General features: G+C 39.7%; 1 protein-coding gene and 2 long non-coding RNA genes across 3 annotated transcripts; all 3 read right to left on the bottom strand.

The window, feature by feature from the left end:
• Positions 1-62: 62 nt before the first annotated feature.
• LOC132210618 (uncharacterized) lies at positions 63-2886 on the bottom strand. The gene is made up of 3 exons (XR_009446754.1): positions 2776-2886; positions 1477-1520; positions 63-464 (listed from the first exon to the last, which is right to left on the bottom strand). It is a non-coding gene; the product is annotated as an uncharacterized LOC132210618 (long non-coding RNA).
• A 1665-nt stretch (positions 2887-4551) lies between these two features.
• On the bottom strand, positions 4552-6637 carry LOC132210673 (H-2 class II histocompatibility antigen, A-D beta chain-like). Its single transcript, XM_059651836.1, has 3 exons — positions 6535-6637; positions 6048-6368; positions 4552-4919 (listed from the first exon to the last, which is right to left on the bottom strand). The coding sequence occupies exons 1-3, from the start codon at positions 6587-6589 to the stop codon at positions 4552-4554; spliced, it is 744 nt and encodes a 247-aa protein (XP_059507819.1). The 5' UTR covers positions 6590-6637.
• Positions 6638-45972: 39335 nt separating this feature from the next.
• LOC132210617 (uncharacterized) lies at positions 45973-57045 on the bottom strand. Its single transcript, XR_009446753.1, has 4 exons — positions 56854-57045; positions 56495-56584; positions 51828-51942; positions 45973-46074 (listed from the first exon to the last, which is right to left on the bottom strand). It is a non-coding gene; the product is annotated as an uncharacterized LOC132210617 (long non-coding RNA).
• Between the last annotated feature and the right edge of the window lie 15044 nt (positions 57046-72089).

Raw genomic sequence — 72089 nt, 5'->3', positions numbered from 1 at the left:
AGATGCTGCTGGGCCTGCTGTGTTCATCCAGCTTCATGCTTTGTTATCTTGGATTCTCCTGCAATTCTCATTTACTCTGCTTCAAGCAAAGTGTCTTTCAAACATACTTTCAAAGCAGGTTGTTGGTGTTCTTAAAAACCAATAATAGGGATTAATTGGCCATTAAAAGGATAGGTACTCGCTATGTCTATCTGCTTTATTGCGGTAATGCTTTATTCGCACAGAGGTGAGACTGTGCAGGCCTGAAGCTCTAAGTGCCAACGATTGTGATCAGTCCAAGTCCAAGAATAATCTTTTGCCTTGAAATATTTAAGCCTTGTTATTTCTTGCTTGTGCATGGATATCTTCTGTTACTTTGTTTTGTTTTTCAGTCTGCAGCTCAAGCAATCTCTGTGCCTTCTTCGCAGAAACAGAGAACTTTAGAGGACTGTATGTCATCTTACTGCCGATAGCAACATGGAGAGCTGTAAAGATATTATTTGGAAATGTTATTAATTGGCCTTTTTTATAAACTTTCTGCAAAGCACTCATCAGAAGGACACAAAAATAGGCTTCAAAATGACATTTGGCTAATGTCCATAGAAGCAAATGCCTTCATTGTCAGGCTGAATCACAATTTTAGAGATAATGGGAACTGCAGATGCTGGAGAATCCAAGATAATAAAATGTGAGGCTGGATGAACACAGCAGGCCAAGTAGCTTTTGTGCTCCTGAGATGCTGCTTGGCCTGCTGTGTTCATCCAGCCTCACATTTTATTAGCTTTTGTGCTCCTGAGATGCTGCTTGGCCTGCTGTGTTCATCCAGCCTCACATTTTATTATCTTGAATCACAATTTTATCCTGATTTTGTGTTCTCCCACTCCGCCCTACCTCAATAGGCATGTTTTTCTCTATTTCAAACGTATGTCTAGGAGTTCTCCTGTTTTTGCCTAAGTCTATTGCAGGAAACCTCCGCCATGGCTTCCTGTGAGGACAAGAACAACACTTCAATAAGTGTCCTTTTCATTGTCTCGAAGATTTTCTACATCAAGGACTAAGCATATTTAACCAAGACTCGACATCCCTTGCAGAATCCATATTATAGATATATCTGCATGAAGACAATGTTAATCTCAGTGTTCAATGCAACAATTCAAACTTCCTCATATTCATGCTGAAACATAATGTTAAGTGTTAGATGCAATGGGTTTAGACAGTAAATTTGTTCTCAACCCTAAAACGTGACTCAACCTTGCAACATTCTCAAAGATATGATTACGGTTTTTTTTTAAAGAAGATCCACTTGCCAACCTTCATCAGTAATACAAGTTGTACAAATTGCGCTTCAAACCTGGCTCTGAAACACACACATACCAGATGAATAGTCTTTCAATAAATAGATATAAAATGTTCTGTCATTATTAATGTATATTTCTTCCATTATTGCCATTGATCCAAACATTTCAAACTCCAAGCATGATGATGATATGAACTTACCACATTGACATGGCAGTCTGATTGCCTTGTGCATTCTTCTTTACCTGCAAACCAATGAAATATAATTGCATTGAGTGATGAAAATATTGACTCAGTTTCCATGCAGAAAATGAGCGCATTTTTCTGAATCAAAGTATTAGAGAAAGGATGTGAATGTTCCGTTGAGGCAGAATACATTTGATTATGTTGCTCGCAGAGATCAGACGGTTGCAACATCAGAATCTGCTATTAATCCTCCATTCTTTCAAGGAGCAATCATTACTTGACAGAAGCATCGAATTACCTACTTCATATTTATTGTGATAAATTTCATTTCTCATGTTGAAAACTGAAATGTGCCTTTGGAAATTAACACACGTGAGCATTGTTTACATTTGAAAACATTTTGGTGAGCTGTGAACGGTTCTGAGCAGCATACCACAGGAAAGGTGCATTGACCTTGGAAGGAGTATGATGTACAATTACCAGAATGATAATTGTGGACTTTAGGGATTTAATTACATGGAGGGATTATACAAACTAAGACTATTTTCTCTCTAATTTAGAAGGTTGAGAGATGATCTAATTGAAGGCTTTACGACATTAACAGCAAAAGAGAGTGTCAGTAATATAGTATCAGTGATAATGGGAACTGCAGATGCTGGAGAATCCAAATAACAAAGTGTGAAGCTGGATGAGCACAGCAGGCCAAGCAGCATCTCAGGAGCACAAAAGCTGATGTCTCGGGCCTAGACCCTTCATCAGAGAGGGGGATGGGGTGAGGGTTCTGAAATAAATAGGGAGAGAGGAGGAGGCGGACCGAAGACCCTCTTCACACTTTGTCAGTAACATATACTACTTCTGCTGGTTGTGGATTCTAGAACTGGTGGTCATACTCTAAAACTTGCAACAAGATCATTCAAGAAAGATGTGAGGAAGCTCTTCTATGCACATGTTTGCAAGACTTTTCAACAAATAGAAGTTAATTTTAATTTTAAATCTGGGATCGATTTATTTTTGTTAAGCAAAGTGTTTAGGGACAAGGATATAGAGTTAAGCCATTCATCAACCATGATCTCTTTGAATGGCAGAACAGGCCCAAAGGGGCTGAATGGTTCACTCATGTTTCCAAGAACCTTCTTGTGTTTTTAAGTGGCTTTGGAGCAATCCACGTTTGCGGGGGAAAAAAGAACAAAATGATTGCATTTTTCAGTCTTAAACCAATTCGAATTATCCCTAATAAGTATCCTGCTTGTTTTCCAGAAATGGCAAATGAACCCAGGCCCTGTGCGAAAAGCAAGCTTTGATAGTAGACCTTACTTCTGATATCCTCAAGTACTTTGTAGTCCCAAACACGAACAGAATTACAACAAGCGCCGAGAAAATCACATAACGAACTGAAGGCCAGATGACCAGTGAATTGTTGATACTGTCTGCAGGATAAAGAAGACATTATTTGCATGTGATCATTAAATTAAAAATATTGTCACTTTAGTTCTTTGCTTAAAATGTGATGATACTTTCAACTGCACAGCGCTATTCAAGGACAATGAAAAAGCTGAACTGCCAAAGATTATTTCTGTTAAATATCGAAGTGAATTCTTGATCCAACATGGCAAATTCTGAATCAATCTCTGGAATAGATTGTCAATTTATGGAACACAAAGGACTGTTTCGGAAAGGTAGGAATATGAGATAAGTCAATTCCCCATGAATCAAAATACTGTTGTTCTCGAGCTTTCTTACTTACTAATTATGCTTTCTTAAATTTAGAGGAATGATATCACAAGCATTTTCTCAACTGTCCACTTCAATTTCTGGATTGGGGTAATCCAGAAAGTGACTGGTTTGGGGATGCAGTGGGGGAGGGAGATTTTGAAGCCTGTGAAGTCCACATTGATACCATTGGGCTGCAGGGTTCCCAAGTGAAATATAGGACGCTGTTCCTGCAACCTTCAGGTAGCATCGTTGCGGCACTGCAGGAGGCCCAGGATGGACATGTCACCTGCGGAACGGGAGTGGAAGTTGAAAAGATTCGCAACTGGGAGGTGCAGTTGTTTAGTGCGAACTGAGAATAGGTGTTCTGCAAAGTGGTCCCCAAGCCTCCGCGTGGTTTCCCCGATGTAGATGAGGCAACAACAGGAACAGTGGATCAGTATACCACATTAGCAGATGTGCAGGTGAACATCTGCTTGATGTGGATAGTCTTCTTGGGACCTGAGATGAGGGTGAAGGGGGAGGTGTAGGGGCAGGTGTAGCACTTCCTGTGGTTGCAGGGAAAAGTGTCGGTGTGGTAGCGCTGGAGGGGAGTGTGGAGCGGACGAGGGATTCATGGAGAGAGTGGTCCCTCCAAAAAGCAGATGAGGGTGGGAAAAACGTCTTTAAGGGTGGGGTCGGATTGCAGATGGCGGAAGTGTCGGAAGATGATGCATTGGATCAGGAGGTTGGTGAGGTGGTACATGAGGATGAGGGGGATTCTGTTTTGGTTGTTTTTGCAGGGAGGATGTGTGAGGGATGAGTTGTGGGAAATGCGGGAGACACCGTCGAGGGCATTCTCAACCATTGAGCAGGGAAGTTGCGATCCTTGAAAAACGAGGACATCAGAGATGTACGGGAGTGGAATGCCTCATCCTCGGAGCAGATGTGGCAGAGACAAAGGAATTGGGAGGAGGGAATGGCATTTTTGCAGGAAGGTGGGTGGGAGGAGGTGTATTCCAGGTAGCTGTGGGAGTCTGTGGGTGAAGTGGATGAACTGCTCGAGCTCCTCATGGGAGCACAAGGAGATGGCAATGCAGTCATCAATGTAACAGAGGAAAAAGTGATGTTTAGGACCAGTGTAGGTACAGAAGAGGGATTGTGCCACGTAACCTACAAAGAGGTAGGCATAGCTTGGGCAAAGAAGGTGAACGTGGACAAAATGATAGGAAGAAACAAATGGATAGATCAGCTCAATTCTGAACATAATTACTATTTCAAAAGTCAAAGAAATAGAATACCAAATAAGTTTTGATGCTCTTACAACAGAGATGTCAACTTAGTATAATACATTTAAATACATCTCCATGAAACCACTGCGGATTAGGCCCACACGTTGCACTATTCTACGATGCATTTCGTAACAAAACTGACAGCAACTAACTCGCCTTTTTGGAATCCGCCAAATGTGGAAATACTGTGGGTTACAACAGCAGGCGTCTTGAGGGAGATGTGAGATATTTCACAGGTATACTTGAGATTACTTGAGGGAGGATGAGGATCAACCAAAGAACTGGATACTTCATACAGTCCCTCACTGTTCTGCACCTTGCTCGTATTTATACCGACTGTAGTTTTCGTGCCGTTTTTATACCAGGCGAGGGTGAAATCCTCCGGATAAAATGCAGCTGTTTCACACAGAAGGGTCAAAGACACAAGTGAATTTTCTTCGTGAAACTTGGGCGTAATTTTCAGTGGGACTGGAGCAACTGCAAGCAGAGATTGAACAAAGCCAAGTTACTGGAACAAATCAGAAATTGTTAAATTTGAGGCTGATTTACAGACGCTATGCTTTCCTAGAAATACAATGCTCAGAAGTGCAGTTTCTTCTCAACTTAATTTTATGCACAAGCATTCAGTTAATGAAACAAATAGCTCTCCAGGCAGCGGCTTTTATCCATTTTTACTTGAATTATCAAATCCAATACTTGGCCTTCCTCGGCAGAACAAAACTACAAAATGCTTCGCAATGCTTATGTCGCATATTTGAATAAATTAATTAAATTGAGCTTGCGCACAAGAAAGGAACAAAGCAAATTGTGCTCGTCTGCCCTGGTGTTTTTTTTAAGCTCAAGTGCATAACGGCGGTGAAGTTGCAGATTGCCGATTACCCCAAGATCACTGTATCAGTCGGATTTCAAAAACAAGGCATTTCAATTGACAAAACACATTGAATCAGTTGAACTTTAAGTTCTGAGGAAGGGTCACCGGACCCGAAACGTTAACTCTGTTTTGTCCTCCACAGATGCTGCCAGACCTGCTGAGCTTTTCCAGCAAATTTGTTATTGCTACAGATTCTCTGCGTTGTTTTATTTATTCTAGGTCAGTGATTGTACCTACTTGTATCTGTCAAACTGTGTTTCTTTTGCATCGATTCCTTCACTCATGAAATAAGTTCATGCTGATTTTCAAATTATGACGTGAAATTAATGTGAGAATAAATTTCTAGAATCTTCAATCTCAGAAAAAATAATTGTCGGGCAGTCACACGACTTCAATAACATACCAGGGACTAAGAATTGTGGACGAATAGCCTGACAAAGCGGTTTCTTGTTGCCTATGTACATCGGAAGTTTTGTATATCGGCAAAAAGCACATAGTGTATAGGCTGTCTTTAGAATTACAGCGTAAATTGTTAATATTTATAAAAGCTTCAGTTTTCTACCGGTGATATTGATCGTGTAATTTTACTTTTTTTCAACGGAACTGAAATATCAAGGGTAGGTTCCTGTATAAATGATAACTGGACACGATTTAACCGCGAATATTGGTGAAATCAGCGATCAGGAAATATCTTGTTATTTCAAATTATTTCAGACAGTGTCGCTCTCACTTACCACGCACAAATAGCTGGGACGGGGTTCCGCTTCTTTGACCGATTCCTTGGTAATTCACCGTGCAGTGATAATGTCCAGAATCTTGGATATCAACGCGCAGCAAGCTAAGGAACGCTGTTGCTTCATTTTCAAATCCAAATTGTTGTCTACCACTGGCTTCAATCTGAACACGTTCATTCCCAACCTGCTTCCACCAAATTACATTTGGCTTTGAACTTTGCTGACAAATGGAGAATGTACAGTAGAAGGTAATGTCTTCCCGTCTGTTCGCAGCTGCTCTTTTAGGTATTTGAGTAACCCTAAAACAAGTGTGGTCCGCAGCTGTCAGAAACAAAATAAAACATAGTTAACTGTCGTATTCGGCATAAAGATAGGAGAGTTAAGTTCTTAACAAGATAGATGAATTAAGATTATTTAATGGAAGGAGGAGCTGCATCGAAAGTCTTTAATGAATTAAAGCAGTTCTGTGAATCAAAAACCAAAGTACCAGCAAGAATAAACTCGAGTAGTGTCAGGCAGAAAAAAATCATCCTCGCTGGCATTATTAATGATGGTTTGTTCTAACCACGCTGTGCAGCTACGCGCTTTAGTAACTGCTAAGACGGGTTTCCAGTTTGCTCACTGTATCAGATACGTGGCAATGACGTTTAACATCCTGTGAGTGCGGTCGGTAATTTGAGTCTCGTATGGTCAATGCTATTTTGCAGTTTCTGTGTGTATGTCACGTCTGAAATCGTGTTTATCAAGTAATGCAAAAGAGCAAAAGACATTTGATTTTCAAATGCAGAGTTAACTAACGCTGCTAATGCCCATATTCTTTCTAAACGCAGGTAGATCTGGCTCCATCACTGTTTTAATGAGGACATCCAGGTCTTGACCACAGATGTTGATCACGTAGCATCGTTTTCACGTTTTCGATAATCGGAGGCTTTGATGCTTGGAGTTTCTGTCAATGGGCTCAGTTGGCCATTATGCATTCCCTTCAGAACTCTCGTGGTTTGAATTCTCAACTTTTTCGTCTTGAACGGCAATAGACGGGGCTTCACCACTCATTTCCATCCATGGAATCAGGCAAATTTTTGGGAAGTAATCTCTCAGTGAGTTGGAATTTTTCCTCAGTGCTAAAATTTTCTGGGTGGAAGATACAGTTCTGTAAAGCAACACAAAAACCAGGACAGACACGTTGGCACGCTGTAACGGCAGGGATGCCGGATTTCCAATGCAACTTTAAACTTTGTGCAAGGTCGAACAAATGTTAAGCAATCCATTGAGTTCATTTTATGAAAGTAGAGTTGTGGAATTATTGGCGTTCTTTCTAGTATTTATGCTCCGATCATCATAAAAACAGAGACTCCCTGATATTTTTAGCTGATTGCTTTTCGCAGATTTTGGCAGCGCACGTCGATTGCCGCGTTTCTTTTTAATGACAATGAATGCACTTCTAAAATAATCAATTGAGTGCAGCTTGAAGTTGGAATTTAAATCGTTCCACAAAACGCCAAGAATTTCAATTCTTTTTATCATTCTTGCAAATTCTGCGCCACAATATCCTTGCCTTGGTACACTGTTATTATCATTATAGTAACGCCGTTGAAATTGGATATCACACTAATCATTTGCTCTCTGAACATTGCCAATTTCACCAAGCAGTGCGCAGATAGTCTCAGGTCCTCCCAATTGCAGAACTCCATTTGAAAGTGTTCCTTTAATTTGACATTGTATGCTTGCGATTCTCTCTGGTATCTGACATTGCTGCGACTACGACCATTTTGCTTTGATTCCATGAATAACGGGCCTGTTATCTGCCCTATTTTGTAACAGTGTTTGAAATGTTTAGAAATTACACAGATACCAAAACACTCGCATTGTCCTCATCAACATTGCCCATTCTTTAGTAAAGTCATAATCATATAAATTAGATATGTTCTGCCTTTTCGAAACCCAGGTTGGTACAGATAGGAGCAGGGTTAAGGCCATTTGGCTCTGCAAGCCTGCTCTTCCATCCAATATGATCGTGGCCGATGATCCAATTCATACCCTGTTCCTGTTTCCTTCCCACACTCTTTGACCTCTTTATCCCTCAGAAAAGGGGATCTAACGCCTTCATGAAAACATTCAACTGCTTTCTGTTACAGAATATTCCACAGGCTCACAATGTCTGGGTGAACAAACTTCTCTCAGAACTATACTTTCTGATATTGTTCCACGGCCTGACAATGAATGCAACCTGATTGTAATGGATAATAGAGGAGAAGCTGCAGAGCATTATCAATAGTTTGAAATGCCGAAGGGCAGGATCCATCGAGAAATGGTGATTATATTACCAGCCACTGTCATAGGGATTTATAACAGACATGCGCCTTCGAATGGAGTCATTTGAGTTTGATGTGACAGACTGAAAACTGAGCAGAAAACACGTTGAATTGAGCGGAGAAATGCAACAAATTCTGATGAAGTAATAGTGAAAAAGAAAAAAAAGACAAAATGCAGCGGTACGTTGCATCTCGAGGGCGCAACCTGCATGTTTTCCTTATGAGAAGTGGTGCGAAGCACTCCGTCCAAATAAAGGGTGACTCTCCCTTTGGAGAATCATTAATTCGAAATATTTGCTAAATTATGCAACCATAAAAACACGTGCACTTAATTTGTGTAGATGCAATGGAGGACATGGGGTAGCGATCTAGTGTTGCACAATAGCTTCCTTAACTGTAAGCCAGGCAGGCCAGCTTCGCGGCTCATCTGCTCTACATGTGTGCATCAATGCCCCTGACAATATTGATTTTAAACTACCTAGATCACAAAATATCCTGCTCAGGAAAAAATCTTCATTGTAATCAAGCAATGTGGAAATTCCTGGCACAATGCAAGCAGGTGCGTTAGACTATTTTACAGAGCATTGTGATTCTTTTGTTTCAATTTTACTAAAACTTCTAATAACTTTGTACACTCTTGTCAGCATTTCTTCCAAAATCAGCTTCTTCCTCATGACCTGGACCATTGGTAGCTTACAATGGGTTGGTTATGATAGCAGCTCATGTTGTTTGCAGTTTGGGGTAAGGAGAGGGGAGAAGGTACTTATCCTTTTAAAGGATTGAAGTCTATATTGAGTTCTGAGGGCTCCAGTGTCCCAAGACAGAAAATGAGATGTTACTCATCCAGCTTGCAATAACTTCGCTGGAGCTCTGCAGCAAGCCCGATTCAAAGATACTCGCAAGCGAACACTCGCGTATTGAAGTGATCGGCAACAGCAAGTTCAAGATCATTTTTGCAGACAAAACGCACATGTTCTTCAAATCAATTCCTCAGTCTGCGCTTCAGGTTATGGGGGATGGGTCTGGGTGGGATGCTTCAACCGGCAGTGTGGACTTGTTGGCCCAAAGGGCCTGTTTCCACACTGTAGGGAATCTAATCTAATCTCAATCATTAAAAAATCTCTGCAATGTAGAGGCGACGACATTGTGATCACCAGAACCCACACCCAAAGGTCTGTAAACTGCCATTTCCACTCCGTTCAACAGGATGCGAGAACCAGTCGCTTACTTACGTGCCAGATAACAAAGTGTGGAGCTGGATGAACACAGCAGGCCAAGCAGCATCTCAGGAGCACAAAAGCTGACGTTTCAGGCCTAGACCCTTCATCTTGTGCACAGAAGGTGTAATGCCTGACCATTTACTTCCTTCCTCCTCAATATCCAAGGTCTCTGACACACCTTCCAAGTGAAGCACCGCTTCTCCGAATCTAGTCTACTGTACTTACAGCGCAAAATGCCCAATAGTGAAGCAAATCAGTGGCATGTAGAAAAGCCCCAGCCATGAAGTCTTTGCCGTGCTATTTTGCATTTTCACTTGAACTGAATCCACTCCAGGTTGTACACTGATACTCGCCTTCGTGAACAAAACTACTTCATCTCCTTTACAATTTTGCCTATTCTTCCAGGAGACTGAAAACCCTTGAATATGGAGTTACCAAACGTGGCCACTCTGCAAAGATGTCCCTGAATTGGCTTCTAACTCATGTTCAGTTATTTCTATTTATATTTTCAACACGTCTATCTTGTTATCTTTGTATTAATTTGCCTGACTGTCACACACATCAGCGATGGTAAAGTGCTTGCCTGTACGACAGAATCTGGCAGCTGTGGTATAGTGGTCAGCACGCTGGCTTCTGAGCTCTGCGATCCGAGTTCAACTCCGGGTGCAGCCAGTTACTGCCCTGGTTAGGGCTGAGCTTCGAGGAATCTCGTTTTGGGGCGGCAAGGTAGCTCAGTGGTGAGCACTGCAGCCTCACAGCACCAGGGACCCGGGTTCGATTCCAGCCTCGGGTAACCGTCTGTGTGGAGTTTGCACATTCTCCTAGTGTCTGCGTGGGCTTCCTACGGGTGCTCCGGTTTCCTCCCACAGTCCAAAGATGTACAGGCTAGGTGGATTCGCCCTGCTAATAGTGTTCAGGAGTGTGTGAGTTATAGGGGGATGAGTCTGGGTGGGATGTTCCAAGGGGCGGTGTGGACTTGTTGGGCCGAAGGGCCTGTTTCCACACTGTAGGTAATCTAAAATTAAACTGCGACTTTAAGATGATGATCTATTTTCTGGTTTCATTCTGTTTGACTTTACCTAGGAAAGTTGTCTTTCTCCTTATCCTGTCTCAGTAATTCCTCGGAATGATATTTGTTTTTATTCATTTCAATTAAACTGGATTTTCTTTCCCCTGGCCTTTCTTCACTGAGGTTTTGCAGTTGTTGTTCTTCATGATATTTCTTAGATTGTTCCAAATGGCCAGATATAAAGCACTTAGCACCACCTGCTGGACATGCTTTGTCTCGTGTTTTATTTGGAGATACATCGCTTCCATACTCATCCAGTCAATGCTGCTGTACATTAATTGTTTTTATGCCATATTGAGATGGTGACAGCATCATGTCGGCTATTGTGTCTAGGTCGTTTCATGTTGATCCCTGACATTTTCGGTCTTTGGATTTCGATATTTTTGCCAGCATGCTTCAGGAACTAAGACGCATGCACTCGATACAAGCTTGCTCATTGCATCACAATTCATATAAACCTCTTCGATGGGGATACAAAATTGCAAATATTCTATCTGCCATCTGTTCTGCAGAGGCAATATCCAAGTGGCATTTGCCACTTCATTTCACCCAATGATATGTCAATTGACATATCAATACCTTCACATTCTTTTCTTCCTATTCCATAAGGAGAATCAATAGAAACTTTAAAATTTCCTTGATGGACTTCATGACTGTAATTTTCTCCAATTTCTATAGCTAAAGTGTATTTTTATTACATCATGTAATGTCAGTATTTGCTTTTTCTCTCATGAAATGCTCATGTCTGTCTATTCCTCCTGCTCAAAACTTAATCAATTATAAATCATAACAGCCGAATTAAGCCATTCAACCCATTGACTCTATCATTCCAATCAATTAGATCATTGTTGGCCTGTTAATCCTCGAGTTCTCCTTTTGCCATGTTCCTTTAGCCCTTGGTCCAGATACCTGCCTGTGTCAGCCTTCAGTTTGCCTCAGTAATGCTCTGTGGCACAGAATTCCAGAGATTCACTGCCCTCTGGATGAAAAAAAGATCTAATGTGTGTCTTAAATGACCATTCCTGTACCCTGAAATTATGCTCCTCTGGTCCTAATTCTCTTGCGAAGTCAAACATCGCATTCGCGTTGTACCGTGAAGTTCCCAAAGAAACGCTTTCTTAATGTTTTCATAAGGTGTCCTCTCGTTAATCGAACTTGCAAAGAACTGCCTCAATATGTTAAAGTAGCAAACTCATATTCAGATTTGAGTGTAAGCCTCCTAAAACGTTCAATGCAATAGCCAATTATTACACTTGCCTTCTTTGAAACTCTTCCCAAATATGTGTGAGAGTTGGTGACCATCAAAAGTCATTTTTATCGCTGCGAAGTGGTTCCTAAAGAGGATTCTCTTGAAATCGAGGTCATTATCATCGTAAAGAGAAATCAGCCAATTGCAGTGGTTCAAGGAAGACAGTCAGTTCGAGCAGCTTCGGTGTGTGTAGATTAATTACTGAATCAGAACAGTAAATGGGATAACTTGTGATTTCTTACTTTTTTTCATTAAACTGTCACTTGAACAAAGTGTGTTAAAGTTAAAAGACTTCTGATTTTTCATCTTTTTTCTCCTCAGAAGAGGTTGATCTTCCTGTAATAGATTTATTAAGGATAGGTTTGTTGTTAACAATACGATACTTGTCAATAACGTTCCCTCTTTATGTCAGTACTTTGTCTTACTCTAAAATTTCTTGTTGAGTAAAGGAAATGTGCTGACTTGTCCTCAGCGCCGAATATTAGAGAGGCTGCAATTTATATAACGAACCAAACCCAAACATGGTTAAATTTAAAATACGCTATGCACAGAGGAATATTGGGATTGGGATAAGAAAACAGACCAATTCTCCACAAGCAGTCAAAATGTTTTGAACAAGGAAATGGATTGTCTAAAATGGAAATCGATATCATATAAGCTGAAGCACTCACATTTTCGGCAATATCAAGAAAACATTTTGAAAATTTAGACAGAAAAGTATGAAATGGCATATTTGTAGGATCTGAACAGTGTGTGTAGATATAGTACCAAAACATGCAGAGGCAAAGCTGTTACTATTCGTCACCAGACATATTGTCAGTATCCTGCTATAAACAAAATTAAACTTAGCATTAAATGTGTTGGTTGGTTAGCAACTAGCAAGCTTGATTAGCATCTGACCATTGTCGATATTGGTTTTACGGATGATTACGTCAATCAAGTTAAAAAATATCCAGCATTCTGTCAAGCTAACATTTCACCCACATATTGATGTGGTCAATATGTCCAGTGGTCCAGTGGTCTTTAACGTAGACCACCACTTCTGTTCATGCATTGTCACGATGATTTGTATCGCTTTGATATTGAAACAATAGATGGCTACAGGAAAATCTATTGTGGCAAAATAAAACACGGTACCTTTGGCAGAGAGCTGTGCCCAATCAAATCATAGCTTCATAGATTCCAGTAAAGAAATTTCGTTTTACTTTGTATCATAATAACTTTGAATTAACAATAGTTTAAAATGGCACATAACTTAAGTCGATTCAATTGATTCTTTAATTAAAGGGCAAAGGAATACCGAAGTGTAATCGCTATTGCAAGCAGAATACGTGAAGAATTAGTTATAAATTCAAAATTAGAAAACTGCGCTGTTTGAGGAATCATTTGGATGATTCTTTGAAAAGTGTCAGATCCCAGAAAAGGTTTGATATTTTATGATTCCACATAAATACATAAGAGTTAGGTAAACGGTTAAAATTAGCAAAAAGGTGGGGGGGGGGGAATCGGAAACAGGAGATTCTTGGATTGTTCCATAGACTGAACCTTCAACCATCTCATATCAGTAATATAAACAAGACTGGCAGTCACAAGACTGCAAAATACAACAGAAATCAAATCACTGACCTGAGAATATCACTTACCAAGGGGAAAAAAGCAGGATTTATTATTATTATTAATTCACACGATGCGAGAATCACTGGCTAGGTCAGCATCTATTACGCATTCCTAATTGTCCAGAGGGCAGTTAAGAGTCAGCCACATTGCTGTGGGGCTGTAGTTACATGTACACTAGACCAGGTAAGGACGGTAGTTTCATTGCCTAAGGGGCATCAGTGAACCAGAAGGATTTTTCAACTCACCATCGACAATGTACTCATAGCCATTAGATTCGTAACTCCAAGTACGTATCGAGTTCAAATTCCACCATCTGACGTGGGGAAATTCGAACCCAGGTCCCCCGAACATGGTTTGGGTCTCTAGATTAACAGTCTGATGATAATTCCACCAGGCCATCAGCTACCCTGATTTTCAGTAGGTAGCATGCTGATTTTTAGCAGGTAGCATAGCTTCTGTGTTTGTTGAATTCAGAACTTTGTACAAACCAGATAATACCATAGTATTGCGAAACCACAATCAGAGAAATATATTGACTCAGTTCATATAAAAATTATAGCAGTAGATTTTGTGAGAAAGTTTTCATTCATAAAAACCTTTAGCGGAACATAAAACAAATACTTGAATGCATTTTCGTTTTACTGTAGATAACGTTCCATGTAATGACATCAATGTAATGTCTTATATCTCTGTTGAATGTTATCACCCACTATTCACAAACCTGAGTTGACATGACACAACACAGAAATAAAGCCAAAATCTCCTGTGGAGAAATGTCGGTATTGCTGCTACTGGGCTAGATGTTTGGCGTCAAGTCCCTCCTGCTAAAGAGGTTGTGTAATATCATTCATTAACATATTGATCAGAAAATATCGACAACAATAGAATGACGTTTGCGCGTATACGTTTTTTACTCATTTATATTGTTTCCACGTGGACAGTGTCAGTAGTCCACTTTCCCTTGTTTATCTACAATTGGGCACATTCTCGAATATTTCTCTTAATTTTTGCACTTTCTTGCAAATCCAATGTTTCATAATAATATACCCAATTTATCATTTTCACAGCTTTAGGCAGTGCTTCGAAGTTGTTATCAGCAGGGTTGCAAAACGCCACAGTTGTGAACAGTGTCAATCCACAAGAATCCATTGCCTTCATATTTGCATAAATGTTAATCGTATGTTGGTGATCTATGCCAATAAATCAACCTTGGCATAAATGTATTTTTCCCCTTCATATTTGTGGCGGGATAACTTCTTGCTTCTGATCAAATCCAATGCAATAAAATGCACGGCCTTAGTACATTATCCCTACACGTGCCAGAATACAAATATACAGCTGTGGGTTTTCACCAATTTGCAACAAGAGTTGACAAGAATTTGAGATGAGGCGCACAAACGATAACCTATACATGTGTACACAAATGCAATCATTGGAGCACTGTGCTGCCTATAGATAATATATAATACTGCCAGCGTTTACGCAAGAGGGCAGTATTACTGACATGAGCAGCAAATTTACAATATTAAGATATGCTTCCTCAAACCTGAGGAAGCATCGTTTTATTAACAATCAGTTAGTACCTCGGCACATCTTTAAGTAACCCGGAAAATTTCCATGAAATATTAAAAAATAATTACTTGCACCATCATTTCTCACCATAGTTTGAAAGAGTTACTGTCAGCTGACCGATATTTCAGCCAGTAGATTGAAATATTCTGGAATGACTATGTTATACTATTTCTATTACAGCAAAATTCGTTGCCGTTTCAGAATCTGCCAGCTCTTGTTTATGTCTTGCATATCCTGGAATAAATAAAATGTAGTAATATTTGAAATAATTACTTAGTTCTCATATTCCCGAATGCAAATACACATGAAACGTGAAAGCAATGTCAAAAATGATTGACAAGTCTGGATTGCAACAAGGGTTTTGCAAAGCTGCATCTTATCGCAACTTGGAGGTTTTTGTTCTGCATTTTACTTGAAATATAAGAGAGCATCGTTTGCGGACCAAGGAAAACCATCTCATTGCTGAACGTCTTCATTGCATAAACTTCGGGGGTTCTTAGCCTGCCTGATATCTCTGTAGCTCCAGAGAAAGGTTCGCCGAGGTTTCTCTTGATTATTGGCTGAAATGGTTTTGCACTGAGCAAACACAGCACAGTAACCGTTTAGACCTAGACCGGATAATAAGTCCCCTGAAGACAGTTTCTCCCTCTGCAGGCAAACATGCCTGGTTTTCCACCTCAGCTGCAGTTACTGCCACGCAGTACAGATTCTTTAATTCCTGAAAGTTCAGAAATTTTCTATCATAGTGTTTAATTTATTTAAGAATAGAGCAAACGCAACTGGCTGAGGTAGTCAAGTTTGTAGATATTCAAACCAAGTAAGTTTCTCCTTAACTTAGTTGTAGATGTTCGAATGAGACACTGCTTATTTTGAGTATCAGCCGTTCTATTCTAAATTCCATCGGCGACCGTAAAAAATCTCTGACTGTAACCCCGTCCTGCCCAATCACCTCATCGCCAATATCTCACAGGTACATCGAGATAAACGAGAAATATTTAACTTTCTTGCAAAACACACGACAACAAAATGAATAAAGTGTCAACAAATATGGAGATAGGTAGAGAATTGGAGTTAGTATGGGAGATCAGTCCCGTTGGCATTGTAAGATGGATAAGTTGAGATATTGCATTGTTTTACAGTTTACGTTTCCCAGACACCCGTCCTTCTTCACTTTCGGGTTTGAACCACAACAGAATGAGTTAGCAACTGATTGTAGAGGAGGGCACACTTAATTTAACATCTTTCAATAGGGACATCTTTATCAAACAAATAACTATCGATATTGCTATGAAAGTTTTTTTAATATTCTGCAATCATACCATTCCCGTAAACTGTATTTCAAAATAATTGACATTCGCTGATGACAGATAATATCGTTATCAATGTTAACTTTCATTTGAATTCTCATTTCCAGTTCAGGTAAGAAGATATCACTGACACTGAAGTTTGCATTTAAATGGTGAGGGTACAGTAGAACTTAACATTGTTATTCATCAGTTGAGACCACGTTTCAGCATTGATCATGAGTGCCAGGAACATTAGTCCAGTGGCCACACTCCCAATAGTCCCAAAGTGAAGTAGTATTCCTACACTAGCTACAAGAGTGAAAGAATGATTGCATTATGGTGAGTGTTGCCTGAAAAATATTGCAACATTGATTAGCTAAATTGGGGTTTTCAGTATGTCTGTTGAAATTGCCATAAAACCGGATGGAAAAACATACTTGAGGTAATATTCAATGTAAGGTCTTCATAAAAGAGACACACGTTCAGAATCTATGAAAGGGATTGCTAGTTAGGCAATCTCATAAAATTACTATTGAAAATTGAATGGCAGTATTGCAGATTCTATGTAACCAGGTGGCTTAATCCATTGTTTTCACTTTTTTAAAACAAATGTGTTATTGTAATTTTCTGAAAATGAGAGGCATCATATTCTCAAGCATTCCTTCTCTGCTTGTGTGATGTTTTGCTTTTTAGATTGGACTCTACACTGGGAGACATCTGTGTGCAGGCATAAGGATATCAACTTATTATAATAGCCTGGGTGCAAAGATGGCAGGCAGTGGTCACAAAAACAAGACAGATAAGTATCAATGATAAGCAGGTGCAGATACATACATTTTGATCGAATTTATGGAGTTTCTTTGCAATTAATTTCTTGTGTAAAACCAATGGAATACAAAAGAAAGAATGTTTGTAGAGAATTTCCAATCGTTGGTGATATAAAGTATTCACAAGAAATCAGGTTAGTTTTAATATTTGTCTCGATGTTTCCAAGAGGATTTCAGAGAACAATCTTCCTGAATAGTAACAGTTACAATGTTTACACTGTGATTCTACATAATTTAATCAAGAGCTGGCTCGCCTCTGCACTGTTAGCTTCATATCTCAGGGGCCATATGTGTGACAGCAGCTGGAGTCTGCTGTGAGTTATGCGTGGACAGTCTGGACAATGAGAAGATGCTCCGGAAGGCAAGAGAGACTAGGACCCGAGGACACAGCCTTAGAGAAAAGTCCTTTAGAAAGGAATTAAGGCACGACTTCTTCATCCAGAGAAAGGAGAATGTATGGAATCATTGCCACAGCAGGCTGTGGAGGCGTGACAAACAGTCATCACATTGGAAGTCAGGGAGACACCCCCACAGTCATCATGACTGCTTAGTAGACATCTGCAGGACACCCTCTGCCAGATGAAGAAGAAGGGCAGCAAATCAGAGAGCAGCTGAGAGTCATCATGGTGGAATTCGGGGACACATCAGCACAGTCATCATGACCACACAGGAGACCTCCACAGGACAAACCGCATGACCCAGCAAAGAAGCACAGTGAATCAGAGGGTAGCTGAGAGTCATCACAGTAGAATTCTGGCAGACATTGCCACAGTCATCATGACTGTACTGCATGTCTGAGAGAACCTGATATCAAGATGTGTTTAAAACTGAAACAGTACATTGGTGCTTCCCACCCTCCCTTCTCCTCGAACCAAAAATGGGGCTGTGTGAGGAAGATGACTAGCAAGGTAAAAGTGTACAAGAGAGCAGCCATTAAGGGAGTGGGCCAGTGTTAAATTTTAAATGCCAAGGAATTGTTTGCTGATAAGTCACATTTGTGCAACCACTTTGAGTGTGACACAGGACAATTGATGGATGACTGTTTTGTTGAGCATGTCAAATGATGCAGACAAGTTCAGAATGCTAAGCAATTAGATGCCACTATTAATTCTTGGCCCAGAGTCTTTGTCAGCAGCCAGATGGAGCAACATGTGACAGAAGCCAAGTGGTTAACAGAACGAAGAATCAGGCCCAAATATGTTAGATTACGTTAAATTAACAAAACAGATTAAAGAAACCAAAAGAGAGACTGAGAGGTGAAAAGGCAGTCCAAAAAGATACTGTTGAAAAACAATGACTAAAGGGCTGGTGGATGATTGATTCTGATGAATTACGGTCCAAACAGTGGATTGAACAATTGAAGAAGTTGGCACGGCTTATTGGTACTTTGCAAATATTATCACCAAGAGAGCACTGCTCTCCTCATAATGAAATGGTTGGTATTTCGTGCATTTTAGTTAAATAAAATAGATAACAAGGAGGCACTGAAAAGGCCATCTGTGTCACATTGATTAGGAATCAAGAGTAGATGAGATGCATGCAATGTTACCAGGGCAAAAACAGTGGAAGCTTTGAAGGCACTGGCTGTTGTGGGATAACTAATGCGACTAATGTAACATGAATTCAGGGATTGAAATAAAGGAAACACTTCAGAAAGCTTCAACAGACATCTCAAAAAGTTGATATTTTCTCAAATGCACGTACATTTCTTGTAAAATCAATTAATGGCCCACAACTACATCTCAGTGCTCTGTTCCTCAAACGCTTCTTTCCGAAAAAGTAAGTTAAACCTGGCTTTTGATTCTTCATTATTTTCTTCATACTTTCAAATAAAAATCCAATCCCTCAGCATCTCCTTGAATCACTGAGTTGTATTTCAAGACTGAGATTAATGAAGTGATACTGAATCGAACCTGATATCTGTTATTATCAGGAGAACTACTCCCCCCGAGATGAGCACTTTTCCTCTCCCAGCTTTATTTTGATGACCCACAACCTAACAGGGTATTAGCCCTAAATTGTTCTAAAATTCCAGCAAGCTTGGTATAGCATGTATCCATGAAAACTCAAGCATTAACATCTGCAGTTTTAACCCATTTAGCCCAATGTACAATTTATTTCCAGTGTCGGACTTAAAACTGTAAACAGACATATCTCGCCCCAACTGGGTGGTCAAAGCCAAGTCTGGTCTGCCTCATATGGCAGCCCAAGAGATTTCATATTGACTTTTATTTCCTGGAATTGAAGATGTGGACACGCTAGTTTGGCTGTACAGCCACACCTCAGGATTACATTTTGAACCTGAGTGGCTGAGTTCACCACATCACCTTCCATTGTAGCTCACCTGAAGTTCAGGAAACAATATGCCAAGGGAGGAAACGGAAATGATTGGTTGAACCTAAATTGGAAACAATTCTCGTCCAATGATGAACATTCACCCTCAGACCCCAGTCCCGAATTGCTGTTATCATGTATCACCGAAACCTTCCTTTAAAGTCTGTTTCCAGGTGCCTGGCAAAGTGTTAACAAAGAAGTTTTTTTTTCAATTGTCATATAGTTCTTGCCAATCAGCTTGGGTAGATTCATTGGTAGTTCAAGGATTCAGATCTCCTTCGGAAACTGCCTCTCAGCAAAGACTTTTGTTTGTTGTCCATTATCGTCAGTCACTGAGGTGAAATCTTAAATACTTCCTAACCAATTTTTAGAAAGGCCATTACAAGCCTGTTGAACAAGGATGACTTAAATCCAGGGAACCACGTTAGTCCTGTTTATTTTTAGTTATTTCAAACTCTACCAACTGCTCTGGTTAGATTTGAACCACACCAACAGAGCCTCAAAAATTTCAGTTTAATGACATAATCACTGCACCTTCCTCTTCCTTGTTACATGTCAAGATCACTAGGGGCAGCTATCTGTTATTGTTGTTATTTTCATTAAAATGCTCAGGGATGTTACAACCAACTTCTAGAGTCTGTGGCGCATCAACCCACTCCTCTCATCTGGCTGATGCATCTATTGTCAAATCACTGCTGTCACCTAGAGATTGAATCACAAACCTGGGTTAGTCACTGGAAAGTCATGGTAAATGATGCTGAACACCTACGATCACTCAAATCATGCAATTGTGTTCTCTTCTGCAGTATGCTACCTGTGTGACTGGTTTAGGATTACATTAAGCACTGGCCAGAACGAGGTAATATAGTTTATCATGGTCCATTGGGTAATCTTACATGGCGTGGTCAAAAAGCACTAGAAATGAGTTAAGTTCTTGAGATGCCTCTCAGAGAAATTTGAGAGTTCCTGTAATGTATACATTCCACAAATAATAAAATGCTTCTTGCTTGTATTTAAAAGTGACTCCTGCAGAGTATCTTGAGATTCCCAACAATTGTCACTATGAGCAAGATCCCTGAGGCAACTGATAGACTAACTGCAGGAGACACCAGCCAGGTTATTTTACCACATGTAGTTAAGGTGTAAATCAGGAATTATGTGACCCAGATTGCAAAAGCCATTAACCTGTGAGTTGGCTGGAACTGAGAATGCAGAATCTGTGCAGTTGGCAGCCAGTAGTTTTCAAAATTGGGCAAAATCTTCCCACAAAATGGGTGAAATTGAAACATATGGAGAGACAGTGGCCAAAGGTTAATGAGCACAAGCCAATGACAAATAACTTTGTTCAGCACCATTGATAGTGTATGATCACTTTAGGAGTCATGAAACAGATCTATAATAGATCAACATTAACAAAACACAAATAAATCAGTTGAAAAAGGGAGAATAAAGCCCAGAAGATCTCCAGTTCAATTGAATGAATATTGAGAAACTCAAAATGACAAAAGGGGACAGAAGTGCGTGATATGAATATTATAAGTATTACTATCTGCTTAAAATCCATCAAACAAATGACAAAATCAAATTGAGATGAGACAAAATGTAATGAGTGCTATAAAGACTACAAGACAGTGACTCATCTTGCTGTTGCCTACTGATAAAAAAAAGACTTGAGCCATAGAAGTTTTAGAAAAATAAACAACAGAGTACAACATATGTTGTGATGATTTGGAGCAAGCATCAAACAATGATGTGGTAGTTCCTATAGCCTCTCTGAAGCAAACACACTAACAGATGTGCTCCTCATGTTACAAGAAGGAATGACATATAAACGGGGTAATTAATGCCAGTCAACGGTGGAATCCACCCCCTTCACACTGGTTGAGGAACACATGGCGATGGGAATGCTCGCCAATTCAACTCTTAAAAATTAAATATGGATTTCTGGAATAAACTTGAGGTAATGGAAGATTAATACATGTATAATCTCCATGACATGTATGTGAGAGTTGGGGTAAAGATTCCCAGACACTTTAGGAAGAGATACGCCCCCAATCGCAGCCAGGCTAAACACAGTTGCTGCAGAACTGGTCAATGTCTCGGAGATTAAAAATAAAACAAAAGACAATTTCAGAGTAAATGCAAAGGAGGCTCATAGAACCAGCAGTCATTGGTTTGTTGTATTTGGCACAATACAAAAGAAAGCTGAAGCCGATATGATTGTCAAGGAGAACAGTCACTACCAAATGAAATTTCATTTGTACTACCAACCAGGAGAGAGGTGATGATTCCTTATAAACATTTTGAAGGTGCGTAAACACAAAAATAACTCTAAGAACTATGGTGGTGGAAATCTGAAAGTAAAACAATGTTTTGAATGAGGAGTTCAGTTTACAGCACCAGTGTGGTCCATAGAACATAGAACAGTACAGCACAGTACCGGCCCTTCAGCCCACAATGTTGTGCCGAAGTTTTATCCTAAACCTAAGGTCTAGCTAACCTCCACCTCTACCATATACTATCATCCATAAGCCTGTCTAATAGCTGCTTAAATGCCCTAATGAGGCCAACTCCACTACCCTCTCCGGCAATGCATTCCACAGCCCTACCACTCTCTGAATAAAGAACCTACTTTTGACATCTCCCCTATATCTACCTCCGCTCACTTTAAAACAATGCCCCTCATAATAGCTACCTCCATCTTAGGAAAAAGCCTCTGGCTGTCCATACTATCTACACCTTTGATCATTTTGTACACCTCTATGAAGCCCCCTCTCATCCTTTGCCATTCTAAAGAGAACAGCCCTAGCTCTCTCAACCTTTCCTATTAAGATCTTCCCTCCATTCCAGGCAACATCCTGGTAAATCTCCTCGACACCTCTTCCACATCTTTCCTGCAATGAGGCGACCAAAACTGGACAGCTTGGCCTGCTGTGTTCATCCAGCTTCACACCATGTTGTCTCAGATTCTCCAGCATTAGCAGTTCCTACTATCACTATACCAGTTCTAAACACATAATCATTTTAGTAAGGGGCATTTTTGAAAGACCCAGTTAAACCACAGTCCTGAACTTATGATTTTGTAAAAAATGAAAGGAAAATGTTGATGCTGAAGTATTCTGAGCTTTTAAGGTAATTTTAGAATTAGAAATGCAACAACAAATTAGTGTAATCAAGTTTGTCCCATTCCCTGAACAAATGTTTGTAGGCACTAAAGAGGCCTATAACATTATTAGAGAAAAGTAATAAATGGTGTAAACATGATCTCCAAGTGACCATTGACATAGAAGGAGGGCAGAGAAATGTTGTAAGAAGAGAGGTGACGACAGAGGAGAAACAAACATGTGAGACTTAATTGCAAAATACAGAGCAACACATGGTTATCTGCCCTAGTTATTTGTGCAATCTAAACAAGTTTCATACAATAGCTTTTTAAAGCTGTATAGTGATTGAATTTCACCCTCATCAGTGGAATTCATATGCATGCTTTCTATTAAGAAAAGATAATTAGTAATGGGAAGTATTCAGTGTAGAAAAAGTAAAGATGTATCTTAAAATGAAACTTTTTTAAAAAGTCACTTACAGCACACAAACAGCAGGAGTTATAAACTTCAGCTGCAAGTCAGAAGGACTGTTTGCTTGACCCCCCCCGTCTCAAATCAGAGAGAAGTTGTTCTCAATTTGTCATCTGTGCCACAAAATTGTAGAAAATTTATACTACCATTGATTTCAAACATTTTGTTACATATGCTAGAAATTAATGGCCTTCCTAGTCTGCCACACTGAAGTTCGTACAAAATTTGGAAAAGTTCTTAATGATAAACAAATATTTAGGTTATTGGTAATGAATGTGGGACTCCATACAATTATCCATCATTCATCATATGTTTACTAGATTGGATGCTCACATTATGAAGATGTGGCTAACAATGACATCAATTTCGTGTGTGATTATTGTAACACAAAACGTATAAAATTGTTCTATTCAGTTTTGGAACCTAGGCCATCATTGACATCTCTTCCAATCTAGGCTGTATTAAGAAGACATCTGGGTACCATGTGAAAGTCAGCTTCAAATTCGTCGCTGGCCTCTTCCACGTATGTAGCAAAAGCGCACAAGATAAAAATTGCTTGTATTATGGAACACAGATCTCAAGAATACTCTTCGCTATTTCTCCCTGCAACAGGCTCGTCTTGTTTAAGTTAGAGCAGCAGTATCCGGGCTGGTGGTGGTGATAGTGGTAATTGCTGACAGAGGTGTATAAGATTATGAGAGGCATTAACAGGGTGCATAGGAAACAGGCATTCCTCTTCGTGAAAGATTCTGTTAGGAGAGGCAATAATTTTAAATGAAAAGGAAAGGGGGATTTAGTGGCATTTGAGGAGAAACTAATTTCAACCAGAGGATGATAGGATTGTGGATTCCACTGTCCAGGAGGGTAGTTGAGTTGGTAAACCTTTTGAGTTGGTAAAACAACATTTAAAAAGTATTTCAATAACTGTTTGAAATCATAACATTTAAGACTATGGACCAAATGCTCTGAAGCGGCAATAGTGTAAATAGATCGATCAGCCAAGGGGCCTCTTTTGTCATATGACTCTATGACTGCATATCCAATATTATGGAATAAGACAAGAAGGAGAAACATCACCTGAAGTGTAGAAACTGCAAGGAATTAGGCCACAAATTGGGCAGATTATTGGTTGATGGGCAGGAAATGAAGCAGAAAGTAAGGGCACAAGAGTCAAAACAAGGGTCTGCAAGAATGAGAAGAAAGCACAGAATTGCTTAAGGTGGGCTCTGGGAAACAGATTGATCCACCACTAACACCAACACCAAACGCAACTATGAAGGAGGACTGTAGGATGATTGCTATGCATTGTAAGTGAATCCTAGCCCAATGTTTTCAGACAAGATCCTTCGCCATCTATAACCGACAAACGCCTCCTCACAAAGAAACAACAGTGGGTTATCACAAGTATCATTGGAAAACTACTTGGACAAAATGGGCACAGCATCACTTTATTGTAGATTGGAGGCCTTATGTTTAAAATTGATTAGTGCATATGCAAGATCATGAAATTAGCCAAGGAGCCCACTGTGAAAATTGATGTTATTTAGCCCTTTGGTCTCAGTTTACAATAACAAGAACATGACGAGGCAGGATGGAGATAGGTGGAACAGGCAACCCACTGGGGAGATATTGGTTTTGTAGTATTATCACTAGGCTATTAACCCATAAAATCAGATAATGAGCCATGGACCCGGATTTGAATTCTGTCATGACTGATGGTGAAATTTGAATTTGATATAAAATAAAAATCTGGGATGGCAAACTTTGTTTCTCATTTTTATTATATGGGCACTGCTGGCTGGTCAGTATTTCTTGCTTGTCCCCAGGTCCCCTTGAAAAGGCAGTGGTGAGCTGCCTTCTTGAAAAGCTGCAGTCCTCCATTTTGTAAGTTGACCCAGGAGTTTGACCCAGAGACTTAGAAGGAACAGTTGGCACATGTCCAATATGACCAGAAGTAATTACTAATAGTCTTTAAATTTCTTGTCACATGGACTGGACTCAGTTTACTATTTTTTAACAAATGATGAGCAAAGGAGCTCTGTCAACATTCTGAGAGAAGAAATTCCTCCTATCTGATCCTAAAATTTGTTCCCCTTTATTCTGAGACTAAGTACTCTGCATGTAGACTCTCGCAGGAGGAGAAACATCTCTGAATCGATCCTGTCGAGCCCTTTAAGAGTCCTCGGTGTTTCAATGAGATGATCTCTTATTCTTCCAAACTGCAGTGAATAGACTCCTAATCTGTATTAGTGGTTCCTCATAAGACATTATCTCTATAACAGGGATATTCCTAGAGGACCTTCACGGAACTAGCCTCAATGAAACTATATTTTTCCTTTTATATATAGACAACACTGCTCATAACACTTCAGATATTGTCTCATCATCACCTTGGACAGTTGCATTCAGATTTCCTAACTCTCATATTCAAACTCGCTTGGAATAAGGGTCAATGTTCCATTAACTTTCCAAATTACCTGCTGCACCTGTGTACTTGCTTTCTGTGATTTTTGCACAGGTAACCTCCAATCCCTGCATCTTGGAGCCTTTTGTTCCACCTTGAGGAATTATCTGTTCTTTTGTTCTCCCTTTTAAAATGAAAAGCTTCACATTTTCTGATTTCACACTTTACTTGCAAGAATTTTCCCACTTATTTACCTGATGATCTTGAGATAATGAGGTGTAGAGCTGAATGAACACAGCAGGCCAAGCAGCACCAGAGGAGCAGAAAAGCTGATGTTTCAGGCCTAGATGATTCCAATATCATCTCCTGTTCTACCCATTTTTCTGTTGTCTGAAAATGTGGTTGCAATGTATTCAATTCATTCTTCTAAGTTATTAACATGTATTGCAAACAGTCTTGGTCCTAGCACTGATCCTTGTAGAGCCCCACTGATTACAAGTTGACATCCTGAAATAGAACACCTCCTCCCCAATCACTGTTGACAACCCTTGAGCCAATTTTCCATCCATACCAATATACTATCTGCAACATCACGGGTCTTAAATTTTGATTAACCCTTTGTTAGGTATGAATTCAAATGTTATCTGGAATGCTAAAACAACCTCCCTCACAGCAATGGGGATATATCACATGGACTGAAAAATCAACAGAGCCACTGAGCTTCTCCAACATTCTTTGTGCTTAATTCAGATTTTCAGCTTAGGTGTTTTACTTTTGTCTCATGGTTGTTGCATGACATTTAGATTTTTTAAAAGGCACGGAAGAACCCTCTTTTGGAACAGTGGTAATGTCCCTATTGCTGGACCAGAAGGCACAACTTTTTGTCCCACCTACTCCCGAGCTGCATACAAACATCTCTGAACATGTTGCTTACAAAAGCAGGCTAATCTTTCTTTTAGGAAAAAAAAGAAGCAGATTCAGAATGCATCTGCAGAATTGTCTGTTCTGGCTTGGCAGTAGTCTCTGCATATCCCAAGCATCGGCTCGTCTTTAATATTCAACAAAATACAATGATCCTTTCCAGTCGGGCTTCCTGAGTTATACTGAACAGGAAAGTTTAACAACATCAGGAGCACTCATGATTTTTTAAACATTGGGAGTTTACCACTGGATATTGAAAACAATGGGCCATCAGCTGTTGCAGACCATTGTCCTTTTTTTAAATGATTAAAAGCTGCTGGATTCAGTTTGAGGAAAACTTGACTGAAGTCAGATGAAAGCATGGCTTCTCCGAGAAAATGACATCAAAACCCAGTGTGATTTTAGATTCTGTATCGAATTAAGTAACTGTGCGAATGGCTAGCAAATACAGTCAGTGTGTCCAAGATTTATTGCAATGCAAATCTTACAAAATAATGCATACACATCATGATACATCAGATCCTTATAGCTGAGTTCTCCACGCATGATATGGACATAAAAACTCATGCAAAGAATGCTTGAATGTGAAATGATATAATACTCATGAACGAACAAAGCTCAAACAAACTGAAAAACCATTGACTGTAACTTTATGCATCTTCTTCTCCGTAGAGGTTTCAATTTCTTTACAAAGTGAGCATATGGTTCAAATCATATCATTAAAATGAATGGTTTAATATGGACCGAATTAGTGTCAACATATTGCAAAATAGAACATTACAGCACAGTACAGGCCCTTCGGCCCTCGATGTTGTGCCGACCTTTCATACCGATCTCAAGCCCATCTAACCTACACTATTCCATGTACGTCCATATGCTTATCCAATGACGCCTTAAATGTACCTAAAGTTAGCGAATCTACTACCATTGCAGGCAAAGCGTTCCATTTCCTTACTAATCTCTGAGTAAAGAAACTACCTCTGACATCTGTCCTACATCTTTCACCCCTCAATTTAAAGCTATGCCCCCTTGTGTTTGCCGTCACCATCCTAGGAAAAAGGCTCTCCCTATCCACCCTATCTAACCCTCTGATTATTTTATATGTTTCAACTAAGTCACCTCTCAACCTTCTTCTCTCTAATGAAAACAGCCTCAAGTCCCTCAGCCTTTCCTCGTAAGACCTTCCCTCCATACCAGGCAACATCTTAGTAAATCTCCTCTGCACCCTTTCCAAAGCTTCCACATCCTTCTTATAATGCGGTGACCAGAACTGTATGCAATACTCCAAGTGTGGCCGCACCAGAGTTTTGTACAGCTTCACCATAGCTCTTGGTTCCGGAATCAATCCCTCTATTAATAAAAGCTAAAACACTGTATGCCTTCTTAACAGCCCTGTCAACCTGGGTGGCAACTTTCAAGGATCTGTGTACATGGACACCGAGATCTCTCTGCTCATCTACACTACTAAGAATCTTACCATTAGCCCTGTACTTTGCCTTCCGGTTACCCCTACCAAAGTGCATCACCTCACACTTGTCTGCATTAAACTCCATTTGCCACCTCTCAGCCCAGCTCTGCAGCTTATCCATGTCTTTCTGCAACCTATAGCATCCTTCGTCACTCTCCACAACTCCACCGACCTTAGCGTCGTCTGCAAATTTGCTAACCCATCCTTCTACGCCCTCATCCAGGTCATTTATAAAAATGACAAACAGCAGTGGACCCAACACTGACCCTTGCGGTACACCACTAGTAACTGCTCTCCAGGATGAACATTTCCCATCAACGACCACCCTCTGTCTTCTTTCAGCAACCCAATTTCCGATCCAAACTGCTATATCACCCACAAATCCATAACTCCGCATTTTGTACAATAGCCTATTGTGGGGAACCTTATCGAACGCCTTGCTGAAATCCATATACACCACATCAACCGGTTCACTCTCATCTGCCTGTTTGGTCACCCTCTCAAAGAACTCAATAAGGTTTGTGAGGCACGACCTTCCCTTCGCAAAACCGTGCTGACTATACCTAATCAATTTATTCTTTTCTAGATGATTATAAATCCTATCCCTTATAACCTTTTCCAACACTTTACAACAACTGAGATAAGGCTCACTGGTCTATAAGTACCAGGGTGGTCTCTACTCCCTTTCTTGAACAGGGGAACCACATTTGCTATCCTCCAGTCATCTGACACTATTCCTGTAGACAATGACGAGTTAAAGATCAATGCCAAAGGCTCAGCAATCTCCTCCCTGGCTTCCCAGAGGATCCGAGGATAAATCCCATCCGGCCCAGGGGACTTATCTATCTTCACACTCTGTAGGATTTCTAATACCTCTTCCTTGTGAACCTCAATCCCACCTAGTCTAGTAGCCTGTATCTCAATATACTCCTCGACAACATTGTCGTTTTCTAGAGTGAATACTGTTGAAAAATATTCATCTAGCGCTTCCCCTATCTCATCTGACTCCACACACAACATACCACTACTATCCTTGATTGGGCCTAATCTTACGTTCGTCATTCTTTTATTCCTTAAATACCTATAGAAAGCCTTAGGGTTTACCCTGATTCTATCGGACAACAACTTCTCATGTCTCCTCCTGGCTCTTCTGAGCTCTCTCTTTGTGTCTTTCCTGGCTACCTCGTAGCCCTCAAGTGCCCTAACTGAGCCTTCACATCTCATCCTAACATAAGCCTTCTTCTTCCTCTTGAAGAGAGATTCCACCTCCTTCGTAAACCACGGCTCCCGCACTCTACAGCTTCTTCCCTGCCTGACAGGTACATACTTATCTAGGACACACAGGAGCTTTTCCTTGAATAAGCTCCACATTTCTAATGTGCCCATCCCCTGCAGTTTCCTTCCCCATCCTATGCTCCCTAAATCTTTAAAATAGTCAAGAGCAAGAAAAGTTATCTCACTCTTTCATGATTCCTGTTGATGTAGAATTTCATTCATCCACATTTAACCATGGCAAGTTCTCTAAATATTTATAAGTGAGTGTTTGGCTAATTTTCAATTTAAAATTAGTTTTGTTAATTTAAACAAAGGGCCCATTGTTCTGAATCAATGCTGAATGTGTCTTAACTGTATCACATTTCTTTTTCCCTTCTCTCCCAATCTATAGACTCTTACATCTTCCAACATTTCTATAACACTTGGATTCACCCAGTTCAGTGCAAGTGCCTTTGTCTTTTGTGAAATGATGATCCCCATTGTGCAGTGCTCTTAACAGATCATCACAAAGCTTCAGAAATCTCTGTCCTTATCTGGAAATGTTGATTTGGCTCTTCATCCACTTGGTTTATCAATAATTCACTCTTGTTCTCTGGACAGTTGAAGATGTTATTCTCATGTGAAGTTCCGAGTCATTGTTCTGAACATTCTGCGAAACTTATATTTAATCCAAAGTATTGCTCCTTCAAGTACTTTCACTGAATGTACAATATTTTCAGTATTACCTCTCCTTTGTCAATTATCTTCCCAATTACATAAATGTTGCTCTCAATCATTAACAATTCTCCATAATGTGGTTGCATCATTTCCAAGCATTTGGAAATCTTACCCAAAAAGAATGTGTAGTTTATAAATACAAGCTGATGAATTAAATAAATTGTCTCTATTCATGGGTCAAATAGCCTACTACTCTTCTCATTTTATATGCTTCTCAGTTACGATTAAGGAAGAGTGATTCTTCAATTGAAATGGTTGATCCCTTTTTGGTATTAAATACTGTTTGTATGAAGCAGGAACTGTTGATTATTCGTACCTAGGCAGTACATTTTCCACGATGTGAAAATTTATCTTTTTAACATTTCTCGAGACCAAGAAATACCACAAATACAACATTATCTTGAAGGTCATGAAGAGAAATCTGATCAGATTAAGATTATGGCATGGAATTGTTTTAGACGTTTTTAATCGAGTTAATTTCTAAAATATTTATAAGTCGACATTCTTTACTTCTGAGGTACGCAACATCCTGCATTAACATTAGTTCTGTAAGCTTCATTATATTAATAAAATACAAATTGTGCATCACTATCTCCTTTTTTTCATACTACTGACTAAACGTTTCCATAAAGCAACTGTACGTGATTTTGCACTGTAAATATTTTAAAGAGGAGAAGAGTGCCTTAGATAGACAGGAATTTAGCTTTTGAATACACAAATGCATTTTTCTGCAATTTTTTTGCAAGAACATTCCATCAAAAATCAATTTTAAGGAATTAAATTCCAAGCATTCTCCTTTCAATTAGGCTTTATGTTAAACCTCCACACCCAAATCTGAGCGGTTTACCAATTCAATTCTAATCTAACCTGCACTAATGCTATAACAGAGTTGTGGGGCATTCTCATCTTATTCATCTCTTTCCTGTAATCATACATATCATGTGCAATGAACAGAGATGCAATCCAGTTACCAATTACTTTGCTTTAAAATGACACTCCATAGAAATAGATCCATGCATCTTTCACACTTAATGTTGAGCAGCTGCAAAGAGCCATTGCCCTTTTTGGTGTGAAATTCTTTCCTTCATTTAGTCCTGTTCCCAGCATTGTCGTGTCACCAAGATTCATCAAGCAAACATTCACTGCTAGATTATTTCAGAAGAGGGAATGTGCAGGAGAAGGTAATGGCTCGGTTTTTGGTGGCAGTCATGATTTCAGGGCCTTGCTTTAAATGAACGGATACATCAATAGTAACTGTGAGTCAATGAATACTAACAGCAGTTATACTTGTCTACACAATCCTCTAAAGGAGAGGAAGTAAAAACAATGGATGTGCATATTCACAAGGACACTGCTATGGACCAGCCGTCAAAATGTATTAAGAATGTAATGTAGACCCTCAGTTCTGAGGAAAGATAACTTGAACCAAAGCACTCACTCTGTTCTCTCTCCACAGATGCTGCCAGAGCTGCTGAGCTATTCCAGCAATTTCTGCTTTTGAGCCCAGAACCTAACATTTTCTTATTTTAACGGTAAATGGGAGATGCTGTGTCCAAATGCAATTGGAATGGTCAATCTAGTTGATATTAAGCAAAACACAATGTATTCAAAACTATAGTTTAAATTCAACAAAAGAAGGAAGAACTTGGAATAACAATTCTACTGGAAAACTTAACAGAAAATAAATAGAGCAACCATTACTAATTCACTGCTCTAATATAGTAAAATCCCATAACCATAGCCATTGGCAAAAAGGCAAATTCAAAAATCAGGCTTTCCTACATGCAACATTTGTAGAATGAAGAGAAACCCCACTTTCTAGCAGGAAGCAAGAGAGGGGAAAAAAGGTTTGACTTCTTCAGCAGCTTCTATCTTTCGCAGTTCATTTCACATACGAACACTCAGTTCTCTATTAAATCCTTCTCCTCTCACGTTAAAATTATGCCCTCTAGTTTTCAACTCCACAACATGACGAAAAACACCATTGCTATTCACTTTGTGTACACCCCGCATGATTTTATGAAGTTCTTTAAGGACATGCATCAATCTCCTATACTCCAGTGGTAAGAGGTGCAAAACATCCAGCCTTTCCTTATAACTCAAACACTCCAGGCCCAGGAACTTACTTGCAAATATTTTCTGTTGCTGCATCAATTTAACAATATGCTTCATTTGGCAGAACAACCAGAGCTGCATACAGTCCTCCAAAAGTAGGCTCAAGCTCCAATACTCAATGGGCTGATCAGCTTTAAGGTTGTCTTCTTCAAACATTTGTGTAATGCTCTAACAGAATTTTTTATTTCAGGTTAAGAAAACTGCTCCAAAACCTTTGCTCTTTCACTCATCATTTTCTATTTTATCCACATGATATGTTTTTGCCTTCTGCATAGGTTAATTACACCCCACTCCCACATTTCCTCTGATTTAGTCATCATTTGAGAAACTTTCACTGTTTTCCCCAACTGTTTTGTTATCCTACATTTTCCAATTCCTGTTCAAATTTATTGATTTTCTCATTAACATGGCAATAGCTTTAATCAGTTCAGTTGATTTGTTCCATAACACTATAAGAGATAATACCTAGGAGCAGATGGAGGTGATTCAGCCAATTGAGTCTGTCTTATTATTCAAACAGTCTGTGACACATCTGATCATCTTCAATTTCATTCTTCCAACTTTTCCCTATCAACCTTGTGACTCTTACTGATTAGAAATCTGCCTATTTCAGCCGTGAACATACTCAGCAATTCAACCTCTACAGCCCTCTATGGTGAACAATTCAATTGATCCAATACTCTCTGACAGGAGAAATTTCTCCTTATCACTTTCTTAAATGAGTGAACCATTTCTCTGAGGTTAAAGTAGGCTATAGTTTTAGACTATCTCATGAGGAGAAGCAACTTTTTCTGCATGTATCCTGTCAAGTCCCTAAGAATTGTACATGCTTTAAGACGTTGCCAGTCATTCTTTTAAACTCCAATGGTTACAGCCCAACCTACACAACCTCTCCATGTAAGACAGGACTTCTGTATATGGATCAACTTGGATAATATTCACTGGGCTGCCTCCACTGCCATCATTTCAATGTGCAGATACGTTTGTTAAAACAAAACTGTTCACTGTCTTCCAGGATTGTAGTAACAGGTGCTTTGTATAGTTTTGGCAAAATTTCTCCGTTTTTATGCTCTATTACATTTGGAATGAGGGCCAACAATTTATTTGCCTTCCCTATCACCTGCTAAACTTGTATGCTATCTTTTTGTGATTTATTTGTAATGAAATTGAAATCCCTCTGTGTTGTTCCTTGATACACTTTTTTCTCCACTGTGTATGTGGTTGTAATGTTCTGTGTGAATAGGGTTTATTTTATTTCATTTGACAGAACACATTTTGTCTTCAGCTCCAAACGGTTCAAAATACCTGTATTAAATCGATGAAACTGTATTTTTCTCAATATATTTGGGGAAACGGGCCCAAACAAAGGAAAATGGCATGCATATTGTTTCTGCTGTGTTGCAAGAAGGAAACTTCAACGGAAATAAATAGAGTAACCATTACAAATTCACTGTTCTAATATAGTAAAACCCCATAAGCATATCCACTGGCAAAAAGGCAAATTCAAAAATCTGCCGAAGGTGAGTAGCACCTGATTATTTCCATTCTTACCCTAAGATAAACATTTCCAAACAAAGTTCCCATTATCTCTGAATACAGATGAACAAGTTGGAAGGCCTCTGAAGTACAATACAAAATACACAATTTGAAATTTCACCTGTTTCCTTTTCTTGGTAAATGACAGCTGTACTGATTGTAAAAAGGTCGTCCAAGTGGACAACATAAAAAATGAGTTCCCTCACTGGGGCCGATAATCATACTGATCAGGGAACCCTGGCTGACAGGTATAAACAGGAGTATCAGAGGTTCTGTTTACTCTGAAGGCTAGCGTTGGGAGAGTCAATCAGTGTCAAAGATTTTCCAAGTGTAAATAAAGGGTGATCTGGTGATGGGATACGAGCCTCTGTGGGTTATTTCTGAGGTGATGATAGTAAAACACTATCCTGAAGAAATTTGAATGCAATGTTTTTGAGTTGGGAGAAGAATTTCAGGCATCAGGCCATCATTTGTGAAGCATGAGTCATTTGACCCTGCTGTTGAAACCTGCAGCAAATATTTAGAAAGAATGGTTTTATTTTCTCAGACATGGAATGTAATGAGTAATTCTTCTGACAGCTTGAGGATCCTCAGATTTTTTCAGTTATCAGGTGCCTAATTTTCCCTGAGACACTAGATCTTAAAACATTTAAGGAGTTTACCAATTTAGGTAAATAATATTAAAAAACAAAGCTTCCTCTAATTCGATGGCTTTTATTCAGCAATTCGAAAATAAGGAGATTCTATTTCAGGATTTTTGACGAGGTTAAGACGGGTTGAAGAGGCATGTGGCTCTTGTTTATTTAGCCATGAGCCACCGAGAGACTGGTTTGTATGTGGGTTTAATGAAGCCACCATTCAAAAGCATCTGGAGACTGAAGCCTAACTGGATGCCAAAGAGAAACTACAACAGGCTTTCTCTTTGAAAAATGCAGAAAGTGTGTTGCAAGGTATTTCAATGGAATTGGAGACTCTAGCCAGTCTGACTGAGCTTGGGGAAGAATATTTAAGTCAAGGCAGTTGGATAACCACAGCCAAGACATATCCTGAATAGAGGAACATTAGGTCAGCCAACAGCAAAACCCCAAATCAAAGCCAAACCTTGGTCAAAATTTTAAAATTTCCTCAGGTTTTGGGTCAGCAAGCCATTGAATTTGCTGTTGCCATACAGACCCGAGACAGAGAAGCAGTCCTACTGGACCTAAATTGAGTAAGGCAACTCATACACCTATATCCAGGAGAGTGCGTAACCTTGAAAGTCAACCTACATCTGGTTTGGGACAGTTAAATTGCTGAGCAACATGCAAACGAAAGCAGTCAAAATAAACATCTGTTGAAATAATCATCCAATTATAATGGGGGTTGATAATTGTGTGCCTGTTTCAGTGATTGCAGAACCCAACATGAACAAAATTTGCTCTGGTCTCCAATATTTACGTTTCCACAAGACCTCGGCTACACTGAAACACTACACTGGGAAATTTTTACAGGTTAAGAGAACAATTTCAATTCTGGTCCCTTATGAGAAGCAGCTGGTTCAGCTGATTGTAGAAAAAAGTTTGGGACCACGCTTGATGGGGCGACATTGGTTGACAGAGGTTCGCTTAGATTGGTTCAACGTATTGCTGCCTGTGTGAAGTCCTAATCAAATACCCGAACGTTTTTCAGGAAATACTAGGGACCGTCAAAGGAGCCAAGGCAGCCTTGCATGTTGACCAGGAAAAACTCCACAAATCTGCAAGGCTGCCTGGAGCCGTTGGTCTTACATGCAAAAGTAGAGACAGAAAGCAGAAGGTTGAAAAGCAAATGAACCATCAAACCACTCCAATGAGCAGAAAGGCAGCATTGGTTGTATCAATTTTGAAACCCAATGCATCAATTTACCTTAATGGGGATCGTAAACAGACAATAAACATATTTGCAGCGTTTAATGCCTATTCCCTCAAACAGAGGATTTATACATATAGATAGTAGGGGACTGCCATTCACAAACCTGGACATAAGCCATGCATACTTGCAGTTGCAATTTGCTGAGGATTTCCAGAAGTGTGCTGCAAATATTACAGATAAGAGTTGGACCAATATACGAGACTGCCATTTCAGGTGCAATCAGCCTGTGCAATATTTCTGTGGATGATGCAGAACATACTGCATAGCCAGTCTAAGTTGACACTTACGTCAATGTCACGTCACAATGGGGAAGACCAATAAGGAGCATTCAGGGAAGGTGGACATATTCCTTAGACATTTTTGCCAGGTGTGTCCATGCATTAGAAAGTGAAACTGTGTGTTCCAGGCACCCTAAGTGGCCTAAACAGGGTTACAGAAATCAGAAGATAATGTGAGAATGATTGAATGTGTCTATCCCCATGACTGTACAAGAAATTATGTATTTCCTTGTGCGAGTGAATTATTACAGAAAGTTCACGCATAACCTAGCTTCCATCCTGGCACCTTCGCATCAATTCCCGAAAAGCATCAGCCTTGGAAATGGTCACATCGCCAAGTCAAATCTTTCAGAAAAGTGAAGAAATAGCTATCATTCGCTGAGGGGTTGGCATACTATAATTCCAAGTGAGATGTACATACGATGCCTCTCTGCATGGCATCCGGGTGTTATTGGCTCAGTGATGGTCCAGTGGAAAGGAACGGCCAATAGCGTATACTTCCAGGACTTTGGCTAATACAGAGTGTAAACATGCCCAGATAGAGAAGGGAGATTTGGCAGTCATATCTGGAGTCAGGAAATTCCATCAATACCATCATGGATGTAAATTTGTAATAATAACCAATCACAAACCCCTTCTAGGTCCAATTAAAGAGGACAAGGCTCACAGCTTCAGGCCACATTCAGTCGTGGGATCTAATAATAAGTGTGTATCATTTCAAATTGGAATACTGACTGGGTGGCAAATTTACAAATGTGGGTGAATTGCGCCGCCTCCTACTGGCAGCTACACCACTAGTGGTACAGCCACTGGAAGCATCTGAAATGATTTCAATTTTCTATACACACTCTCTCGCAGCTGAAAGATTCAGGCTTCAGATGTGGAAAGACCAGATTCTGGAAAAGCTGAAACAACTAGTAGTGATGGGGGAAACCAACGGGCTGTCACAACCACAACTGAAATGTTTTTAGACACGGGCAGAATAGATTTTAGGAGAGGATGGTACATTATTCGGGAAAGCATGGTGATTCTGGAAGCAAAGGTCGCGCCACATGTTGGCTGAACTCGACCAGAGTCATCCACGGCCCCCAAGCTGAAGCTGTTGGAAAGACACTACCTCATCAGATGAGCCAAGAAGCAACATGGAGAAGACACTACAGTTTAAGATGATAAGGAAAAGGAATAAAAATGAATGATTTAGGCATGTCGTCAGTGAAGACTCTGGCAATCAACCTTCTCAATGTTGTGAGCCCCATGCTGAAAACACAAAGATAGCCCGAAGACTTGAGAGAAGTGGCCTGGACAGTGATCCTTGGGTAATAGCCTTTATTTTTATTGACTATTCACACAACGTTACTGGAAAATTAGTGCATGTGCTTTTGGATTTTATCCTTACATGAATTGCAAGCCTGCTGTTAACAGTTTCTTAACCAAACCATGTGAATTGCATAATAAAAACTGAAAGAGCTGTGGATGCTGTAAATCAGGAAACAAAGCAGAAATTGCTGGAAAAGCTCAGCAGGTCTGGCAGCGTCTGAGAAGGAAAAGACAAAGTTAATATTTCCAGTCCGGTGATACTTCCTCCGAACTCTCCTGAGGAAGGGTCACCGGACCTGAAACATTAACTCTTTTTTTTTACCTTTCCAGACGCTGCCAGACCTGCCGAGCTTTTCTAGCAATTTCTGTTTTATTTCACGTGAATCGCATGCCTGCTTAACTAAATTAATAAAGTTAGCAGTTAGTTGATCCAAACTTGGCATTTGTCCTCTCCATGCCAAGACAGTAACTTTTTCGAGGGCAGTGACCCAGCAACATTAATTGGCGTCCCTGTGAGGGCCATCTAGAAGAAGCAGTTTCATTGATTCAACAAATCCAGATCGACTCCTAAATGGAAACATTCACTTGGGCTTCAAAGGGGTATGAAGAAGGAGAAGGAGTTACAACAAACAGTCTAAATTCCACTGTCACTAACAACTGTCTCTGGAAGAGACAGTGGACTTAAAGGACCATTGAGTCAGCAGGAACTCAAGTTGGGCCTGATTGGCAAAGCACAGAGAGAACTTCAATCTGAGGCTAAGTAATTTGACTTGTCTCAGGCAGAAATATTCCATTTGAGGACCATTGAGTCAATGGCAAATCGAATCAGACTTAATCCAGAGTGATGAAGCAAAAGGGACCCCGGAGTCCTGGGGACTTGGGCATTTTCATTAGAGCAGTTCCTCCAAATGCGTGTAATTGGGAAGTAGCCAAAATGCAGGGAGTATGTTTATTGAGCCAGAGATGAAGGGAAAACCACGGGAGAAACCTTTGGAAGATTGTCACAAATAAAAACTTGCAGAATGCTCTGTCAGGCAGTCTGTTGAAGGACCTGGCAGAAAGCCAGTGGGAAAGGCTGGAGATTCGAGCCAAGACAGATGACCTTCAAAGGGAGATAAACGGGTTTTACAGAGAAAGCTGAAAATAATCTCAATGACATGAAGGACTGTGAAACACGGCACAAGAAATTAGACAGGGTGGGGAATAAAGTGAGGAAGTATTTAAACAAGATTCACGAGGGGGAAGAAGCAATGAAAAAGCAAAACAATAATTTGAAGACTGTTACGAATCTAGCATACTAAACAGATAAGGAGAATAAAAGTAACACTGGAGATCATGAAAATGTCAAAATAGAAAATTGACAAAGCCAGCTCACTACTTAGAACAGAATAATGTATGTTTTTTTTTACCTGAAATGTAGAGCAAAGCTTGTGATGGAAAAGTAGTTTGAGAAAGTTCAGCATGTGATTCTGCTCAGTACACGAAAGAAGATAAACAGGAAAGGGAGTGCCTGCCCCTTTTGAAAGAAAAGGGGAGTACCCAGATCAACAAAGAACAACAAAGAACAAAGAAAATTACAGCACAGGAACAGACCCTTCGGCCCTCCAAGCCTGAGCCAATCGAGATCCTCTGTCAAGCCTGTCATCTATTTTCTAAGGGTCTGTGTCCATTTGCTCCCCACCCATCCATGTACCTGTCCAGATATATCTTAAAAGACGCTAACATGCCTGTGTCTACCACTTCCGCTGGCAACGCGTTCCATGCACCCACCACCCTCTGCATAAAGAACTTTCCACGCATATCTCCCTTAAACTTTCCTCCCCTCACTTTGAACTCATGACCCCTAGTGATTGAGTCCCCCACTCTGGGAAAAAGCTTCTTGCTATCCACTCTGTCTATACCCCTCATGATTTTGTGGACCTCAATCAGGTCCCTCCTCAATCTCTGTCTTTCTAATGAAAATAATCATAATCTACTCAATCTCTCTTTATAGCTAGCACCCTCCATACCAGGCAACATCCTGGTGAACCTCCTCTGCACCCTCTCCAAAGCATCCACATCCTTTTGCTAATGTGGCGACCAGAACTGTACACAGTACTCTAAACGTGGCCGAACCAAAGTCTTATACAACTGTAACGTGACCTGCCAACTCTTGTACTCAATACCCCGTCCGTTGAAGGAAAGCATGCCACATGTCCATCCGCTCCGATAGCATCTGTAGTAACAAGACAGAGCAGAGGATGGACAGATCAAGATATTAACTATGCCACTCGCTTTGGACTGTCGGAACTGACCAACATTGCCAAATTTTCTGGCATGTGTTAGCTAGTTAATGATCCCTGGAGCTGTTCACAAAGACAAAGCCCCAGAGACTGATAAATCAATTACTTGATGAAGAGGATAGTAACAGGGAGCCACAACGCTTTTGACTGAAGCAAAAACAGTTGTAGAAGGTTGCAAGGGATGATTGCATTCAAGGACCAGACCCAAAACTACAGTGAGAAATATAGAGATGAAACGAGTTAAAGGTACCATGTTAGTACATTATTAATTTACCATGGGGCAGCCCATAATTTTAACTTGGGGATAGCAAATGATCCAAAGGGCCCATTTGTATCAAAACAAAAAGGAGGGATCACTGGTAAAGAGAACACTGAAAATAAAAACAAAAGTCACCCTTTTATCTTGGAATGTGAAGCTGCACTGTGATTTTCTCTATATTTATAAATCTTGAAGGGGAGAGAGAGAGATCAGAGTTCGTGTTTGACAGAGGTAATAACTCTTTCTTGTCCAGAGTTGAATGTGAGTGCCAGCATTACCACTGCTGCAGCTGTACAAAACTCTGGTGCGGCCGCACTTGGAGTATTGCGTACAGTTCTGGTCACCGCATTTTAAGAAGGATGTGGAAGCTTTGGAAAGGGTGCAGAGGAGATTCACTAAGATGTTGCCTGGTATGGAGGGAAGGTCTTACAAGGAAAGGCTGAGGGACTTGAGGCTGTTTTCATTAGAGAGAAGAAGGTTGAGAGGTGACTTAATTGAAACATATAAAATAATCAGAGGGTTAGCTAGAGTGGATAGGGAGAGCCTTCTTCCTAGGATGGTGACGGCAAGCACGAGGGGGCATAGCTTTAAATTGAGGGGTGAAAGATATAGGACAGATGTCAGAGGTAGTTTCTTTACTCAGAGAGTAGTAAGGGAATGGAACGCTTTGCCTGCAACGGTAGTAGATTCGCCAACTTTGGGTACATTTAAGTCATCATTGGATAAGCATACGGACATACATGGAATAGTGTAGGTTAGATGGGCTTCAGATTGGTATGACAGGTCGGCACAACATCGAGGGCCGAAGGGCCTGTACTGTGCTGTAATGTTCGATGTATGTTCTATGCTCTTTGTGGTATGATTTGTATGCATTTTCATTTATTGGTTGTTAAAAGTTGTCTTGTGTAATTTGTATGTTTTGTCTCCTGGGGGTCAAGATCTGTGAATACTTTGAATTTACTTTGAATTTTGAGAATATATAGTGATTTGAAAGTGTGCTGTGTGCCTGTGCCAGTGTGCAACATGTACCATTAATGGACTGTCTTTTTAAGGATCTACCAGTAGATGTTGAATGCAAACATCTGCGATGATGATTTGATTTAAAATGTTTTTGTCAAAGTTTTATAAAAGTAAAAATTTGTATTTGGCCATTGTTGATTAAAGTTAATTGAAGGAGTAAAGTTAATTGAAAGAGCATAAATTATTTTCTCTTTCCCCAAATTAGTGTACAATATGTCTTGTGTTTGGCTTAAGCAAGGACTCATGGGTAACTATTTCTAAATTATTATGTTTAAAATTTCATTTTCTGGCCAGAGTGAACTTCCACATATGTTCGAGACATGAAGTGTCTCTCTAATTCCGGATGTTAAAAATTTGCTCATCTTAAATGTATTTTGGTATGGAAGTATGCAAGTACCCGAGAAATTAGAATTTGAAAATGCAATTTTCTTTGAAGAAAATTAGATTCTAAAATCTGAGAAAACTGATATTAAGGTGTTTTCAAAAAGGGAAATTTAACAACAGATGTAAGCTTTTCCTTTGTTAATTATAACACACATTTCCAAACAGGATGAAGAAGGCTGTTGATATATTGACGTCAAGGAGTTTTCAACACACCCCTTTCAATCAGCAGTAAGCCCCACCATTAATTAATCCAACCTGCTTGAAGTGGAATGGACGGCTACTGTTTGGGTTTCCAGATTATTGAAGATACTGAAGACTGCCCAATGGCTACTATTGCATGGAGAAGTACCAAAGAGGAGGCTTACAGCCTATGTTCCTCAGCATAAGTGATCTTTATTCAAAGCTGTATTACCATATATGTGGAAGAGGTGAGAGACCACTCTGAATCAGGCCTTCATGTGGGACTCAGTTGCCCTCTTAATATACGGCTCCAATCAAATGCCCATGATACCCTGAGTTTTCCAGCGATATATGTTGAGGGAAATGCGGGAGACACGGTCGAGGGCATTCTCGACCACTGCAGGGGCAAAGTCCACTTGTCTTCTCCTATATCCATCTTCAATCCGCCTCCCCCTCTCTCCCTATTTATTTCAGAAACCTCTTCCCCTCTCCCTTTTCTGATGAAGGGTCGAGGCCCAAAAAGTCAGCCTCCCTGCTCCTCTGATGCTGCTTGGCCTGCTGTGTTCATCCATTTCTTTACCTTGTTATCTCGGATTCTCCGGCATCTGCAGTTCCTATTATCTCCACTTGCAGATATTTTGCTGTAACATTTACTTATTAACTTATTTGTTTGTCTACTTACTTATTCAATTTGCCTGAACTTCAGCATCGTCACAGTGCAATCCAATTCTGTGAAAGTGAAGGCACGTTCCATGTAAAATAACTAACATATGATTTGCAGAATCGAGAGTTTTTTTTATTTAAGTTGCAGAAAATTGTACTCTATTCAGTACTCTATTGTGTTTTGTTTGTTCTTCAATCTAAAAATGAACACATCTGATAATACATATACCGAGTATTACAGTAATTTGCAACTGATCAACGAGGTTGGGAACATTCATTGGGCACCCTATACGGTGTCTAATGTATAAACTGATGATTCAAGTTAGATTGGTAATCTTGATGCAGAAGATCCTAATTATGTTGGGCCTAAGTTAAGCTACGACATGACAAATTTCTCCATTAAAACAATAAGCTAAGTATTATTGCATACCCTTCGAGGTTAGAAACATGCCTTCGTGATTTTTATCAGTCAGTCTTTGGAGTAGAATGGCAGGAAGCAGTAGCTTCATATCTGACCTACAATTGCTCAGTTGCACAACACATTTTGAAAACCATTAGAATTGCACAATCTCTCATGCTACTAATTTCACACAATAACTGAAATATTTCAGGTGGTTTCATTTATTTACAGCGCCAACATATCTAAAAGTAACCAAACGACAAATTTTCCATTCAATGAAAACACTTAAAAGGAAACAAGGCCAAGATTGACAATAACAGCACACATTATTGATGTGTCACATGATATTGATTGCCAACACTGAGTCAAGAGCAATGCTACTCAAGTAAATTTAGTAGTGTGATATCTTATCCCCACATGTCACCTTTCTGTGTGGAGAAGCAAAGAGAGATTCAATTACTCTTGACGTTCCTTATGATATGGGAAGACAATATGTTTTGTGAATGAATTAAGTTCTTAGCCTCATCATTACAAATGGCTTCAGTATGTATGCTGAAGGGAATTGATTCACTAGCATTATAATATACAGTAATATCTAGTTGAGAACCTGCTTTTTTAAAATGAAGTAAGCTGTATTTAAGATTTTGACACCTTGATCTGCAAATTTCCAAATGTTGAGTTTTTTTATGGCTGAACAATTTTCTTCCCCAAGGCTCGGGTACAGGCCTCATGACTTACCCAAACCCATTCCACCAGAGACCTTTATTAGCATGACTATAGCATGAAGCTGAATGATTTTCCCAAGACTGTTTGTTTTGTCTGCATTCAGCCTGAAGCTGAACTGAATCATGCTAAACTCATGCGGTACAGTCAGCTCTCCACTCTTTCACAGTGGTTTCACTGAATAACATCAGAGGAGATGAAATGATTGAAAAGGAGGTAGGATTCCAAGTTGAAAACTGCATTGCTGGGGTCAGTCGTGACGGGGATAGGCAGGAGGCTAGCATTATTATGTTACAAGGCACCAGGCCCTCAGGAGTCATGTTAAGAATGAATTAACAGTAAATGGCCAGAGAACGTGAGTTCTAATGTTTGGAGGCAAGAACCAGGCAGTATTGTCATAAGACACGACTCAAGCAACTGACAAACATCAGTGCATATCTTGTCTGTGCCAGTCAACGAGAAGCTCCTTAGCATTATCACACCTTCCTGCATGTGTTCACTTGCCTTGCAGGTTATAGGTGTTAAAACAGACATCCAAAGACTTTTCAAGTGTGTAAGTTGCTGGTCTCAACCACACTTACTAGCAGTGATATTAAGATTCTTACCGGCCTCGGGGTGAAAACAATCTTTTGTCATCTCCTTTCTAATTATTCTGCTGAAATAAATCCATGTGGTCTGTTTGTTGAACTCTTTGTTAAGGTCAACATGTTGTTCAAAAATTATTTTAATTAGGCTTGAATATTAAGTTAACATAATCACATAATATGATTTTTATCACAGCAATGTAAGTAGTTGCATCATTCAGCTTTTGAATGCAATAGAATGTGTGAATTTGGTGAGGACACAGAAATTCATAGTTGAATGTGTTAAAAATATTGAGCATTAGATCCTGCATACTGAAAATAAAGGGTAGAAGATTCTAGGCAGTGATGTGCATGGATATTATAAGTCTGCGTACAAATTAATCAATTGAACATAAAAAGAAAATGAAATTCTACAAAGTGTAAATGACTGGAGCATGAAATGATGCACAATGCAAAGTAGCTGAATAATCAGCTGAATTCTGCGCACTGGATACGAAAGAGCTCATGATGTTCCAAATGTTGTATGAAAATAAGAATGTACACTTGTATGAAATTGTAGCGGAAGCCCAATCAGTTCCTCAAATGTGTTTCACCTCTCAATAAGTTAATGGCTGGTTTCCTTGCTTTAAATTCCACAATGCTATCTCCTCTCGATTGCATTTGATTTCTTTGTCTGACAAGAATCTACCTAACTCCACTTAAAAATATATGCAATGACACTGGTGACTAATTTCTAAGACAGAGATTACCAGAGTTACACAACCCCATCCCAGGAAAAAACGAATTAGCTTTAATAAAGTGACATTCGCTCTTTTAAACCCTGGAGGAAACAAGCCCAGCCTGTCCGATATATCCCCAAAGGACAATCGGCGTTGAAAGTTGTCAATATGTTAAATCTCCTCAGAACCATCTCCAATGTACTTACATGCTTACACCCTTAAATAAAGAGACAAAAATTACACATTGCATTTGAAATGTGGTCTTATAAATGCCCTAAGTAACCGATGCATAACATGCTTACTTTAATGTTAACTTTTTTTCTCATAGTGAAGGATGCCATTCCATTGGTCTTGAATACTTGCTGTATCTTTGCATTACCATTTTTGATTTGTGAATCAGAGCACCTGGACCCCTCCCCGCTGTAGATTTCTCCATTATTTCTGTATTTATAATACACATTTTTATTATCCCAAAATGAACAACTTCACATTTTCCTGATCAGGGAGTAGAAGTTCTTGGGCAACTATCTGTATGGAGTTTGTATATTCTCCCCTAGTCTGCATGGGTTTCCTCGGTTTTCTCCCACAGTCCAAAGATGTGCAGGGCAGGTGGATTGGCCGTGCTAAACTGCCCGTAGTTTTCAGGGATGTATAGATTAAGTGGGGTGGGTCTGGATCCGATGCTCTGAGGGGTGGTGTGGAATTGTTGACCAGAAGGGACTATTTCTACACAGTAGGAATTCTATGATCTATGTCAGATTTTTGCCCACACATTTAAAGTATGAAAATCTGTTGACAATTCATTTTTGACTTTCCAGTCTGATGGAATCTTCCCAGAATCTTGAGTACTTTAATCAACTTCATCATTAGGTGCCTCTTTTAGGACCACAGGATGAAGTTCAACCTATAAATCCAATAGCTTTCTCAGCACAGCTTCTGTCATGATTATAATTTCACAAATTTCCTCTTTTCCTCTCGGCCTTCTAATTAGCAGCTATTTCTGCAATGGTTGTATATTCTCAATAACGAAATTAGAAGCAAAATATTTGTTGATTTGGACCACCATTTACCCATTTTTTTTAACTCCCAATTCACATTCTCTAAAGGAAAAATGTACATTTCAGTGACTTTCTATTCCTGTATCAGTAATTGAAGGAGCTCTTGCTGTGCATATTCTACATAGCCTTGGTAAATACAAATTCAGACATGGATAATCGGCTGTCAATTCCCTATCAGCCATTTTAAATTATCATACAATTTCCCAATTACCCAACAGGAAATAAATTTGATTTGTGCTCATGGTACTTTCCTATGTATGGGCTTCCTTACACAATTACTAAACCCACAATGATGACAGGAAAATGTGAAAATCCAATTGAAAACACTGGCCTAACTACCAAAACTGATCAGAGGTAAGAGTATTGTCAATTCAGAGATTTTCATTCACAAAAATAATGTTTTGTATGAGTAAGCAAATATGATGAAATACAGTAATTTTATGATATTGTTGCTCCCTGGAATTATTTTATGAACACACTTATGAACTATGCTGCTCAAAACAATGTAGGTGTTCTGCAAAGAGAACCTATGGCTGTTATGGAATACACTTCAGATTTCTTCTTCAACCATCTGGGATGCACAAGTTCCCTCCCATTCTTACACTGATTCTTACATTTTGATGCAGGTTGGTTAACATTTGATGTTTTGTCTGAGTTCACGGCTCGCACTAGAGTACTGCTTTGATTTCAACCTTTCACTTTGCATTTCAGATTCACTGTTATTGCTGCAGATCTTCAAATGCATTGCGTCTTTGGAATATCATATTTGGGAGCTGGAAGGAAAACAAAAATTAATATGAACAGAGTATCCAGGGAACACATATAACATGCCAACAGTTTTAAAACCTGGAATGGTATTTGACTGTGTTGATCAAGATGCAGTGCTAGCATTGTCAAAATAATGAATGGATGCGTTTATCCGAAAGTACTCCACATCCTATGAAATAATTTTGGAAACACAGTCAACATTGTAAGAGTACAAACAGTCAACTTGCCGACAGAATTGCTTTTGAACCAGAAATAAGATGATGGTGATTTATCTATTTTCATCATTTCTAATGATAGATATCAATTGGAGCACTAAGAATAGCATCTCTGCTCTTCTTAAAATTGTGTTCTGGGGTCTTTTAAGTACATCTTACAGAGTAGATGGACTTTCTTTATAATGCACCACAGAATTTTGGCATTTTGAGCATTGAACCAATTGCTCACATTGGCATTTCATTGTGGATTGTGTACCCAAGTCTCTTTCTAATTAACTGTGATATAACATGGAAAAGTAAATTAGTCAAAAAATTATAAGGGAATCAACCTTCCCCATGAAAGATAATTGATACAGAATATCAAATTAAAATAATGTTGCAGTGGAGATACTATAAACATAATATTTTTAAGTGGAATATTATAAAACAGAAAATCCAGTCAATGCATAGCTTGAATCAAAAGCAAAACACTGTGGATCTGGGTGAATTTGGAATGGGAACAAAAGTTCTTGAAGAAACTCAGAAGGTTTGGAAACATCTGTGGTGAAAAAAGTGAAGTTGATGGTTTGACTCAAACATGACTCTCCTTCAGAACTTCCAAAGAGTCATACCAGACTTGAAACACTAACTCTGTTTCTCTGTCCACAGAAGCTGCCAGAGCTGCTGAGTTTCTACACGGCTTGGTTTGCATAACTGCATTATGAATTCATACATTAATCTATAAACCAAGTATCACTATGTTTAGTTTGTTAAAATGTGTAACATTAGCATCTTAACAGATCTAACATTCAGACTTGAACTTCTAAATGGCAATAACAGTTTTGATTACACAAATGCCAGGCAATGGCCATCTCCAATAAGAGAGCATCAAAGCATTTCGCTTCGAACTGCAATGGCATTAGCATCAGCTAATATCCTACCATCAAAAACCTGGGGGTTAGCATTGACCAGAAACTTAACTGCACCAGCCATTTAATTATCGTAGCTGGAAGAGAAAGTCAGAAGCCCGGAAGACTGTAGCAAGTAACTCACGTCCTGATTTCCCAAAGCACGTCCACAGTCTGCATGGCACAATTCAGAAGTGTAATGGAATATTCTCCACTTGTCTGGCTGTATGTTGCAGTATTTCCACTCATGAGGTTTGTCATCACTCAGGCCAATAAACCCTGTCTTCTACCAAATCGAATATTCAATCCTCCTGACATTGATAATATGTGCACCACAGAAAACAGCACTGGCAGTATTGTGTACTATATGAAAGATACATTCACTAACTAAAAACTTGTAGCTTTTAAGGTCAACAAGGACTGGGTATCATACCCTGGAGAACACTGCCTGGAAGTTCCTTTTCACACCATCCTGCTTTTGAACTATATCATCATTCCTTCACTGTTGGTAGGCGAGATCCTGGAACTCATTTCCTAAAAACAGTAGTGTGCCTATCTACATCAAATCGTCTGCAGAAGTACAGAAATGCGGCATGCTGCAAGTTTGTCAAGAGCAAAAAGGTCTGGATTGCAAATGTTGGCCTTATTATTGATTTCCCATCCCATTAAAATATAAAATGCTACCCTATGTATAAAAGAAACAGTTATATAAAACCTTCTTATTTGCTGTCAAAGTATACTGAAAGCATTTGGATTTCAACAAACATAAATCAAGGATACACTGATTAATGCTCTTACAGTTCTCCATAAATCTATTACTATTATGTTATGGGAGAAGCTTATATTGTGTTGTCTAGCTTGGCTATCCATTCATTGGCTCCAGCGATGGGAGATATTAAACAGAACTTAGTGAGCAGGTTGATATAATTTGTTTGATTGTTTCGAAAACTTGGCTACAAACACATTTCAAATCCTAACTTCTACTGCACCAGCTGGTAGCTGCATTATCTATTCCCAATGCAGATGTGTTTGAGCCTGATGAGTGAATTGAAAACCAGGGGCCTTTTGATCACCATCCACCCATTGATTCCCTGAGTCTGCTAGTTAATTGTAAGCTTGCCAGCTAATGTCGTCACTCAAACCTTTAATTCACTTCCTGATTAAAAATGTATTTATCACAGCCTTGAATGCACTTAATGACCTAGCCTTGACAATCTTCTACTATACTGAAGTCAAAGGACAAATGAACCACAGAGATTCGGGGGGGGGGGGGGTGGGGGGGGAAGATTTATCAACGTGTTTTTAAATAAATTGCCCTAAAAGCTACAGATGCAAGAGGGAGAAAACTCATAAAAACGTACACCTTCTCCAAATATGTCCTTAGTTTAAGACATTTTAACAGTACACTGCCGATATACAATTAAAATAAACAAATATGTAAATAAAAGATGTGTGTGTATATAAAACATTAACATATATCTATGATATAGTGACATAATTGAGAACACATCATACTTGTATCATGCAGTAACTTCCATAACTCATTAGTTATGAAAGTTACAATAGATGCAGGAGAAAAATTACATGCAAAAGTGAAAATCAAACTGCATTAATTATGATCAATTTGACATGCTTCAGCTACGAGCCAAAGATAAATGGAGCATTGGATATTTTAGTTCACAGATTTTAACTGAAAATGAACTAAAGTTGAAATAAATCAGGTTTAAATACAAACAATCTTAGGTAATGTTGTTGAGTCTCAACTTCCGTTCAAAATACTTAGTTAACTATTCAGTTCAGGGGCAGCAAGCGACTGGTGATAACATAGGCCATCCAGTGAGGCCCACATCTCACACATGAAGTAGAAAAAGAGAGAACTGTATAATTAGACGTAGAGGAGCCTATTTTGATATGAATCCAAGATAATATTTAGAACAAGGAACTGCTGAAAGCAACATATACATTCAGTCTTAAAGTGGAAATGACCTTCTTGAAAGCAACATTTCGGGCTGACTTCTGGGAGACTCAGTGACCAATTGACAAGATAATTCAGTGCATGAAGGCCTATGAATTGCACAATCAAACAAGAGGCTAGACTTGGTTTATTGCAAGAAGCATAAAAGAAAACCTAGTTATAGAGTCGTGGAGTTATAGAAATAAACAGCACGGAAACAGGCCTTTCAGTCCAACACTTGCACGCCAACCAGATATTCTAAATTAATCTAGTCCCATTTACCATCATTTGGCACATATTTCTCTCAACCCTCCTGTTCATGTATTCATCCAGATGCCTTTTAAATGTTGTAATTGGACCAATCTCTACCATATCCTCTGACAGTTCATTCCATACAAGCCACATGATCTGCATGAAATGATGCCCCTTACATCCCTTTTAAATCTTTCCCGTCTCATTTTAAACAGATCGCCTCTAGTTTTGGACTCCCCCCACTCCGCAGTTAAGACTTTATCTATTTACTCTATCCATGCCCCTCATGATTTTATAATCTTCTATAAAGTCAACTCTCAACCTCCAATGCTCCAGGCAAAATAGCCTCAGGCCATTCAGCCTGTCCCAATAGCTCAAAAACTCCAAACTTGGCAACATGAGTTCTAAGAAGTGTTAAGAAGCGTTCTTTTGCATTGAAAGTTCTGATGTGAACTTATCTGCATAACTATTCACAGGAATGTTTAGAGTCAAGCAGATGGAAAAGACAAGTAATAGTGGAAGGAGAACATTTATGCACTCAGATTGAAAGGAAGAATTAAGTGCAAAGTCACAATTGATGCCAAATATTCGGAAAGTTTGAAAGTTCGGAAAGCCATTTCAGGCATTTAGAAGCCTTTGGCAAAGCTTAGGGCAAAGGGATTAATAAAAGGTTTGAAATTTTTTTTTAGAATGGAACTGTAGGCATGTCATGAGCCTGCAGGCAAATTGTGGGAATAGAAATACCCGTTCCCTCATAAAAACAAATGAAATAGGAGAAGGAGTAAGCCGTTTGGTTTTTCAAGCCTGCAGTACTATTCAATAACATCAAGGTTAATCTGATTGAGTCTATGACTTCAATGCTTGATTACAATCACTATGCCCCACACCCAACTCACAATGGACATTAACCTCATACTGGCTTGTACATCAAAAATCTGTCTAATCAATTATTTGACCCCCACAGCTTCCTAAGTAAAAGATTCCAAACATTAACTTACCTTCTGACAAGAAAACAAATCTTCCACATGCCAATCTTAAATGGAACACCCATTTCTTTTAAAACTCTGTCCTTTTTTGTTGATTCTCTGCTGTGGTGATATCCTTTCAGCAACTATTCTGTAAACTACCCCAGAATCTTACATAATTTAATAACATCAGATTTCATTTTTTTAAAATCCAATGACTACAAATCCAACTTGCTCAATGTTCAATCTCAAGGCAGCCCGTACATATCAGGATTAAAGCTAATAAATGTTCTCTCTACTTCCACCACTGCAAATATCATCTAATTAAGTTATGAGACTAAATTGTACGGGGTACTCGATGTGTCTCACCAATGGCTTGCACAACTACAGAACATGCCTCTACTTTTACACTCCACACTTCTCACAATAAGGGAGAACATTCTAATTATCTTTGTATCCGTGTGTTAATTATTTTTGATTCGTACATACAAAAACTCAGAACCTTCTGTACCACAAGCATTCTGCGGAATCTCTCCATGAAAATATTACTCTCTCGTATGATAGCAAACTAATTTGTCGTGATGCTGCCTGCAATGTTCTCTATACTATGTTACCATCTTATCATAGGCCTGAATTGCATGTAGGTAGCAAAAGCTGCCCAGCCTAACGTTAGGATACAACTCATTATTACTATCCCTGTACATGGCTACTTTAAGATGAATGCATTTGTAGGTGATGGAAGAGTTCTGTGCCTAGCTCTCCGTTTGCATAAATTTTAAACGGGCTGTTTCCCATAGTGATTCCTCAGTATGGGTTTTGAATATTGGGAATTTTCTTCCCAGAGGGTTGTGGGTGTGGCATCTTCAAAAATGTTTAAAGCTAGATTTTTGGTGTTTCATGGAATCAAGCTATTAGGTGAACTACCAGAAAGATAAAGTAAAAAATCAAGATATGTCATAATTCTATTGAGTGGCAAAGCAGGCCATACAAACCAGATGGCCTATGACTGCCCCTAGTTCTAGTGTTCTTATTGTTTATTGAAGGTTTACATTTTTCCACTTACTTTAGCACTACATTTACTTGAGAAATAGCAATGTAATCTAGTGGAACTCTAAAACTGACAAGTCATCTGCGTTTCCCACGACTAATCTTGCCTGCATCGGCACCTGGAATTCTGACCCTTTGAGTTGTATGATATCAGTGCAGACTGTGGGAGGAACTTTTCTCTGCCTGTAAATGCGCTCATCTAATCTGGATGTTCTTGATGTTTACAACAGTAATGTTATACTCTGATGAACTCAAAAATAAGTTGAATTGAATGTGAACTACAAGGTTAAGGAATGCATTTGTTTCCAAAAATGAGTTACTGCAGATTAATTTTAGTTTCAAGTGACTTTTCTACTTGATATCATTTGTGTATTTACATTACTCATTAATATTAGGTCTAGAAATCCAACTATTAATGTAACTATACGCCTGTCTTACCTTTATATTTTCAGCATTTACAACTACTGTAAATGTGCAAGACTAATCAGTAATAAGAAAGATGTTGCTACACAGAAGTACGTCCGGCAAAGAATGGATGCATTGGGACTACAATCTGCAAGAGGCACACAAAAAAAAAGAAATTTAATTTTAGAAGGAAAATGATCATGCTTTAGATCGACAGGTGCTTAATGAACTTCAATATCCCAGTTTGTACTGATGGCACTATACAGATGATGTTGTGAAGTATAAGCAGTATAAACTGCCTGTACAAAAACACATCAGATATTCAATATTCCAATATGGACCAGGCTACAACTTCAAATCCGTGAACTTCCTCTTTAAGTAGCCGAGTTGTGGGTTTGAACATTTGATTCTAGCTCCTGTATGCTGTGCACCAAAACAATTAGCATAGCAATTGATTTGTTTTAAAATTTACACATTCCACATGAACAGCAGTGAAAAAAACTGGTGAGTTAATGCTTTGATGATGGCACTTTTCTAAAGATGGAGGTAAGACAGTTACGCTTTTGATATTATCCGCATCATATTTGAATTGGATGTATTCAATGCTCAAATAAAGAAAATGTTCTTTTCCAGAGCATTCACCTGGATAAAAGTACGTTCATTTGCCTCAACAAGATGAGTTGAGAGAAATGTGGTGGCCAGGACACTGCGAGACTTCCTCTGCTCTTGTTTATAAAAAGATCAAGGAATCCTTTACAATTCCTTGAGGGACCACATTATGTTTCAGAGCTTCTGTGTCTTAAATCTCTGATGACAGATTCTGTCTAAATTAATTTAAAATTTAAGGACATTCTGCGCTGTATTATTCTATGTTCTATAACTACTGATATGGACTTGCCAAATAGCTTTAGAAGATCATGGGAAAGGTAAGAAAACACATGGCTATTGTAACTGGGAATTTATTTTACCTTTTGCTTGCTAAATTATTAAATCTTAATCCTGTAATAGTAAGTGCAATCAAACATTAAAGCTGATTGTTCCTGTTTGCTTATGCTATGTGATTAGTGTATGGCAACGATATTTACACACTAAATCTCATAAAGGAGCACCATCCACTGATTTCAATTACATAGTGCATTTTTGTGACTTGAAAGAATTTGAATGGATAGGAAGACAGCATTTCTCAGTTACCCGTAGCCTGTGCTGTTTTATTTTTTTTTAATTGCCACTTATTACAAATTATTATGTCAATTATTTGTTGTGCCTCTCTGTTCTCATCTTCTGAGATTCGTACTTCAAGCAGGCAGCTCGTGTAATAGCCAAAGCAGACAACTAAGTTAGGACAGATTATACAAAAGTATGGATTTAAATTCAATTATTTAATTAAGTCTGAAATAAAAATGCCTTCCCACAGCTACAAAGGGCACTGATCAGCTCGGACCTGAGGTACTGCATACAGCTTTGGCCATCTTACTCAAAGAAAGACTCTAGGGCTCACAAGAGAAGGCAACTGTCCTTTGAAAAGAGCTAACATGGCGTGAGGCTGGATGAACACAGCAGGTCAAGCAGCATCAGAGGAGCGTCGAGACCCGAAATGTCAAAATTTCCGACTCCTCTGAAGCTGCTTGGCCTGCTGTGTTCATCCAGCTTCACACCGTGTTATCTCAGATTCTCCAGAACTGGCAGTTTCTACTATCTCTGTCCTTTGAAAAGTTTGTGCAAATTGCTCCTTTACTGCCCAGAATTGGCAAGATTTAGAGTTGATCTAATTGAAACATGCAAAATATTTTGAGGGAATGGTTAGATTGGAAAGTATTCCCCATGGCTGTGATCTCTGATCAAAGGCCAGACAGTTTCGAATCCTAGGGGTCGTGGATGTCCATTTGTTGAATTTAGTCAAGATTGAGATCAATAATCTCAGTGGGACCAAAGGAATGAATGGATATTGAAAAGAATTGTAGCATTAAATGCTATGCAGCAGTTTCTGCTTTTTACGTCCTTACATTTAACAATATCTAGGGGAGCTGAACAGTCTATTTCCCCATTGCATCTATGCAAATTCTAGGCTTTGCAAGCTACACTCTCAGCAATGCAAAACATTCTTCGATGAAACAATAGCTTGGAACCATGGACAAGAGATGAATTATTGGGCTGATTACTGATACTATTAATTATATACATTCCAACCCTGCCAATAAAATGGAAATACTGAAGCCTGGATAATCTGATCAGATCCTGCAATTTAATGATGGGTGAATTTGATATGGTTAGCTTCCAGACATTGTACTGACAGTATTTTAAGAGACACCAGCATCAAAACGTATTATGGGAGTGAAAAGAAAAACTAGTTGTCAGCTTATATAAAAAATACACACCAAAAGGTGTGTATCACAAATGAAATAGCCAGCTTGATCGTGATGATTAAAACTACAAGTTCTCAAAATCAGTTCTTGATCTTTCTTCCCTAATCATTGCCTGGTCATTTGAACTGTTCAATTCATTCAAGCTTTGAAATGCTGTGAAAAATGTGGTTAGAGTTGAACATTCTGAATTGCTGCAAATTTGGAATGACTGCATATTTGACTGGAAGCTGTATGGTTAAACATTTTTGTCATTTAGGTACTAAATATTCTGATTGGAATGCTATGTGCTACGACCCTGAAGATTTCTTTTCTAAAAAAAACAACCGAGATTTGAAGCCCATCCAATTGGTGTTTCACTGACAACACATGCAGAAACGCTCGCATGTGGTGAAGAAAACTTTAAATAAACAAAACAAAGAACTGTGAATGCCAAAGATCTGAAGCAAAAGAAGACATTGCTGGCGAAACTCAACTGGTTTGGCACCATTTGATGTTTCGAGTCCAGTGATGCCTTCTTAAGAACTAAAGACTTGCAAACCCTTCTCACACAGGACGACTCACCCATAATTGTCACTCCCAAAATGACGGCTTCAGCAAGGCTTCAAATAGTGTTTATACCTTTAGTTAAAGAGGCAATTCTCTCACGTATAATCTCTGTGTTTGGTCAAATGACTACTTTAACACACAGCTTTGGGCAGTCAATGGAGTACGGTTTCTTCAATATTTCACAATAACAGTTAAGAGTGACAGGAAGATTTTCTGAATTTTTGCAGTTGCGTTAAATGGATAATCTCAATTACAATGCTACTTGGGACAGATGCAAAGTGAGCACAGAGGTTCGTTATTGTATTTTGGCCATACAAAGAGTAATTGAATCGTTACACTTGGTGTTACACGAACCATGTTGGATCCTGCGCCAAGATGCAAATCCAGGTTAAAAAATGAAATCAAGACAGCAGAGCGACAGGTACAGTTCATATAGTCGATGCTTGATGGTCAAGAAGTGAGCAATAACCAAGATTGTCTGATTGCCATAATCTGGCCATAATTACTTTGAAACTCCTTCATGTTCCTGTGTATGTTTCCTATGAATTCCTGAGAATAATATAGCTGGCTAGCTGGAGTGACACGTTGAGAAATTAAAAAAAACATTTCGCTCCAGATACCCAACAAGAGAAAAAAGAAAATCTCCATTTGTTTCTATGGTCACAACGAGAGAAAAAAATAAAATCAAATAGTCTTCACCCGCCGCGCCCAGGTTATTTGTTTGGGTTTTAACAATACCGCTTATTCTCGCTTCTGTTTTTCTAACTCTGTTAAATGTTTCCTTGGCAAGAAACCGAATTTTTCACGATCTCACGAACTTCGTATGTATGTTTCCTTCCCTCCCTCTTGCAGAATGGTTCGGATGCAGGATTGCATAATTCAACGTGAGTGGATTTATCGAAGCCGCCAACCTGCAGAAATCTTTTCAACTTTTCTTGCAAAACTGATGGAATGTTGAACGCATAGGGTTTCAAATAATTCTGATCCGCAGACATCTAGCTGTGGTATTGGTAAGTGTGTGACTTTCATTTCGGACATCCCCAACAAGGGGTTAGCAATGAAATGTTTGAATTGTATTCGAAAGTCGCGGGTTTCATTCTCATGTAAAGGATGGTCTGGAATAAGTTGGCGATTTCACTGGGTGGATGGTGGGCGATAATGGGTCACTTAATTTAAGATCACAATTCGAATTGTGAGTCAGAGAAGGCTGTGAGTTGTACATTTTGAAAAATGCATTTGACTACCAGCGGTATAAGATTTCGAAATAGCAGCTTAAGCAGAAGCATGTGGTAGCCAACTTCCCCTCTTGCTTTGCACTGACAATTGCTGAACATCTAGTTTTTCGATTTGAAATTTTAGCAACAAGAGCGCCAACTTCCTGCGGCCACTGAGTAATGTTGGGGAATGCTGCACCCAAGCTGTTCCACCTTTCCATATACATTAGCCCGCTGCACACTGGGTGTTCTCTCAGCCTACCGTAATAGGGGAGAAATTAATAATCATTTGCATTATCATTAGCAGAAGAGCTGCCATTTCAAACTTCCTGTCCATCTAACTGCCGTATTTTCAAAGTCGCTGGGGTTGATTACTCTCCGCTTACATTCAGCTGTATGCCGATTCCATTTCCAGTCTGTTCAAACTGCAATAACAGATGCCAACATTTCTAAAACGCACATTGTGGGTTTGCGCTGGCTTCGTTCTCAATGTGAAACACTCTCCAGGAATCTTGTTTTGAGTTCAAGAATTCCTGGTCACCAGCTTTCCACCAACGCACCACGACTTGGTTCCTACCTCGGAATAGCAGCAACGAGCAGTGAAAAGTCACGGTCTGTCTTACTGTTACATTGGGCGATCGCAGAAATTGAGTCATACGAGCGGCAACTGTTGCAAAAACAAACAAAAATACGAAACATTTATTTACAAGAGAACGACAGAGTGTCGGGAACTTGTAGCAGCAAACAAGGGAACAACTAGGGCTCAGGAGCAGCAGTTATGATTGCACAGATGTATCCCTTCCACTGAAAGGCCAGAAACTCCATAAAGAGCTTGTCGCAACATCAGCATAAATAGTCATGCCCATACATAGTTAATATCACCTACACATTTTACAGCTTTTTCTATCTAGCAGTTGTTGAATTGAAGACATGTACCTGTACAAGGAAGGATCAAGGTGAGAATAGGGTGAAGTTGTGTTTCTTGGGACGTACTGATAGTTTGAACCTAACCCCAGCTGAGCAACAGATCCCCGGCTGGTTTGAGCTGGACGGCAGGGCCAGGGCGATCACTTTTTTTTTCACTCTCTCAAGCTCATGTGAAGTGCAATCATTCACCATCACGCTTGCATGTCTTGTGGTTTCAATGCTGAGTTGGTAGGCAAGATCTACAGATCATGATATGCGTTGGAAGCAGAAATAACAGCGGTTTTATTTTGTAGCACACACTGAATTTTTTTTATCTGTAACTGAAGTCAATGTTTACGTTTTTTTGTGACAGCAATAGGTGTCTCGGGGTGTACTAAGAAAGAAAAAGGAACGAACTGTGTTTTCCAGCCAAAATTCCTTTACTCACGAGTGTGTTGTGCTAACTCCAGACAGAAGATTTTCACACCTAATGCTTCACAAAAGCTGCACACACTGGAGTACCCCCACCTCCACCCAACGTGGAATTTCCTCAATACCAATTCAAAATACCTGGTAACGCCACCGTAACCCTTGATACTTTTCGGCCAGCTACCTCAGAACGGAAGGGTTAAACTTGAACTAAGCAAAATATGCAAGCAACCCCTTCATCAAGCACATGCTCACGCCCATTTACTCCTCTCACCAACAGACTGGAAGGCAAAGGGAGAAATGACTTAATTTTTCGATTAAAAGAGAAGTAATTCAAACAATGGGGACATTTCAGGTCCCACCATTACTCAGACTTCTTACACACCATCTTTTGCATTCACTGTTTCAGTGTGCTTTTACAATTTACTTCATCAAAAGCACGTCATTCGGACGAATCAGTCCACATGTTTATGCTCCGTACAAGCCACCTTCCAAATCTTTTGAAAGAAAATTCTCTTAAAATTTCCTTCGTCCATTCAAATAGATTTTCTTGTGAAATGTACCCATTCTATTCACCTCAACGTATGGTAAGGAATTCTACATTCCACTCTCGAGATGAAGAAGTTTCTCCAGAGTTACCCGTAGGATTCGTATTTATGCCCTCTAGACCTGCAGCCCCATACGTGGTAATGTCTTCTGAAACAGTTTTAGTCTTACTGATTTTAATTGTTTATCAAATCACGCCTCAGGCTTCGCAAACATTGTTTGATATAAGGACGGGATTTGCTTGAAATAGAGAACAGCCCTTTCTGTAAACAGAAACATGAGGAAATCATGTCACTAAAACTGAACTGAAAGAGAAAGCTCTCGAAAAGACTATATGAAATAACCACCATAAAATGAAGCAGGATTAACAATTGTAGAATTTCAGAAGATGAAACATTTCCAAACAGTTTTCAACGAGTCCCTAAAATGAAGGGGGAATTAGGATGGCGAAAATCAAACCGACCTATTATTTTTCAGATCTTCACCGATATCTCCATAATCTTCTATAATTTTCACTTATTTCAAATATCCAGCAATTATGTTTCTCATTTTAATTTTAGTGGATTGTGTTGAGCTTTTCAGGCGCTGCTGAGTGTGTGTTAGCACAGAATGTTGTAATTTTAATATTAACTTCCTTTATTTTGAGCTTTCCAATATTCAAGTCTTTCGTAACGAAGGCGGTACTTGGTCATTTTTCATCCAAACAGAAGCAAAATTAGAATACCTGAGAATTGGCAACTTTCCTAGATTGTCCTGAAGTTCTCCAGCAATTGAAGATTCATTTCCTGATTAGCGCCAAAAGGGATGACAAGGAGAAGACAAAATTTCCCAAACTTTATTTTTTTTTTCACTTGATATATATCTGTTAGAAAATATTGCAAAAGGGATAATTAAGCTTTTTGTGGCGTGGTTCAACGATGTGAAATGATATATTTAAGTTGGAACTAGCTAAGTATAAAGGAGCAGGAAATAGAAGGATCTGGTTCTGGTGAGATGAGATGAAGTAATGTGAGGAAATATATGTGGAGCATTGATCTTTGGACTAAATGATGTGTTCCTGTGCCCAAGTTGTGTGATGCACCAAAATACCCATGGGAATTCTGAAGGGATATTAGACATTGCTCAGTCAGCATTTTGCGTTCCATGGTCAATTTGTAGCAGGTAGCGGTTACTGCAGCATGGAGACCAGTACACACTAGAAAGATCAATCAAAATAAGGGAAGTTGCTAATTAAGCATCTATGTATGCAAATCATCATCTTCCAACAAAAGTCAGCTATTCTCCAAAGAAGTGGAGATAATAGGAAAAAAATTTAAGATAATTCAAGGGGAACGAAAGAAATATTTCTGCAACAGCCAAACATAATCAAAACATGGCTCCAAGAGACAGTAATGAAAATCAAACACAATGCCCAACATATCTCTTACGTCACAGTATCTCAGCACAGTCTTAAGTTATAGCCATGATAGGGAAGTTGAGGTTTCCGTTAAAATTACATGGAAAGAACCAACGTTGGTTTGAAATAGTTTCGAGCATGGGCTTTAACCTTTAACTAATTTCTTCAAACTGCATGAGTTAATGGGGTAAACACAGTATCACATCATTAACTAAAATAATCATTCGTGAACTTAATTGTGCAATCGTAATTTAGCTCCTAGCTCAAAGCACAGGCCAACCAAATTTGTCACTGATGGAACTGTTGGTTACACTAACTTATGGTTGCTTCATTACAGTGTGAGGTGGTACTCCAGACCTAAGGAATGCTCTTCATAAAGTAGATGCAAATGAAAGTAATTGGTCTAACTTAACTGACAGGCATCTAGAAAACCACAGCCATACTCCAGTTGGATCAACGCAATGATTTTTAAATTAATTTAAGATTTCAGCATATTCTCCACAGTATTTGGTCTGCAAAAACAGCAAATAGAAATGTGCAACATTTCGCAACTCAAGAACTCGTAAATTTTCTTAAAAGCAGTTACTTTTTGAAATGTATGGAGTACATTCTAGGTAGACATTATAGTCAGAATGAACACAGCAATGCCCTGTGCATGCCAATGAAATAAACATGTTGCTGACTTTAATGTTGTTGAATAGTTGTTAAATGAGGAAAACACCCTTTTTTAAGTACTTGAATATGGTGACGCACACAGTCTTACGATACAGCCCATGTCATACTTCATTTTAGTGATATCGTTAACACATTCTAAGGGCGGCACACTGGCTCACAGAACCAGGGACCTGGGTTCGATTCCAGCCTTGGGTAACTGTCTGTGCGGAGTTTGCACATTCTCCCTGTGTCTGTGTGGGTTTCCTTTGGGTGCTCCGGTTTCCTCCCACAGTCCAAAGATGTGCAGGCTAGATGGATCGGCCATGCTAAATTGTCCGTAGTGTTCAGGGGTGTGTGAGTTATCGGGGTGGGAGGGGGGGGGAGGTCTAGGTGGGATTGCCCAAGGAGCGGTGTGGACTTATTGGGCCAAAGGACCTGTTTCCACACTGTAGGGAATCTAATCTAATCAAAGGCTTTCATAAGTAGATAGATCTTGGTATCCATCAGCATGAAGCATCACTTTTGAACTCAAGAATTTATTCAATACCCGTTCTTAACTTCACCTGATTTAACAAGCATACAGTGATGGGAAGTATCCACTAACAGCAGGATTAAAAGGAATCAACTATTTTCACAGTAGTTGCTGACTGTATCTTCTAATTGTTACTGAGCTCGTAGAAGCATTTGGTGGATTATATTGTTACTTAAAGCTGGTGAGTCCGCTGAGATGGATACAGTACATGCTGAATGCCTTGGCGCTCATTTCAAGGATTCTGTTCAAGCAATGACCTCCTGACACGACAGGAGAGTCATTAGAAATGGCACAGGGAAGGAAAAGCTGCTTGGGGAAACAGACAAAGTATTTGAGGGAGAAGTTCAAATTGTATTCAGAGAACACTAAACTCGTTGATGAGGAAGCGTTTGGGCAATGTTTCCATTCTAAGAAGTTACTCGCAGCAATCAAGCACTTTGCATAAGCAGACAAGAAATCTCAGAGAAGGCCTGGAATTTACACCAAGTGGCAATGCCCATGAATGTCTAATATCAGAATCCTTGCAAAATAGAGCCGACAATTGCTTTAAAATATCCTAGTTTGTCGTCAATTGCTGTGCAAGTGTGTTAACTGATACACGTAATGCAAAGAGGTGATAGATAGCATTATTTCTTATCAATAGAAGTAGGCTCAATTTTTAAGCCAACGGATCAAATCAACAGCTAAAGAGGGAAATCTGATAACATGTCTCATGAATCCAGTCTGCAATACAACCAAATATTAACCATAGAGATATTGAACATACTTTCAGAAGAACCAAGGTTGGATTAATAACAAGATGCCTCAAGCAATATATCCACTGCTCTGGGGGAGCTTTGCAGCACTCACAAGTACATATCATGATTTTCAGTATCTTGCCCGAGTTCACCACGATAAGAGATGATACTACATGCCTCCGGAGCTGGTAGTGAATCTGGGTTTCCTAGTTCAGAGGTAGGAATACTATCATTATGCCACATGATTCTCAGGAGGAATCAGCACATTTCCCTTCTGTCCAGGCTGTGAATGATTGTCTCACCAGCATGCAGCTCCAATGAGCCCAAACAAAATTCAGTAATCATCCCATAGTTTGTCTTTTTTTTCCCTTCATTGACATACGACAGCATTCTCTGGACCATAATGTGAAAGAAAAGCTATCACAAAATGACCATTGCAAGCCATTTTTATCCAACAAACCATCCAACAGGTCATACAGATTTTTTTTTGCATTTCTACCTGAGAATGGTTTCACAAACTTGAACTTGATCTGTAGTTTGAGGTCAAATATCTCTTTCATTACAAGTGTCAGAACTGGAAACAAGCATCCTCTTGAATCTCTAATTTCTTCTCCTTATTCAATAAATGCCCCACTTTTTTGGTCCTTGTGGAAGTTTATGAATGACCGCTGTCACAGAAACTACTTGTTGAGAATCAAACTGTCATTATGTACCACAATTAAGAAGAGTAGACTCTGTCACTCCTTGACTGTGACTATCTTGACACATTTATATTCTTAAGACAATGCCTTCCAGATGCACATTCAGAAAGATCATGGCTAAGCTGTCACATTAACTATGCACCCCCATTCTGTTTCCACAGCAAATTACTACCTTAGATCTCAAACTTTTTTTTATATTTTTAATCTTGAATATACTCAATAATTGAACATCCAGAGGCAGAAGATATCAAGGATAAAAAAAAATTCTCATTTCAGTTCTCATTGGTAGACTGCTTCCTTCTTTTACTATGAGTTTAGGATAGGTGGAGGCAACTTGATAGAAACATACAAGATCCTGACAGTCTTGATAAGGTGCATGTGCAAAATGTAGTGCCTGTTGCGTGAGATCCTAAAACTGGTGGTCACATAGATTCAAAGAGTGATGCAGCACAGAAACAAGCCATTCAGTCCAACTCGTCAATGTCAATTAAATTTCCCAATCTAACAGTCTCACTTGCTAGGGTTTGGCCAATGTCCCTCGATATATTTTACTATTCATGTACATATTCAAATGTGCAATAAATATGTAACTCTACCTACGTCTACCGTTTCCTCTGGCAGTTATTTCCACATAAGAAAGAAGCTTTGTGTGAAAGAAGTTGCCTCTCGAGTCCCTCTTTAAATTTTTTTCCACTCACTTTAAAAATATGACCCCTAGTTTTGAACTCACCATCCATGGGAAAAGCTGTTCGATATTCACCTTGTCAATACCACTCATGATTTCATAAACAATAATCAGACTACCCCTTCACATCTTATGCGCCAGAGAAATAAAAGTCTCAGCCTATCCATATAACTCAAACCCTCCGGTCCTGGCAAAATCCTGCTGAATCTTTTCTGAACCCTCTCTAATTTACTAATATCTTCCTGTAGCAGGGTGGCCAGAATTGTACACAGTGATACAAAAGTGGCCTCATCAATCTTCTGCACAAGGTCAACATGATATCCTATATGTCTCATGCATTTGAACAGAGGCAAGGAGGATATTTCCTCAGAGTCATGACACTTCACAACTCTGAACTCAAAAGGCAAGTGAAGCAGAGATGGAGAAAGTGAAAGGTAGGCAAGAATTCAGAGCAATTAGATCAATCATGATTTATTCAATGACAGAACAGGGTAAAGGTGTTGAGTGTCTTGCCCCCTTTCCTAATTTACCTTGGTATTATCAAGCATTTCATAAATTTCAATGAAAGCAGACAACATTTCTCTGAAACATGAGAATATAGGAGGGCTTCATAATCACAATCACAATTTTAGTTCATAGAATTACCTGTCATCTCTGGAATCAATCCAGTGAACCTTTCAGACAAGTTTTTTCTGCATTGGATAGGAAACCAAATGCTTGAGGTAGTTCACACCAATGCCCTGTATGAATGCAGTAGATGTCTCTGATGTTGTACTCCAACTAATTGCAATAAATATTAGTGATCCACTAACATTCAAATACTTATTCTGTGAATTGATATGAATGCTTCCATTTCTTTAAGGATTCATAACTATTTCACCAAAAATTTTTTGAACTAAAGTTGACCAATGTAGAAAACAATAACTTTCTTTCTCTTTAAAGCAGTGTGGCTCTGTTTTGGTTGTTACATTATTTCGAAGAGTGTATGCATATTTGCCAACAACATTTCAAACTGCCTGTCAGTAAACTTTGCATCATTGTTGAGTAAATCTTGCTGAATATAGGATAAAAGCATACAAGAAAGCTAGGCCATTGATTTGGTTCAAAGTATGTTCTTTGTCTTGTACTCATTCCCAATCTGTACAAACCCCACTTTCTATTCAAAAAATTCTGTTTGAAATCATGAGTTGTGTATTGATACGGTCTTCATTGTGTATAGATAGCTATGATAATAAGTCACCATTGCAAACGATGAAAACAAGAAATGAGTCAAATATCTCTAGCATTTTGTGCATCAAAAAGCAGCATGAGGAATTGCAGGACAGGCAATTTCCTTATTTGAAATCGCAACCTCAGAATTCTTATTCCCCACACAGATTGGAGAGACATATATTACCTTGGCCAATTATCCTTCCTGATCCTGAATGATGCTCTCAATTTGACTTACTTGAATATCTAATGTTTATGTTAAAAAAAAGTCATCATAGTCTCTCTCATCAGGGAGATGACAAATGATTGGTTTCACCTGAGGACACTACACCTCAGGTTAGGCTGAGAGGCCAGGACCTTATACAACTTCAACCAGTGCGAGAACTGAACCTGCAAAGTTGCCATCAAATTGTATCACTAACTGGCCATCCAACCAACTGAGCTACCAACCCACATAACAGAGTGAAGAATAAGGCGAAGAAGCAGTTTAAGCCTAGCTACTTTTATACCTTCCTGCTCCCAAGCAAAAATGGCTGTGGATGGCCAATAAATCATCCACCCTCTGTCTTAACAAAGGGACAAGGTCAGAAATCACCTGACACCAGGCTATAGTCCAACAGGTTTATTTGACAGCAGAAGGTTTGGGAGCCTCAGTCCTTCGTCAGGTGTTCATGAGAGAGGTAATATCAGACACAGGATTCATAATCAAAAGTTCAAAGCTTCACACCATTGATGAGGATATACTAAACAAAGCAAAGATGCTGTTAAACCTTTAATCAGTTAGAAGGTTTTAATTGATTACTATGTATATGGAAATCCCTGAATTTCTTTCAAGTCGCTGCCCTGATAGAACTAATGCTTTTATCAGTGCAAAAAAGAGGTGACATTTTAGGTCAGACACTGTATGTTAAGTATGAGGCCTCGTTTAGAATCTGTTTGTGTCTTAGTTTGAAGTCAAATTGGCTATGACTAAAGTAGGAAATTATAAAGCGCCATATTCACTGTGTATAAATTGTGTGCTTTTGAACGAAATAAAATGTATCTGCAAACACAAATTCACCCCATAGACTTGTGCTTGTGTGTGTGTGTAAGAGAGACAGAGTGAGGGGGAAGAGACCGAGTGTGTGAGAGTGAAGGAGAGAGAGAGTGTGTGTGAGGGGGAAGAGACTGTGTGTGTGGGGGGCAGTTTGTTTCTTTGTGTGTGTATGTGCGTGCGTGTCTATGTATGCCTGCTTGTGTTTGTATAATGTGGTGCAGTCACCTGTACTGCAATGTGAACCCAAGATCCCAGCTGAGGCTGTCCTCATGGGTGCGAAACATGGCTATCAGCCTCTGCTCAGTGACACTGCATTGTTGTGTGCCCTGAAGCCTGCCTTGGAGGATATTTACCTGAAGACCTTAGGCCGAATGTCCTTGACTGGGGAAGTGTTCCCCCACTGGGAGGGAACATTCCTGTCTGTCAATTGTTGTGTGATGTTCAACCAGCCATTGTCATGGCGTCAGCACACTTTTGCCAATGTTTACCATCCCTCAGGGCATCCTTGCCTGCAGCATGTGAGACATACGATGTTGGCCAAGTCACTTGAGTAATTGCCGTGCACCTAGTGTACAATGTTTGTGTCCATTTCCAGTGTCAGACGTGTCTTGCATAGACTACCCTGACAGTGTTGTATAGTGTTGTGGTCAATGTTGTCCCGAAGGCTGGGTAGTTTTCTGTTAACAATGGTGCATTTAATATTTGGTGGTTGTTTGAAAGCGAGAGGTAGAGGTGTGGGGAAGATAAGTCGAGGAGCTCATTGTCATCGACAATGCATTGAAGGCTGCAAAGAACATTGCATAGATTCTCCGCTCCCAGCAAGTACATGTAGATGATGGGCACTCTATTGGAAGCATTTCGTGTCTGTCATTAAATTTTTTCACTGTGGCATGTTGAAACAGGTGATTGATGAGTTGAGTATTGTATCCTGTTCACATGAGGGCATTCTTCAACACTTTCAGGTGTCCATCTTGTTACTCCATATCTGAACAGATTCTGTGTATGTATAGGGCCTGTCCATTGGGGATGGCTGTTTTAATACATTCAGGATGGAAACTAGAGAAGCGCAGCATTGTCAGATTAACCATAGGCTAGCAGTAGAGTGCTGTACCAAGATGTCCATCCCTGTTGGAGATGTGTGTTTCCAAGAATGAGATTGATTCTAAAGAATCGGCCATAAAAAGTCTGATGTTGGGATGAAAAATATTGACATCACAATATAATTTTTCCAGTGATTTCTTGCCATGAGGCTGAAGGCAAAAAATGTCATCAATGTATCTGGTGTATAGCGTTGGTTGGAAGTTCTGTGCAGCAAAGATGTCTTTTTTGAACATATGCATAAAAGTGTTCACACATTGGGGAGCAAATGTGGTCCCATGGCTGTTCTGTGTGTCTCACTGAAGAACTGGCTGTCAAAGGTGAAGCTGTTCTGATCAAGCTTGAAGTGGATGAGTTGTAGGATAGCGTTTGGAAACGGAGAGTTGGTTGTATTGAGGACTGAGGCTTCTGCAGTAATGCCATCATTGTGAGGGATGCTGGCGTAGAGTCACAAAACATCCACTGTGATGGGGAAGGTTCCTGGTTTTCTGATCTATGGTACTGCATTTCTGTAAGAAATCTGTAGGGTTGCAACTGAAGCTGGATGTTGCCTGTACAGTTGGTTTTGAGATGCCCTCAACACAGCCAGAGAATTTCTCTCATAAGGTGCCTTTGCCTGATACGATGGGACATCCAGGTGTGTTGGCTTTGAGCATCTTTTTAAATGCAGTATAAGTCCCCTACATGGGAATTACATGGGAGGAGAGTGTGCAGGGCACTCTGAATGACTGAATCAAAAGTCTTGACTAGTCTGTTCAGTTGACCGGTGTATTCTTTGTTTGAATCAGCAGGTAGTCATCTATCTTGTTCCTGGTTGTTCAGCTGCCAGTGCACCTCCTTTCATTAGTCCATTATATTCTGTATGACAATGGGCTCCTCCTTTGTCTGCTGGTTAAATGACAATCTTGCGATTGATCCTAAGAGTACAGATGGTGTTGCATCATGACTGGGTGATGTTGATCAACACCTTGGACCCAAGAAGCATTCTTCTGATTTTAAAATAGTGCCATCTGGTTTTTAATTCCCCAACCAAAGGAAATATCTTACCTGCATCTAGCTGGTCCATTCTTTTAAGTATTCTGTACCCTTCAATGAGATCTTATTCTGCAAAACCCTAGAGAATACCAGCCCATTTTGACCAATCTTTTTTCACAGGACAGTCATGAACAAATTTGGTGATGTTTTGTTGTACTCCCTCCGTGGCCATAATATGTTTCCTGACATATAGAGACCAAAACAACACACAATACTTCAGGTTGAGTTTAAACAAACTCCTAGAGAATTCAAGCAATACTTTTCCCCATCGCCCCTGCACCCCCCCGCCCCACCCCCACTGTATTGCCTTGGAAAAACAACTAATATTCTGTTGGCTTTCACAATGGTTTGCTGCAGCTCTACGTTAGCCTTCAGTACTTACAGACAAAGAAACTCAGGCCCCAGTGTATATCGGTACCATCCCCCACATGGCACAGGCTTGGAGGGCCGAAGGGACTGTTCCTGTGCTGTAATTTTCTTTGTTCTTTGTCCTTCTTTATCTTACTTTTCAAATGATGCTCTGAAAATCTGTTTCTCCAACAAAAGTAAATAAGCTCACATCTTTCCACTTTAAATTCAATCTGACAAGATAATTTACAGATCCAGGGTACAAGTCAGCTCCATTGTCCTATGAGAACTGATTGCTTAAGTTACCACTGATTGACATAAAACGCTCAGCCCCAAATCTGGTCGGTTGAAATTTGTTGAGAAAGATTCAGCATGATCGGCTCAACATTGTTTGATTAGAAAATGGCTGGCTCATAGAAGTCATAATTAAATTTTCAGGGCTGTCCGAAGACTATCAAAAGAGCTAAGACCACCTTGCATGTTGACCAGAAAACAATTCAATGATTCCACAAGGCCCATCTAGTGTTGTTTGCCTTATGTGCAGAAGTAGAGGCAGAAATCAGGAGGCTGGAAAGTGAAAGAATCATTCCACCAGTGAGGATTTTAAACAATGGATAAATTTCTTCTCAATACCCAATCCTTCACATGGAAGACATATACGGAAATTTGGTGTGTTTTGGTGGGGGCTGTCCTCCATGAACCTGGACATGAGTCACACGTACCTGCTATTTTGGTTAAATGAGGATTCTGAGACATATGATGCAATTTGTACCCACAAATATACAAGACTGCTAATTTGGGAGTCATCAGCCTATTTTTCAGAAGACAATGGAGAACATTTCACAAGGCCTACTCCAGTTCACCTGTCTCATGCTAATAACAGAGAAGGCCAAAAGGTGCACTTAGAGAACTTGGACGCAGTCTTTAGATATTTCTCTAAGCTGACTGTATCATTTAGAAAGGAACTAAATGTGTGTTTCAGATATCCCAAGTGTTCTATTTGTGGTACGCAGTTGACAACACCAGCTTACAAAACCTGGGAAGAAAAGTGAGGACAATCAAAGTGGCCCATCTTTAACATCTACAATGGAGATTAGTGCTGCCCTGCGATTGGTGAATTATGTTGAAAAATTCCAAAGTAATCTGACCTTCAATCTGCGACTCTTACGTTTACTATTGACAAAGGATCAGCCTAGAAAATTGTCTCACAGCCAAGATGTCACCTTCAAGAAAGGGAAGAAGCTGTTATCATCATCTGAGGTGTTGGCACACTATGATCCCAAGCAACATCTTGCACAGATTTGCAATGCCTCCACATATTGTATCAGGGTGCTGTTGACTCACAGATTGCCGAATGGAGAGGAATGCTCACTACCACATGGTTCCCAGACTTTGGCTGACGTAGAGCATATATACTCGTACATAAAGAAAACGGATTTGACAGTCATCTTTTGTGTGAGAAAGGTGCACTAATATCCTTATGGAAGTAAATTTGTAATACTAACAGGCCACTAACCCCTTCTAGGGCTATTCAAAGAGGACAAGGCCAAGCAGCCCATTACATCACCTCTAATTCAGTGGTGGGTTCTCATGCTAAGTGGATACAATTACAAGTTGGAACACTGTCCAAGAGGCCAAGTAGCACATGTGAACGCCTTGAGCTGCCTCCAGCTGGTAGATAGACCACCGATGTTGCTGCTACTTGAAGAGACCATTCTGGTTGTAAATTTTCAGGAACCCTTCTGGTCTCCGCTGACAATATCAGATTGTGAACAGATCTGCAAAACTAAAACAGCTGGTGGTGATAGGGGAAACAGAAGGGTCATTGCATAATTGAAACTAGACCTGGCGAGCCCCTATTACTGTCGAGAATGGCATTTTATTATGAGGAGCAAGACCGATTGTCCCAAGCAAAGGTTGCTGCCAGATACTGGGGGAACTCCACCAGGGTCATCAGGCAAATTCCAACTGAAGTTGTTGACAAGATATTATGTCTGGTGGGCAAGATCGGATCCAGACATGGCTGTGTTGATAGGGCAGCAACCAAAGTACCAACAAGGATAATAATTACTGCCAGCAGCTCCCCCACATCCGTGAGAATGACCTGTGGGCTCAGTTATACATTGACTCTGCTGGCCCTTTCATGTTCTCAACTTTCTTAGTCATTGTGGATGCCCACTCAAAGTGGTTGAATGTGCCTTGAGTTCATTTTTCAAATACAAGGATGATGATGGAAAGCTTTCAGGCATCTTCTGCAATGCATGGGCTTCAGAAGTGTTGGTCACTGACAATGGGCCATCAAGTACCAGCAAGGAACTCACGTATTTCATAAAGACAAATGGCATTAAGCATATAAGGACAGCCATGATCTGACAGAAAGAGCAGTTCAAACTTTGAAGTTAAGATTACAGAACAGCCTACATCTTCACAGGATACTAAGCTGTCCCAGTTCCTGTTTGATTTTCAGACAACCCCTCATGCAATTACCAGCATAGCTCCTGCAGAGTTGCTAACAGGGAGAAGACTCCACACCCAGGTTAAATCTGGTCTTCCTGGACCATGGGGGACGGTAAAATAACATCAGGAATGCCAATGCCAGACACAAGGGTCCTCTAAGTGAGGGAAAAGGTTTACTTCAGGGAACTAAGTTTAGTACCGAACCATGGGAATAGCCCTGTGTTGGTAAAAGTCATGGTTAACCTAAAGCCAGGAACCATGACGTACAAAGTTCACGGAGGTGAAGCAGTCCTAAACAAGCACATGGACCACATGAAAGCTGCAAACTCATAAACATGGCAGGATCAAATCATACCTGGCACCTCAGGACAGCCAGAAAGGCTGTCAAAGCCTGTGAGTTCTCCCTTTCTGTCTAGCATCAAAGCAACCTGGACACTCAGATGGACACAGTGAATGTCACAGACTCACACCTTCACCAGCTGAGGAAGAGAATGAACTTGTTCTGAGACGCTCCAGATTTAAGAGGTAGGCCATGGCCTGGTACATGCTACCCATTCCTGAGGCCAAATTGGAGGAACCAGACCTGGTGCAAAAATGCCCCATGAGAGGCTACAAGACAAAGAACAGGCCTATGTCCCTGGATTTGGTGGGGGTGGGGTGGAGAATGTAACAATTGTAATGAGGTCAGCCAGGTGGACCTTGTTGAATATGACTTCCCTGATTGGGGCTCTAAATCTACTCCAATAAGGGAGCTGGGGCTGACAGATATAAGCAGGGGCATTGGCCTGGTGAGGCTGGCTGGAAACATGTCCAGGCAGTAGGCTGTGGGTGGGGTCATCTCTGTGAACTCTCTGTCCCCCGCCCACAGTTCCATTTGAGCCCAGGTGTCATTGAAGAGGAAATATATTGTCTACCAATGCTCTCCATGCCTTTATGGAGAGATGAACACTGCTGGGGATACACTACTTTAATTCTCCCTCTAAAACAATTTGGATATAATTCTGCTCTTCTCCCCTTCACATTTTGATGCATGCATTGCCCTTATTAGGACTTCCTTGTTACCGTTTCACAAGCCAATGGGGGTTTTCCTTGTGATGGGCAGCGTAACAAAGTTGTTGCGCCATGTTTTCACTTTTCCCTGCGCCACTGTCCATACACGCAGAGATACGTATGATTTCGGGGGCGGTGCGGAAATATAAGTAGTACTGCTAACCCCCTTTAGGTTCTTTGGTAATGTAGGAAACCATAAAAAGAGCAAAAAACGGTCTCAAATTTTCTTAACTCTATCGACTGGCTCTGAGCTAGCAGAGCAGAATGGAGTGTCGGATATTATGTGGACTCTGAGAGCTGGCTGTCAGGGAGCCGGGTCTGTGTCAAGTATTATGCACTTTTGAATAAGGGTGACTTGCTGACGTGGTACCGGCATCTGTGAAGTTATTTAATAACGCAGTGCTATCACACAGTTTAAAATGTTATCATAGGAAATAAGAAAATGACAAATGTTGAACAGATATTATACATTGAGGATTTTCACTTGCATTTGCATCGGAACACTTTCTGGGTCCATACGGCATGCTGAGAAGGAAGGCATCTTTAGGCACAATGTCCCCTGAAGTTGGCCCTGACTGATTGGAGGACAGGTTTAGCGGCAAGTAAGTGACACAACAGAGGGGAGAGGTCAGAGATTAAAACACGGGCCAATTTAAAGGTATCACAGTGGCCATTACTGTCACTCAGTGGAAAGCAAAAGTAAATGACGCCTTGATGTCTATTGCCGCCACCTTACAGAGCTGCACAGCAGCTTGGCAATGTTCCCTCATAAAAATGGGAAACACGGAGCAAAAGATAATCTCCAAATCGCACTCCCAATTCATTTCCTTTCACATGGCAAGCTTGTTGTTGCTGTTGTGGTCGTCCACACCTTTCTTTTGGTTTGTAAAGTAAATATTCATTGGTCTCCCATTAACAGCCCTTCTACACAATCTTTTCAACTGACCCATTTTCCCGATATTCCACTCAGGTTTTCCTGATAAGACTGCAGTTGCTCATGTTCTTATACTTCCAACTATACCACTTTAATGTGACCGACTGGCCTTGCAAGGCCAACTCTCTTTTTACTGTTTAATCTCTGCTGCCTCTCAAATTATCACAGACCTAACGTTTTGGCTTTTTCCCCACACTTTACACTTTCGGTATTTAAAGTCGAAAACGTTTCTAAGTTTTCCATCTTCAGTGAAAGGTCATTGTAATAATGTAAACTTCAGAACGTTCATTAGTGTTCATAGGTTGAAAGAACTGACAATAACCCGGAATATAATCGTTAAGGGACAAGGACAAATCGGGAATTGAAAGCAATTAGCTATGCATTGGAAAAAGAGAAGTCGAATTTACATAACAATATCA

Source organism: Stegostoma tigrinum, chromosome 16, assembly GCF_030684315.1.
Source record: "Stegostoma tigrinum isolate sSteTig4 chromosome 16, sSteTig4.hap1, whole genome shotgun sequence".
Classification (NCBI taxonomy): Eukaryota; Metazoa; Chordata; class Chondrichthyes; order Orectolobiformes; family Stegostomatidae; genus Stegostoma; species Stegostoma tigrinum.
This window is presented reverse-complemented; position numbering and strand designations above follow the sequence as displayed.

Excerpts from the sequence above, each read along its gene's own strand:
- LOC132210673 (XM_059651836.1), bottom strand. The coding sequence starts at position 6,589 with ATGCCAGCGAGGATGATTTTTTTCTGCCTGACACTACTCGAGTTTATT. Across the intron at positions 6,369-6,534 it reads ACTCGAGTTTATTCTTGCTG|CTGCGGACCACACTTGTTTT; the intron begins GTACTTTGGTTT and ends TGTTTCTGACAG. Across the intron at positions 4,920-6,047 it reads GTCCCAGCTATTTGTGCGTG|TTGCTCCAGTCCCACTGAAA; the intron begins GTAAGTGAGAGC and ends CTCTGCTTGCAG.